The sequence below is a fragment of the Sciurus carolinensis genome, chromosome 12 (assembly GCF_902686445.1).
Source record: "Sciurus carolinensis chromosome 12, mSciCar1.2, whole genome shotgun sequence".
NCBI lineage: Eukaryota > Metazoa > Chordata > Mammalia > Rodentia > Sciuridae > Sciurus > Sciurus carolinensis.
The window spans coordinates 36,541,485-36,613,573 of NC_062224.1; the positions used below are offsets into that span (position 1 = coordinate 36,541,485).

Genomic DNA, 72,089 nt, shown 5'->3' on the forward strand with positions numbered 1-72,089 from the left:
TTAGGAATTTTTTTTTTAAAAGAGGAAAAAGCCCCAATGTCAGGATGGGTCAGAGATGATGCCAGATACCCTATAAAGGTGAGACCTGTGGCTCAGAGTTTGGAGTCTGTACTCTGGGCCTGCTGGTGTAACTAACCTGTGGGGTTCTCCTCCTCTCCAAGTGCTGTCACCACGACTTGACCTGTCAGACACCATCCACACTTGGATTGACCCATTTCCAGTTCAGACAGGGTTGTTGCATGTCTTCTTCATCATCACACAAGTAAAGCCTGTGTCTGAAGGAAAACATTTAGATTATAAAGCCCAACTCTTGGTAAAGCACCTAGAGAGCACTACTGTGTGTATGTGTGTGTGTGTGTGTGTGTGTGTGTGTGGTGCTGGGGATCAAACTCACAGCCTGGCATGGGTTGGGAAAGTGCTCTACCACTGAGCTACACATCAGTCCCAGAGAAACCCACTCTATGTTTAGGTAAGTACCTCTGAGATGCATAGATACAGAGGTGTCTAGGTGTACAATGATATTTGTAGCAGGTAAAGATAGATAAACAAGCACAGAGTAAAAAACTACATAGCAATGTTTAATAGGGATGTAGTAGGCAAATCTAAATAGGTATACAGTAGAAAGTACATTTTATTGAAAATAAAATGTATCTAGCAGGTGTATAATGTCTGTAATAGTAGTTATGCAGTGGTAATAATTCGGTATGCATGCCGATTTTAAAATACTGCACAAAGGCAGTGAATGTCTGCTTTTGGGAAGTGTAGCCTTGGGGATCCAGACTGCTTGCCCTCCTCCGGTGCCAGACCTGCATGACGACTTCCAATGGGGAAATGTCTGAAGGGACATTCGGTGACCAGGATTCTCCATCCCCAACACAGAAGGCGGTCTCCTCCATGGCTAACCTGTAGAGAGCCTCGAGCTGCTGACTCTGCAACAGGAAGTAGGACTCCAAGTGTTCTTGGTCCACTTTGTGTGCCTACAGTGAAAGGCCAGGCAGGTGACTGACAGGTAAGACTGGGCCCCTCAGGCTCACTGCCAGATGAGCCCACACACCTGCCCACTCAGGGTCCTGCTCTTGTAACCAACAAGATGGCACAAGAGCGCATGTCCTGTCAGGCGAGTACTTCATGTACTTGACCTGGCTGGCAGCTGGAGGGTAGACTCCTCCACATGGGTTTTTTTGTTGTTTTCTTCTGTTTTTTGTTTGTTTTGTTTTGGTTCTTTGGTACTAGAAATTGAACCCAGGGACACAACCACTGAGCCACATCCCCAGCCCTTTTTTGTATTTTTTTAAATTGCTTAAGACCTTGCGAAGTTGCTAAGGCTGACTTTCAAGGCTGACATTTTTGAGATCCTCCTGTTTCAGCCTCCTGAGTTACTGGGATCACAGGCATATGCCACCTTGCCTGGTTCAGTGCAGTTTTAAGGTACTACAGGACAAGAGGATGCCCCCAGCCTCATGCACAGGCAGAAGGCTGAGCATACCTGCAGGTGGCCACTGGCCACTGACCAGTCAGTGACCTCCTCCATTGGCTAATATAATCATGGTGCCTGCCCTGAGAGAGCAAGGTGGCTGCTGATGTTGCTGGAATTCTTTGTTGGCACTTCAACCATAAAAGAACTATGAATAATCTCTAGGTTTGTCTGGGCTGTACACTAGAAAGAGGAAGATCAGGGAGCCCTCAGGCTCTCTCAGCCCTCAGGGGTCTTTGCTTGGTCACAGGTAGCCTTTACCAGTCTGACAGTACAGACGCCTCTGTGGGCCCAGGCTCTGGCTGTGATGCCAGCACCAACTTTGCCAACTGGGCACTGATGTTCTCCTGAACTACAGGAGCTGTCATGTTGCTAATATCCCTGCTGCGGGTGGCTCGACCCACTCACTCCCTGACCCAGGAGGCACCTGGACCTTCAAAGCTCATCCTGCTTTTGGAGAGTTGGTGCTCCTGCCCTGATAGGACCCTGGGATCTGTTGGGAAGGGTGGTTGTCCACTGTGGTTCCAGGTTTCTTTGTCACCATAGCTCAAGAAATCCAGCAGTGTCCCAGCTGCAGGCTCTTTCTGTTGCCCACTTGGGATGGGGCATGAGCTCCCTGGGTCACCCAACACTATCTGTCTTATCGGTGTTCCCTCGGCCTTTCCCACTGCCCCTGTGCTGTCCTTGTTTGCTCCACAGGCCATTCCACTTGAAACTCTGTGCCTTCCACTGGTAGTCCTCCCTTCTTTCCAAAGCTGACATCACTTGGAGAGGCTGAGAAAGGCAGCACCTGACCCCAGGCAGAAGCAATTTATGCAGGACCTGCTGCCCCAGGTCCTGCTTGCTGCAGATGCTCCCTGGGGGATGCTGGCCTCCGAGCCAGCAGAACTGGAGACCCTGCCAAGGTCCTGCCCTCTGGGGTGGGGACTCCCAGGTGCAGCTGCAGTCCAGGTGTGGGGCAGCCTGATGACCCACACACTGCATCCAGGGCACTCACGGTCACCTCCCTCAGCACCACACAAGGGGTTTCCACCACACTGGCAAAACTTCACTCCTTTTTAATAGAACAAAAGTGAAGATTATGAAATTATAATCCCTTGGGGATTTCAGTCATTTCCACTGTGATGGGTACAAGGACTCATTTTGGGGGAACTGAACACTGAATGTCTACACCTCCCCACTGGAGGTTGAGCTTGCAGGTGCCATTCATGACATGGAGGGAAATGCCCCATCTGATGGTCTCCACTGCAATCTGAACCCAAGGCGGCTGCATTTGGGTGGGATTCCAGAGTGTCATTCCCAGTCCTCTGTGGTACCACCTTCATTATTCTTCCCTCTCCCCCTCCCTCCCATTCATTTCCCACTATATGAAAACATTTCGCTTCAGACTGGTCTGAAAGGAAGTCCCTGGACAGGCCTTTCTGCCCCATGGCACTCCTGAGCCTTCCTGCTTCCTGTCTGGCTCTCTTCCTCCCCAGTGGCTGGTTTTCAACTAAAAGGTTCCACCTGCTGCACCTGTCACCACCGCTTATTGGAGGCTGAAGAACTGCTGGGCCCTCACCTGCAGCACAGTCCTGCTTTTCTTTACCAAATATTGGGAAAATACTCTCAAAGGAAGGAGCAGAGAAAGAGAGGCAGAGGAAGCCATCCCAGCAAAGCGTGGGAATGAATAATACACAGAGGAAATTAAGTCCAGGTCCCAGTAACTTCCTGCATCCCAGTGGTCCTATGTTTTAGCATTCTGCAGAAACAGATTCACACTGAGACAGAGGGACCTATGAGCATCCTGTGACAAAATGTTAGAATCTTCATGCATTTCACTAAGGGAAGTGATGGGCCTTCAGACAAATTTGCCCCAGCTCAAGTTCCTACATGCCACACACACCTTCCAAGAGTGTGAATTCACACCAGAAGCGGCCGTGGGATGTGCCTACATCTGCTGGCCAGGGTGCGGCCTGGGGTAGATGTGCAGTGCTTCTGAACGAAGGAAGGACAGTGAATGCAGCTTGTCACTGTGTCTTCCAAGGGGAAGCTTACCCTTCTTGGTCTTGCCTCCCTCTCATTCTTTTTAAAAAGGTGATACAAAAAAAGAAGAAAGGAGGAGGAAGAGAGGGGGGGAGAGAGAGAGAGAGAGAGAGAGAGAAGCTGCCCTGCATGGAGAACTGGAGAGCCCTCTGGTGAATCCTTCCCAGGCTGGATTTGGGCCACTATATCACACAAATTACTCGGCAAATTCCAGTGGAGCTGGCATGGCCCTGAGGGTCTGCATCTGCAGAGTGACTTCAAGGAGTTCCACTTCACTATTTGTTTTCCCCCCACCAGAATTGTAGTAAAGAGAAATTGCTTCAGATTATTTTTAGTTTGCTCTGTTGGAGTGAGAATTCACCTTCTTTTGGACAACTGTCCACGTTACTACTTGAGCTGTAGAATTCAGGCCTGCAATGAAGATACTAATCACAGAAACAGATCAGAGAGGAGGACTTTGCACAGGAGTGAGGGGGCACACTTCACAGCTGAAATGGAAAACCCATTTGTCTCCCAACTAACAGTTCAGACCCTTACCTGAGCCTAACTGATGGTGCCTCAGGCACAGCTGAACTTGCTCTTGGCACCCGTTCCTCAGAGCTGAGCCTTGATCTCTGAGCTATGGATATGCAACTTCCAGCAAATCATTAGCAGGGGTGAAATCTGACTTTCATTTCTCCACTTTTGAGTCCTTCCTCATCTCGTTTGTGATCCACTTCAGTCTCTCCAGTGATAGTGCTGAATCACATGTTAACCAGATGGCTCTGGACTGCATCTCTTGGTGTTCCAGTCTACCTTCCATGTGGACATCACTTTCAAAACAATGTCCTCCTTGCACACAGCACCCTTGTCCAGGAGCTGTTGAACAAGCACACTATTTACAAAGCATGTCATCAGAGAATCCGATCCAACTTATTAACCATATGCTGGCCCGCTCCTCGCTTGGGCAGTTCACTGGCCGTGGCCTTTCAGTTGGGATCTGCCATTTACACTTCCAATAAAAAAATTTCATTTCTCCTTCACCAGATGCCAGCTGAACAGATGGTCTGTAATTGTTGGCTCCACATATTTTATGCTGCTGGTTTCACATGCAAGATCACACAACTGATATCCAACTGAATGCTGCTCATTTAAGACCTTGCTTTCACGTTAAGAACCTCACTGTTTCATAGGGCTGTAAAATCTGTAATTAAAACTAGTTGGTTAAAATTGAAACGATGATTACAACAACCCTACAGAAACTCAAAGAATAGTTAATGATTAAAATATGAGCTGTGTTCCTGAGGAGAGTGGGAATATTTGTACAGAAACATCTAAGTTCATGTGTGTGCGTAGGAACCCAGTTAGGAGGGCAGAATGTGAGGTGCATGTCACGGGTCCCTTGGCCGTTCAACTTACCTGAGTCTGCAGTCTGTCTGCAGGTTCATTGGGTTAACTTGTGTTCTACATCCATGTTCAGCACTCCTTTGATGGCATTACAATCCCATCTGCACTCTTCTTTACTCTAATTGTGAGCTGCTGACATTGTATCCAGCACTCTGCACTTAGAACACCAAGAATTATCCCCACCCTAAGACTGGGTGGGACACGGTCTGCAGAACAGAAGGACAGCAGCACTGCACACAGGCAGACCAGGTCAAGGAGTGTCCTCCCCCAGGCTGCTCATTTGCAGTGGCCTTGGCACACTGGTCGTCAGCTAACAGTGTTGGCGGAATATCTCAGAGTGACACAGTCGGAGATGTGGTGGATTCCATGCAGCCTGAGCCCCCACTGGCTCCCCATGCTCCTGGACTCCTCTATGGCCTCCCTGCCTCCTCCCACACAGCCTCCATTATCCACTACTTGCAGGTCTTCTATCTTTTCCAATCAAAATCTGTTCTCAGAAAAGTCTCAGATGAACTCACTTTCATATGAAATATCTTAAAGACTCAAAACAATTTCCCCAGGGAATTTGCAGAGTACAGAGCCTTCTTAGACAGAAAGTTGTCCTTACACAGGGCTAGGCACAGGGTCCAGTCCTGGAGTCTCTGAGGTCATCCCATCTCCTTGGTGATGCTGTTCTACTTCTGACCCTATGACCCACAATTCAAAGAGGACTACCATCAGGCTTTTGTGTGGGATGAGGAAAAACAAAACACTTGGAAAGATTGAGAGTGATGAGATCACAGAGAATTCTTAGAGGAATCAGACACCAAGTGACCTAAAGGCAGAGGGGATCTGGGGACTTGTTTGAAGAGGCTGTCAGTCTCCCATGACAACTTGCTGCATGCCAGAACATTCCACTGAGATTAAGGTAGTGCTCACCTAGGGCGAGTGTAAGAGCTCTGGTGACTCCCTTCTCATCCCTGGAAGCCTGCCACACTCCTCACCCCATCCCCAGGATGCAGCCCAAGCCATGGTGTCGGGTCCTGCTCAGTACACACGTGCATGTGAAAAAGTCATCAAAAAATTATGACCCCATTAAAGCACCTCAAAAAGAACTGTTTTCCATCGTTAGTGTTTTTGTATGTTTTAGGATGTACTTTGGGCTTTTAAAGGGTTTCAATCTCATTATTTAAATGATTATTATTGTAATTGCACAGTTCAGAAATTTGGGACATTGAACTAAATCAATACTAATCCAGTCACAGACCAATGCAGTCAACAAATTCTAAAAAAAGAAATCACATTTCCAGACTACAGAGCTGATAAAACTTGCACATATAATTGATAGTTTGCCTGCTATTTCTATGTGACAGAGATACAGAATCTAACCCCAGGCAGAATCCACTCTGGCTCCAGGTATCTGCTCTTCCAGTGGATTTGTAAGCTGCAGGTCAGGTGATAGGGGTATGGGGTATTCAAACATGTGACCAGGACCAGCTCAGCTCCTTTTCCCCACATTTGTCCTGTGTCCACCCTAGTACTGAGCTTTGGGGCCAAGAGGGAGCAAGAAAAACCTCTACTTTTAAGAATCTCAAAGCTGAGAAACTGTGAAAACTACTAAATTCAGAAGAGAGAGAGAATATCCTCTATGTTTTTAACTGTGTACTTATAAAACTAGGGACTGGGACAGGATGAAATCCTAGGGTCACTCCAACTCAGACACAGAAAAGCACATCTCTGGGAGTGAGCTAGATGGGAACAGCCACTCAAGAACAGCTCAAAGCTCTTTCTCTCTCAAAGCATAGAACCAGACTAAAAAATGCCAAATATTTGTTCATGGATTTCTGAAAATTAACCAAAAGCTTTCAATCTTCTGAGGAGCATTTGGTCAAGAAAAATGGTGGGACGTCTGTAGAGCCTATAGCCTGAGAGTTGTAATGTGACCTTTCCTCAAAATCCTCCCCAGCTCCATGTGGTCTTGAAACCCTACAGATGCTCCTCAGGATACACCTGAGGCAATCCTTGATGTCAGCACAGATGGAGGGGTCCATGACACAGGTGGAGAAGTCCATGACACAGGTGAAGGGCTCCATGACACATGGAGTGGTCCATGACACAGGTGGAGGGTGCTGCCAGTGTTCTGCACCCAACACACCATATTACAACCTAGATCATCAGTCTGCAAACTTCCTAGCCAGCCTGCTTACATTCTTGCCAGTCAATGGTCTGTTGTTATTAGCCCACAAAATTTGCCTACTTAAAAATAGCTCCACCACCATATCTCTCTCTCTCTCTCTCTCTCTCTCTCTCTCTCTCTCTCTCTCTCTCTCTCTCTCTCCTCCTCCTCACTCTTGCTTGCTCTCTTGCTCACTTTTGATCTCTCACTTTTTCTTTCTCTTCTCCTCACTCTCTCTCTCTCTTGCTCACTCTCTCTCTCTCTCACTCTATGTACAGACACTCTGTGCTTAATAAAATCTCTTGCATGGGTTCCAGCATTTGGAGTGGTTTCTGGGTACATTCAGAGGAGTCCAAGACATGGGGGGGAGGGGTCCATGACATGAATGTGTGAGTTCATGACATCAGTGGAGTCTTCCATGACACAAGTGAATGGTCCATGACAGAGGTGGAGGGGTAAATGACAGAGGCAAAGAGTCCATGACAATAGTGGAGGGGTCCATGACATATGTGAACAGGTTCATGACATCGGAGGAGGTGTCATCGACACTGGTGGAGGGTCAATGACAAAGGTAGAGGGATCCATGACACAGATGGAAGGGTACATGACATAAATGGAAGAGTCTATGACATGGGTGGAGGGGTCCATGACACAGGTGGAGAAGTCCATGAAAGAGGTGGAGGAGTCCATGACATAGGTGGAGGGGTCCATTACACAGGTCAAGGTGTCCATTACACAGGTGGAACATCCATGACAGGTGGAAGAGTCCATGACATGGGTAGAGGGGGTCCATGATACAGGTGAAGAAGCCATGACATGGGTGGAGGGTCTGTGACATAGCTCATAGTGTCCATGAAAAGGGGGTGGGGTTCATGATACAGTGGGTGAGGTCCATGAAATGGATGCAGGGTCCTTGAAACAGGTGGAAAGTCCATGACTCAGGTGGAGGGTACCATACTTGTGGAGGTGTTGATGACACAGATGGAGGGGTCCATGGCACAGGTGGAGGGATCATGACACAGGTGGCATTGTCTATGACATAGGTGGAGGGTCAATGACACAGGGTGAGGCTTCTATGAGAGGTGAAGTGGTCCATGAACTAGGTGGATGGTTCCATGGCATGAGTAGCATGTTCCATGACACAGGTGGAGGGGCCCATGACAAAAGTGGAGGGATCCATGACATGGGTGGAGAGGTCCATGACATGGCCAGAGGATCCATAACACAGATGGAGGGGTCCATGATACAGGTCAAGGGGTCCATGACACAGTGGAGGTTTCCATGACACAGGTGGAGGGGCCCATGAAACAGGTGGAGGGGTCCATGACACAGTTCAATAGGTCCATGAAACAGGTGGAGGATTCCAGTGACACAGGTCAAAGGGTCTATGACACAGGTTGAGGTGTCCATGACACAGGTGGAGGTGCCTGTCACAGGTGGAGGTGTTCATGACACAGGTGGAGGATCCATGAGACAGGTAGAGGGGTCCATGACATGGGTGGAGGAATTCATGACACAGGTGGAGTGGTCCATGACACAGGTGGATGGGTCCAGTGATACAGGTGGAGAAGTCACTGACACAGGTAGAGGTGTCCATGACACTGGTGGAAGGGTCCATAACATGGGTGCAGAGGTCCTGGACAGAGCTGGAGAATTCCCTGACAGAGGTGGAGAGTCCCTGACACAGGTGGAAGAATCCATGACACAGGTGGAGGGGTCCATGACACTGATGGAGGGGTCCAGTGACACAGGTGGAATGTCCATGACATGAATGGAGGGCTGCATGACACAGGTGGAGGGGTCCATGTCCCAAATGGAGTGAAAAATGATACAGTTGGAGGGGTCCATGACAAGGGGGGGCCAGTCCAGTGACACAGGTGGAGGGATCCATGACACAGGTGGAGGGATCCATGACACTGGTGGAGGGGTCAATGACCTGGGTAGAGGAGTCCATGACATGGGTGAAGGGGTGCATGAGATAGGTGGAGGGGTCCATGACAGGGGTGGAGGGTTTCTTGACACAAGTGGAGGGGTCCATGACAAGGGTGGAGGAATTCATAACACAGGTGGGGTGGTCCATGACATAGTTGGAGGGTCCAGTGACACAGGTGGATGGGTCCAGTGATACAGGTGGAGGTGTCACTGACACGAGTAGAGGTATCCATGACACAGGTGGTGGGTCCATGACAGGTGGAGGGGTTCGTGACAAGTTGAGGGGTCATGAAACAGGTGAAGGGATTCATAAAATGGGGAGGGATCCATGACACAGGTAGTTGTGTACATGATACAGGTGGAGGGTCCATTATTCAGGTTGAGGGGTCCATGATACATATGGAGGGGTCCATGACACAGGTCAAGTGATCCATGACACAGGTCGAGGGTTCAATGACCCAGATGAAGGGGTCCAAGACATATGTGGAGGGGTCCATGACACAAGTGGAGGGATCCATGACATGGGTCAAGGGTCCATGAAGAAGGTGGATGGGTCTGGACACAGGTAGAGGGGTCCATGACACAGTGGAGGGTCAACAACATGGGGGGAACGTGTCCATGACACAGGCCGAATGTCCACGACACAGGTCGATAGGTCCAGGACACAGGTTGAGGGGTTTATGATACCAGAGAAGGGGTTCATGACACAGGTGGAGCGATTCATTACATGGATGGAGGAGTCCATGACACAAGTGGAGGGTCCATGACATAGGTGACCGGGTCCATGACACATGTGGATGTGTCCATGACACAGGTTGAGGGTCCTTGACAAAGGTGGAGGGTTCATGACAGTGATGGAGGGGTCTGTGACACACATGGAGAGTCCATGACATAGGTCAAGAAGTCCATGAAACAGGTGGAGGGTCCATGACATGGTGGAGGGGTCCAGTTACATAGGTGGAGGGTACATGACACAGGCGTAGGGGTCCATGACATAAGTGGGTGGTGCATGACATAGGTGAAGGGGTCCTTGACACAAGTGAAGAAATCATGACTCAGGTGGAGGGTCCATGACATGAGTGGAGGGGTCCATGACAGTTGGAGGGGTTCATGACACAGATGGAGGCTTCAGTCACACAGGTGATGATTCCAAAACTTGAGTGGAGCGGTCGGTAACACAGATGGAATGTCCATTACACAGATGGAGGGATCCATTTCACAAGTCGAAGAGTCCATGACACAGGTGGAGAGTTCTGTGACAAAGGTGGAGGATTTTCATGACACTGGTGTAGGTGTCTACGAGACTGGTAGAGAATTCCACGATACAATTAGAGGGATCCATAACACATAGAGTGGTCCATGACCCAGGTTGAGGGATTCATGACATGGGCAGAGTGTCCATAACACAGGTGGATAGGCCCATGACTAAGGTGGAGGGTTCAGTGACACAGGTGGAGGGGGTCCATGACACAGGTGGAGGGTACAGTGACACTGGCAAAGAAGTCCATGACACAGGTGAAGTGGTCCATGACATGGGTGGAGGGGTCCGTGACATGGATGAAATCATCAATGACTGGGTGGATGGTTTCATGAAATGGGTGGAGGAGTTCAGTGACAAAGGCGGAGGAATCCAAGACATGGGTGGAGGGGTCCATGACACAGGTGAAGGGTTTCATGAACCTGAACCATGACACAGGTTGAGGAGTCCATGAAAGGTGGTGGGGGGGGTGCGTGACACATGTGGAGGCTTCCAAGACATGGTTTGAGAGGTCAATGACACAGGTGGAGGGGTTCAGTTATACAGGTGGTGAGGTCCATGACACTCACAGCAAGCAGGGCTCCCACCTCAATGTCAGCAAAGGTGGAGGGGTTCATGAGAGAGGTGGAGGGTCCATGACACAGATGAAGAATTCCAACAGAGGTGGATGGTCCAGTACATAGGTGGAGGGGTCCATGACTCAGATGGAGGGTCCATGATGTGGGTGAAGGGGTTCATGAATTGGGTGGAGGAATTCATGACATGGGAGGAGGGTACAAAATGACTAGATGGGTCTACAATCCAGATGGAGGTTCGAAAGACATAGGTGATGGTTCCAGTGACAGAAGTGAAGGGGTTTATGACACGGGTGGAGGGGTCGATGACACAGGTTGAGAGTTCATGACATGGGTGGAAGGGTCCATGACAGGTGGATGGGTCAAAGACACAGGTGAAGGGTCCATGACACAGATGGAGAGGTCCATGTCATGAGGAGAAAGGCCCATGACACAGGTGGAGGGTCTAGTGACAGACATGGAGGGTCCATACATGGCTGGAGTGGTCCAAGACACAGGTAGATGGGTCTATGACATGGAAGGGTCAAGTGACAAGGGTGGAGGGGTACATGACACAAGTGGAGGGTCCAGTGACATAGATGGCTAGGTCCATGACACAGGTGGAGGGGTCCATGACATGGATGGACAGGTCCCTGACAAAGGTTGAGTGGTCCATGACACAGGTGAAGGGACCATTGACACAGGCATAGGCATTCATATGCAGGTGGAGGGGTTTATGAAACAGATGAAAGAGTTCATGACACAGGTTGCAGGGTTCAGTTGCCAGATGCATGACACAGTTGGAGGCATCATGACATGGCTAGAGGGGTCAATGGCACAGATGGAGGTGTCCAGTTATATAGGTGGAGGGGTCCATGACACCCACAACAGGCAGGACTTTCACCTGGATGTCAGCACAGGTGGAGGGTTCCATGAAAAAGGTGGAGGGGTTCATCACACAGTTGGAGGGGTCCATGACACAGGTGTATGGTCCAGTCACACAGGTGGAGGGATCCATAACAAAGGTAGAGGGGTTCATTACATGGGTGAAGGCATCCATACACAGTTGGAGGTTCCATGTCTCAGATGGGGGGTCTATTACAAGTGTGGAGTGTTCCATGACTTGGGTGAAGCAGTCCATGACATGAATGGAGAGACCATGACAAGGGTGGTGGGTACAAAATGGCTGTAGGGGTACAAAAGACAGGTGGAAGTGCCCATGAAATGGGTGGAGGGCCCATGAAAAAGGTAGAGAGTCCATGACACGGATGGAGGGGTCCATTACACAGGTGGAGGGGTCCATGACACAGGGGGAGCAGTTCATGACACAGGTGGAGGGTTCAAGACATAGGTGGAAGGGTCCATAACACGTAGATGTGTCCATGATATAGGTGGAGAGTCCTTGAAAAAGGTGGAGGGTTCATGACACAGGCAAAAGTGTCCATGACATGGGTGGAGGGTCCATGACATGGTTGGAGGGGTCCATGATACAGGTGGATAGTCCATAACTCAGGCTGAGGGGTCCAATACAGGTAGAGGGGTCCATGACATGGATGGCAGTGTCCATGACACAGGTGGAGGCATGAATGACACAGGTGGAGGGTCCATAACATGAGTGGAGGTTCTATGACACAAGAGGGTGGCCCATGACACAGGTGGAGGGATACCTGACACAAGTGGTGGGTCCATGACTTAGGCGAACGGGTACATGACATGGGTGGAGGAGTCCATGATGCAGGGGGAGGGGTTCATTTCATGGGTGGAGGGGTCCATGACACAGGTTTAGGGTTCATGACACAGGTGGAAGGGTTCATGAGAAAAGGAATGGGTCAATGCCACAGGTTGAGGGGTCCATGACACAGATGGAGGGGTCTATGACATGGGTGGAAGGATCCATGACACATGTGGAGAGGCCCATGACACAGGTTGAGGGGTCAATGACACAGGTGGAGTGTCTGTGACACTGGTGGAGGGTTCATTACACAGGTAGTGGGGTCCATGACACAGGTGGAGGGGTCCATGACAGGTGAAGAGGTATATGACATAGGTGAAGAGGTCAATGACAAAGATGGAGGGTTCAGTGACACAAGTGGAGGGGGTCATGACACAGGTTTAGAGGTCCATTACATGGGTGCAGGGGTCCATGAAATGGGTAGAGGAGTCCAGTGATAAGTGGAGGGGTTCAAGACTTGGGGAGAGGGGTCCATGACATGGATGAAGGCATCCATGACTGGGTATAGGGGTCCAGACACAAGTGGACTGACTATCCATGACACAAGTGGAGTTGTCCATGACACAGTGGAGGGGTCCATGACACAGGTACATGGGTCAGTGACATAGCAAAGTGTCCATGACATGGATGAAGGTGTTCATGACTGAGTGGAGAGTCAATGACATGGGTAGAAGATCCAATGACACAGGTTGATGTGTCCATTTCATGGGTGGAGGGTTCCATGATACAGTTGGAGGGGTCCATGACACAAGTGGAGGATTCCATGAGAGTAGAGGGTTCAGTAACAAAGGTGGAGGGGTCCCTGACACAAGTGGATGGTCCATGACACAAGTTGAGGTGTCCACAACATAGATGGAAGGGTCCATGACATGGGTAGAGGGGCCCATGACATTGGTGGAGGTGTCCAAACATAGGTGGGGGATCCATGACACAGGGGGAAGGGTCCATGGCATGAGTGGGGGGGTCTAGTGTGAGCTGGACAGGTCCAAACAGTGGTGGAGGGTTCTATTACAAAGGTGGACTGTCCATGAAACATGTGGAGGGGTCATGACATGGGTGGAGGGGTCAAAGACACTGATGGAGGGGTCCATGACCCCGGTGGTGGGGTCCATAACTTGGGAAAAGTGTCAAGTGACACAGGTGTAGGAGTCCATGACACAGGTGGAGAGTTTGTGACAGACGTAAAAGAGTCCATGACACAGGTCGAGGTATCTATGATGGGTGGAGTGGTACAGTGATATGGTAGAGTGTTCCATGACACAGAGGGGTCCATGACATGGGTAGAGGGGTCCATGACACCGGTGGAGTATCCATGACATATGTGGAGGGATCCATGTCACACGAGGATGAGTCCATGACACAGGTTGAGGGTTCATGACAGATGAAAGGGTCCATGGCAAGGATGGAGGTTCCATGACATGGGTGGAGAGGTCTGTAACACAGGTGGAGAGTCCATGATACAGGTGTAGGATCCATGGCATAGGTGGAGGGTTCCATGACACATGTGAATGGGTCCATGATACAGGGGGAGGGTTCATGATACAGGTGAACCAATCCATGACAAAGTGGAGGTTCCATGACATGTGTGGAGAGATCCATGCCACAGGTGGAGAGTCCATGACAAATGTAAAATTTCCATAACATAGGTGAAGGCATCCATGACACATGAAACAGATTGAGGGTTCATGACACAGGTGGAGTGGTCCATAACACTGGTGGAAAAGTCATTTGACACAGGCAGAGGGTCCATGATACAGGAGGAATGCCCAGTGACAAGTGAATGGGTCCTTGACATGGGTGAAGGGGTCCATGACACTGGTGGAGTGTTCAAGACACAGGTGGCGGGGTCAGTGACAGTAGTGGAGGTGTCCAGACACTGATGGAGGGTCCATAACAGGGTAGAAGGTTCAGTGAAACAGATGGATGGGTACATGACATAAGTGGATATGTCTGTGAGATGGGTGGAGGGTTCCATGACACAGGTGGAGGGGTCCAAATCACAGGTGTATTGTCTATGACACAGGTGGAGGGGTCCATGACATGGGTGTTAGGATCCATGACATTGGTGTAGGTGTCCAGAAACAGGTGGAAAGTCTATGACAGTTTGAAGGCTCAGTGACACAGGTGGATGTGTCCTTAACATGGGTGGAGTGTTCCATAACACAGGATGAGGGGTCCAAGACACAGGTGGAGGGGACATGACACAGGTGATAGGGACCCTGACACTGGTGGAGGGCTCCATGATGTGGGGGAGGGGTCCATGAGGCAATTGGAAGGTCCAATGACATGGGTAAAGGAGTCCATGGCACGGATGGTGGAGACCATGACATGGGTGGAGAGTTTCATGACATAGGTGGAGGGGTACATGACATGGTTGGAGGGTTCATGACATAGTTGGAGGGGTCCATGACAAGAATGGAGGTCCATGACACAGGTGGAAGGTCTGGCGACATAGGGTGAGGTTTCCATGAAGCAGGTGGAAGGTGTCATGATACAGGTAGAGAGGTCAATGACATGGGTAGATGGTCCAGTGACACAGGATAGAGTTCCACGACACAGGTGGAGGGCTCCATGACAAAGGTGGAGGTGTCCAGACATGCGCGGAGGGTCCATAATACAGGTGAAAGTGTCCAGACATGGGTGGAGGGCCCGTGACACAAGTGGAGGTGTTTATGACATGAGTGGAATGGGCCAGGACATAGGCGGAGGGTCCATGACACAGGTGGAGGGGTGCATGACACAGGTGGGGGCATGCAAGACAGGGATGGAGAGACCATGGCAATTTGGAGGGTCCAGTGACAGAGGTAGAGGGGTCCATGACATAGGTAAAGGGTTTCATGACAAGTTTGGAGGGTTTATCACACAGGTGGAAGGGACAATGACAAGGGTTGATGGGTCCCTGACATGAGTTGAGGGTTCATGACATGGGTAGAGGGGTCCATGACACAAGTTCAGGGTCAATGACACATGTGGAGGGGTCCATGACACAGATGGAAGGGAACAGGGCACAGGTGGAATGTCTAAGACACAGGTGAAGCTTTCCATGACACAGGTGGAGGGTTCAGTGACAAGGGGTGTTTGTGTCCATGACATTGGTGGTGGGGTACATAACAAGGGTGGCGGGTCCATACATAGGTGGACAGGTTCATGACACATGTAGAGTGGTCCATAACAGAGGTGGAGGGTTCATGACAGGTTAAAGGGCCCAAGACAGAGGTGGAGTTGTCCAGTGACACAGGTGGAGGGGTCAATTACACAGGTTAGGGTTCATCACACAGAGGGGTCCATGACAAGGATGGAGGGATCCATGACAAAATTGGAGAGTCCAGTGACACAGATGAAGGGATCCATGACTCAGGTGGAGGGAACCATAACACAGGCAGAGGAATCCAGAGCACAGAAGGAAGCATCCATGATACAGGTGAATGGATCCAGTGACACAGATGGAGGGGTCCATGATACTGATGGAGGTTTTTATGATATGGGTGTATGGGTCCATGACATGAGTGGTCCATGACATGAGTGGAGCAGTACAGTGACACAAGTAGAGGGGTCCATGACAGGAACAGAGGTCCATGACAGGGTGGAGGGGTCCATGACACAGGTGCAGGGTTCATGACAGAGGTGGAGGTATCCACCACACATGTGGATAGGTCCATGACACGGGGGGAAGGTTCATGACACAGGTGAAGGGGTCAGGACACAAGTGAAGAACCCATAACAAAGGTGGAGGGGTCCATGACACAGGTGGAGTTATCCAGCGACACAGGTTTATGGGTGCATGACACTGGTGGAGGGGTCAATTGACACAGGTGGAGGGCCCATGACACAGTGTGAGGAGTCCATGACACAGATGGAGGGGTCCATGACACAGGTGGAGGGGTCCATGACATAATTGGAGGGTCCAGTAACATAAAGTGGTCCATGACAAAGATGGAGGGGTTCATGACACACGTGGAAGGGTCAATGACATAGCTGAAGGGGTCCATGACAACCATGGTAGGTAGGGCCCCCACCTCGATGTCAGCACAGGTAAAATGGTCCATGAAACAGGTTGAGAGTTCTGTGACACAGGTGGAGGAGTTAATGACACAGGGGGATGGTCCAGTGACACAGGCAGAGGGATTCATGACATGGTGGGAAGGGTCCATGGCACAGTTGGAGTGTTTAGTGTCAGAGGTGGAGGGGTCCATGAAAAAGAAGGAGGGGTCCTTGACATAGGTAAAGGGTTTCATGACAAGGCTGGAGGGTCAATAACACAGGTGGAGGGGTCAGTGACAAGGGTTGATGGGTCCAGGACATGGTTGGAGGGTCCGTCACACCAGTGGAGGGGTCGATGACACAGGTGAAGTGATTCATGACACAGGTGGAGGGTTCAGTGACATAGGCAGAGGGGACCATGTCACAATGGAGGGGTAAATGACACAATTGGAGAGGTCCATGACATGCATGTAGGGTCCATGACATGGGTAGAGGGTTTGATGAATGGCAGGAGGTGTCCAAGACATGGGTGAAGGGGTTCATGGCATATTTAGAGGGGTCCATGACATGGGTGAAGGGGTCCATGACATGGGTAGAGGCATCCATGACACAGGTGGAGGGGTCCATGATACAGGTAGAGAGTTTCATGACACAAGTGAAGGGGTCCATGACACAGGTAGAGGGTTTCATGACATGGCTAGAGGGGTCCATGACACAAATTCAGTGTCCATGACAGGTGTGGAGGGGTCTATGACATGGATGGAGATATCCATGACACAGGTGGAGAGTCCAGGACACAGGTGAGGTTTTTCCATGACACAGGTGGAGGTTTCAGTGACATGGGTGTTGTCCATGACACAGGTGGTGGGGTACATGACAAGAGTGGAGGGTCCATACATAGGTGGATGGGTCCATGACACATGTATAGTGGTCCATGACAGATGTGGAGGGTTCATGATATATGTGGAGAGTCCATGAGAGGTGAAGGGGCCCAAGACAGAGGTGGAGTTGTCCAGTGACACAGGTGGAGGGGTCCATTGCACAGGTTAGGGTACATGACACAGCTGGAGGGGATCATGACACAGTGGGAGGGGTCCATGACAGGGGTGGAGGGTTCTATGACATGGGTGAAGGGTTCATTGACACAGCTGGAGTGTCCATGATATAGGTGGAGTGGTCCACAATAGGGGTGGAGGGGTTCATGACATGGGTGGAGGTTTCCAGACAAGGTTAGAGGGTCCATGACAGAGGTGGAGGGGTCTATGACACAGGTGGAAGAATCCATGACACAAGTGGAGATGTCTATGACATGGGTGGAATGGTCCATGACAAGGGTGGAGGCATCCATAACAAGGGTTGAGAGTCCAGGACACAGATGGAGGGGTACAGAACATGGGTGGAGGTGTCCAGACATGGGTGGAGGGTCACTGACACAGGTAGAGTGTCCATGAAACAGGTGCAGGGGTCCATGTCACAGGTGGAGGTGTCCATGACAGTGATGGAGGGGTCCATGACACTGGTGGAAGTTTTTAGAACACGGGTGTAGAGGTCCATGACACAGGTGGAGTGGTACAGTGACACAAGTAGAGGGGTCCATGACATGGGTAGAGAGGTCCATGACATGGTGGAGGGGTCCATGACACAGGTGGAGGGGTCCATGTCACAAGTGGGCCATGATACAGGTGGAGGGTCCATGACAGGTGGAGGCATGTAAGACAGGGATGGAGGGTCCGTGGCACAGTTGGAAGATCCAGTGACACAGGTGGAGGGGTCCATGACACATGTAGAGTTTCTGTAACACAGGTGGAGGGCTCCATGACAAAGGTGATGTCATCCAGACATTGGTGTCCATGACATAGCGAAGCTGTCCAGACATGGGTGGAAGGTCCTGTGACAGAAGTGGATAAGTCAATGGCACAGGTGGAGGTGTCTGTAAACAGGTGGAATGTTCCATGACACAGGTGTAGGTGTCCATGACACAAGTGGAGGGGTCCATGACAAATGTGGAGGGGTCCATGACAGGGGTGGAAATGTCCAGACACAAGTAGAGGGTTCATGTTTGGGGTGGAGGGGTTCATAACATGGGTAGAGGGTACAGTGACACAGGTGGAGGGGTACCTGACAGAGATGGAGGGTCCATGACCCAGATGGAGATGTCCATGACACATGTGGAGGATCCATGTCAGGTGGAGGTGTCCATTACAGTGATGGAGGTGTTCATGACACTAGTGGAGGTTTTTATGACATGGGTGTAGGGGTCCATTACACATGTGGGGTGTCAATGATGCAGGTGGAGAGCTCCATGACAAAGGTGGAGGTGTCCAGACATGGTAGAGGGTCCATGACAAGAGTGGAGGTGTCCAGACACAGGTGAAGGGTCTATGACATGGCTACAAGTGACATAAGTAAACAGGTTGATGACAAAGGTTAGGGTCCCTGACACAAGTGGAGGGCTCTGTGACAAAGGTGGAGGGGACCATGAAATGGATAGAGGGATCCAGGGTACAGATGGGGGCATCCATGATACAGGGATGGGCCCAGTGACAAGAGGGTACATGACATGGATGGTGGGGTCCATGACACGGTGTAGGCATGCATGACAGGGGAGGAGGGTCCATGACACGGGTAGAGGCATTCATGACATGGGTGGAGGCATCCATGACACAGGTGGAGGGGTCCATGCCTTGGGTGGAGGCATCCAGACACAAGTGGAGGGTCCATGACACAGATGGAGGGGTGAATGGCATAAGTGGAAGGATGTATGACACAGGTTAAGGGGTCGATGACATGGGTAGAGGGGTCCCTGACAGAAGTGGAGGGTCCATGACACACGTGGACAGGTCCATTACACAGGTGGAAGGGTCCATGAATGGGTGGAGGTGTCTGGACACAGGTGGAGGGTTCATGACACAGGTGTAATTGGTCTATGACATGGGTGAAGTAGTCTGTGACTGGGGGGGAATGGTCCCTGAAATGGGTGGAGGTGTCCTTGACACAAGTAGTGGGTTCCATTACACACCTTAAGGGGTCCATGACACAGGTAGAGTGTCCATGACAAGGGTGGAGGGTCCATGACATGAGAAGAAGGCCAGTGACACAGGTGAATGGGTCCATGACTTGGGTAGAGGTGACCATGAGACAGGTGGAGGGGTTGATGACACATGTGGTATGGCCCATGACATGTGGGGACAGGTCAGTGACATGGGTGGAGGGTCCAGTGACTCAGGTGGATTGCTCTATGACAAAGAAGAAGTGTCCATGACACAGGTGGAGGGGTTCATGACAAGGGTGGAAGGGTCCATGACACAGATGAAGTGTCCATGACACAGGTGAAGGATTCATGTCACAGGTGGTAGTGTCCATTACACTGATGGAGGGGTCCATGACACTGGTGGAGGTTTTCATGACATGGGTATAGGGGTCCATGACATGGGTGGAGGGGTACAGTGATACAAGTAGAGGGGTCTGTCCCTGACACAGGTATAGAGGTCCATGACATGGTGGAGGGGCTCATGACAAAGGTGCAGGGTCATTGACATAGGTGCAGGGTTCATGACACAGGTGAAGGGGTCCATGGCATAGGTGGAGAGTACATAACAAAGGTAGAGGGGTCCATGACACAGGTGGAGGTATTCAGTGACACAGGTGGAGGGTCCAGGACACAGATGGAGTATCATGACACAGGGTGAGGGGTCCATGATACAGGTGGAGGGTTCCTTGACACAGGCAGAGGGGTGCATGACATAGGTGAATGGTCCAGTGACACAGGTGGAAGGCTCCATGACAAAGGTGGAGGGGTCCAGACATGGGTGGAAGGTTCATAACATGAGTGGAGGTGCCCACACGGGTAGAAAGTTCATGACATGAGTGGAGATGTCCAGATACAGGTGAAGGGTCTGTGACATGGGTAGAAGGTTCAGTGACAGAGGTGGATGGGTTGAAGACACAGGTGGAGGTGTCCAGACATGAGTGGAGGGTTCATGAATCAGGTGGAAGGTTCCATGACAAAGGTGGAGACACAAGTAGAGGGTTCATAACTCAGGTGGAGAGATCCATGACACAGGTGGAGGTGTCAGTGTCACAAGTGGAGTGGGCCATGATATGGTGGAGGGTCCATGACACAGATGGAAGGACCCTGACCCAGGTAGAGGAAACATAGCACAGGTTGAGGTGTCCATGACACAGGTGGAGGGGTCCATGTCCTGGGTGGAGGGGTCTATGACATAGCTGGAGTGTCCATGACACAAATGTAGGGAATCATGACATGTGTGGAGGGGTCCATGACATGGCTAGACATACTGACACAGATAGAGGGGTACTTGACACAGGTGGAGGGGTCCATGTCACTGTGGAGTGGTCCATGACACAGGTGGAGTTGTCAATTGCTCAGGTATAGGGGTGGAGAGGTCCATAACACAGTAGTGGTCCATGTCACATGGAGTGGTCAATGATATTGGTGGAGGGTCCATGACACAGGTGGAGGGATACATGACAAGGGTGGAGGGATTTATGACACAGGTGAAGGGGTCCATGACACAGGTGGAGGGAGCAATCACATAGATGAATGAGTCCATGACACAGGTGGAGGCATCCATGACATGGGTGGAGGGGTCCATGACACAGGTGGAGTGGTCCATGACACAGGAGGAGGGTCCAGTGACACAGGTGAAGTGGTCCATGACACAGGTGTAGGAGTTTATGACTCAGTTGGAGGGATTCATGTCACAAGTGGAGTAGTCCATGTCATAGGTGGATGGGTCCATGACTTGGCCGGAAGTCCCATGACATGGGCGATGGTTCCATGACAAAGGTGGAGTGTTTATGACAAAGGTGGAGGGGTCCATGACACTGCTGGACATGTCCAGACAAGGGTGAAAGGTTCATAACATGGACAGAAGGTTCAGTGGCACAGGTGGACAGGTCCATGACATGGGTGGAAGTGTTCATGAAACAGGTGGAGGGTTCCATGACAAGGGTGGAGGAATCCATGACACAGGTAGAGGGAACCATGACACATGTGGAGGAGTTCATGACAAAGGTGGAAGGGTTCATGACACATGTGCAGGGGTCTATGAGATGACTGGAGTGTTCCATGACAGGGGTGGAGGGGTTCATGACACAGGTAGAGGGGTCCGTGATACGGTGTAGTGGTTCATGACAGGGGTGGAAGTTTCCATTACACAGGTAAAGGGGTCTATGATGGGGCGAATGGGTCCATTACCCAGGTGGAGGGGTCTATGACACTAGTGGAGTGGTCCATTGACAGGTGGAGGGATCCCATGACATGGGAAGAGGGGCCCGTGACACAGGTGGTGTTGTCCATGACATGGGTGAAGGTATCCAGACATGAGTGGAGGGTCCACTGACACAGATGGACTGGTCTATGACACGAGTAGAGGGGTACAAGGCATGGGTGGAGTGATCCATGACATGGGTAAAAGGAACCATGACATTAGTGGAGTTTCCAGACACAAGTGGAGGGTCCATGACACAGGTGGAGGGGTCCATGAGATGGGTGGAGGGGACCATGTTATGGAAGTGTCCACAGATGACTAAAGGGGTTCATGACACAGGTGGAGGGGTCCCTGACATGGGTGGATGGGTCCACGACCAAGGTGGAGGGGTCCATAACACAGGTGGATGGGTGCATGACACAGGTGCAGAGGTCCTGGACACAGCTGGAGAATTCCCTGACAGAGGTGGAGAGTCCCTGACACAGGTGGAAGAATCCATGACACTGGTGGAGGGGGGTCCATGACACTGATGGAGGGATCTAGTGACACAGGTGGAAGGATCCATGTCCCAAATGGAGTGGACAATGACATAGGTGGAGGGGTCCATGACAAGGGGGCCAGCCCAGTGACACAGGTGGAGGGATCCATGACACAGGTGGAGGGGTCAATGACTCGGGTAGAGGAGTACATGACATGGGTGAAGGGGTGCATGAGATAGGTGGAGGGGTCCATGACAGGGGTGGAGGGTTTCTTGACAGGTGGAGGAATTCATGACACAGGTGGAGTGGTCCATGACACAGTTGGAGGGTTCAGTGACATAGGTGGATGGGTCCAGTGACACAGATGGAGGTGTCACTGACACGGGTTGAGGAGTCCATGACAGGTGGAGGGGTCCATGACACAAGTTGAGGGGTCATGAAACAGGTGAAGGAGTCCATAAAATGGGGAGGTAGCTGTGTACATGATACAGGTGGAGGGTCCATGACTCAGGTTGAGGGGTCCATGATACACATGGAGGGGTCTGTGATGCAGGTGGAGCAGTCCATGACACAGATCAAGTGGTCCATGACACAGGTCGAGGGTTCCATGACACAGCTGAAGGGGTCCAAGACATATGTGGAGGGATCTGTGACACAAGTAGAGGAATCCATAACATGGGCCAAGGGTCCATGATGCAGGTGAATGCATCTGGACAGAGGTAGAGTCCATGAAACAGGTACAGGGGTCCATGACACAGGTGGAGGATCAACGACATGGGGGGAATGTGTCCATGACACAGGTGGAGGGTCAGCAACGTGGGGGGAACATGTCCACGACACGGGTTGAGTGCCCATGACACAGGTTGATAGGTTCAGGACACAGGTTGAGGGGTTTATGATACCGGAGAAGGGGTCCATGACACAGTTGGTTGGTCCATGACACAGATGGGGGGTCCATGACATGAGTGGAGGGGTCCATGACACAGGTGGAGGGTCCATGACATGGTGGAGGGATCCAGTTACATAGGTGGAGGGTCCATGACACAGGAGAAGGGGTCCAAGACACTGATGAAGGAATCCAGTGACAGAAATGGAGGGTCCATGACATGGGTGGAGGGGACTGTGACATGGGTGGAAGTGTCCACACATGACTAAAGGGGTCCATGACCAAGGTGGAGGGGTCCATGACACGGGTGAATGGGTCCATGACATGGGTGCAGAGGTCCTGGACATGGCTGGAGAATTCCCTGACAGAGGTGGAGAGTCCTTGACACAGGTGGAAGAATCCATGACACAGGTGGAGGGGTCCATGACACTGATGGAGGCATCTAGTGACACAGGTGGAGGGTCCATGACATGAGTGGAGGGCTGCATGACACAGGTGGAGGGGTCCATGTCCCAAATGGAGTGAACCATGAAACAGATGGAGGGTTCATGACACAAGTGGAGGGCTGCATAACAAGGGGGGCCGATCCAGTGACACAAGTGGAGGGTTTCTTGACATAGGTGGATGGGTCCATCACATGGGTGGAGGTATCCAGACCCAGGTGGAGTGTCCACAATACAGGTGGAGCATCCATGACACAGATAAGGGGTCCATGACACATGGACATGTGCATATCATGGTTGGAGTGTCCATGACTCAAGTGGTGGGGGGCAGTGACAGAGGTGGATGGGTCCATGAGGCTGGTAGAGGGTCCATGACACAGGTGGAGCATCCATGACACAGGTGGAGGGATGCATGACACGAGCGGAGGGCTCCATGGCATGGGTAGAGGGTCCAGAAACAATTGGAGGGGTCTCTGACACAGGTGAAGGGTCCGTGACACACAGTTGGAGGGTCCAGTGACACAGGTGAAGCTGTCCATGTCCCAGGTGGAGTGGACCGTGATACAGGTGGAGGTCCATGACACATGGAGTGGTTCATGACAAGGGTGGAGGGATTCATGACAAAGGTGGAGGGGTCGATGACACAGGTGGAGGGATCAATGACAATTGGAGGGGTCTATGACATGGGTGGAGGGTACATGACACAGGTGGAGGGGTTCATGACACAAGTGGAGAAGTCCATGACACAGATGGATGATCCATGTTATCGGGGGATGGGGTCCATGACAGTAGGAGGTTCCAGTGACACAGGTAGAAGGGTTCTTGACATGGGTGGAAGGGTCCATAACACTGATGATGGGGTCCATGACCCTAGTGATGGGGTCCTTGACTGGGTTAAAGGGTCCAGTGACACAGGTGAAGGGGTCCATATTCCAGGGAGAGGGTCCATGACACAGGAGGATGGTCCATGACATGGATGGAGGAACCATGACTTGGGGGGAAGTGTCCATGGTATGGGTGGAGGGGTCCATGGCACAGGTGGAGGGCTCCATGACACAAGTGGAGGGGGCCACGATACAGGTGGAGGGTCCATGACATGTGGAGGAGTCCATGACACAGGTGGAGGGATTCATGACAAAGGTAGTGGAGTCTGTGACATAGTTGGAGGGTTCATTGACACAGGTAAAGGGGTCCATGACATGTGGAGTGCTCCATGCCTCAGGTAGAGGGGTTCATGACATGGGAGGAGAGGTACATTTCACAGATGGAGTGATCCATGATTCAGTTGGAGTTGTCCATGACACAGGTAGAGGGGTACATGACAGGGGTAGAGGGTTTCATGACATGGGTGGAGTGGTCCGTGACATGGATGGACTTGTCGAGACCCAGGTGGTAGAGGTGGAGGGTTCATGACACACTTGGAGTATACAGAGACACAGGTGGGGGGTCCACAATACACATGGAGGGGTGCATACCATAGTTTGGAGGGTCCACGACTCAGGTGGAGGGGTCTATGACATAGGTTGGGGGGGGGTCCACGACATGAGTGGAGGTGTCCAGACACATGTGACGGGTCCATGGTATGAGAAGATACAGTGACACAGGTGGAGAGTCCATGACACAATTTGAGGGGTCCATGACACAGGTGGAGGGGTCCATGACAAAGGTGGAAGGGTCCATGACACATGTGCAGGGGTCTATGACATGGCTGGAAGGTTCCATGACGGGGGTGAAGAGGTCCATGACATGAGTGGAGGTGTCCAGACAAGTATGAGGATCCTGTGACACAGGTGGAGGGGTCCAAGATACAGGTGGAAGTGTCTATGACACAGGTGCAGAGGTTTAGGACATGACTCGAGAGTTCCCTGACAGAGGTTGAGGGATCCATGACACAGGTGGAGGGGTCCATGATTCTGGTGGAGGGATTTAGTGACACAGGTTGAGTGTCCATGACACAGTTGGTTGGTCCATGATACAGGTGGGGGGTCCATGACATGAGTGGAGGGGTCCATGACACAGGTGGAGTGGTCTATATCACAAGTGGAGTGGTCCATGATACAGGTGGAAGTCCAAGACACAGGTGGAGGGGTCCATGACAAGGATGGAGGGAAATATAACAAAGGTGGAGGGGGCAATGACATGGGTGGATGGGTCCATGACATGAGTAGAGGGTCCATGACACAGGTAGACGGGTCTATGACAAGGATGGAGAGGTTCATGACACAGGTGGATGGGTTCATGACACTGGTGGATGTGTCCAGACATGGGTGGAGGATCCATGGCATGGGTAGAAGGTCTAGTGACACAGTTGGAGAGTCCAGTGACACCAGTGGTGACACAGTGGAGGGGCTCATGGAGGGGGGAATGACACGGGTGGATGGGTCCATGATATGGGTAGACAGTTCCATGACATGGGTAGAGGATCCATGATACTGATGGAGGGGTCCATGACATGGGAGCAGAGGTCCACGTCACAAATGGAGTGGTCCATTATACTGGTGGAGGGCTCCATGACACAGGATAAAAGTATTTGTTGCATTTAAATTTTTTTTTTTTTTTTTTTTTTTTTTTTTTTTTGTAATGGAGATTGAACCCAGGGGTGCTCAATCACTGAGCCACAACCACAGCCCTTTTTACATTTTGAGACAGGGTCTGGCTAAGTTGCTTAGGGCCTGGTCAAATAGCTGAGGCTGTCCTTGAATTTGCTATCCTGCTTCAGTCACATTTAAAGTCTGAGAAATGTATTATATTTTTTAATAGTTTTAAATTATTTAATTAGGTACAGCATTAAGCTAAATTGATCTGTTTGGTTGCAAATATAGCTGTTGACAAAAACAAAGAAATGTTTTCTTCAGAATGAATAAATGAATTCTAATTTTAAATCAGCACAAACTTCAGAGATTCACTTGTTTTTCAGAAGTGGGGGGTTCTCCTATCATGTCCAGCATGGATGAGATAAAGGGTTTCTGTAGGAGGATGGTGCCAGCTGTTGATTAATCACTAAGAAACTTATCTAATTAAAGAAACACAAAAGCCAATATTCTTTTCAAATGGGAGGGGGTGTGATGAATTGGACCATGCCAAGATCTGCTCACAAAACAAGATGGAGAAGACCACCTTCCCTTTGTTTATAGTCGCACAGGTAAAAGGGGACCAGGAGGGACTTCTTCTGTGAGGAACAGGATGGAGTGGAGTGAGGGAAGTCATTTGCCTAGAGAATTAGCATTTCCTCAGGGGTGAACCAACTTTGTACAGGGTCACCTACCCCAGGTCGTCTGAAACCATCTCTCATGACTGCCAGTTTCTGGGAGTCAGACCTCTGTATTCCATGGTTCAGTCAAGTCTGATTCTGCTAAACATGGATGGCATCCTACACAGAAGGTCAAAGGGAAAGTCTTCTAGACAGCAGGAATGGCCTGGAAATAATTATAATTAATAAACAACTTCGGTCTTTTGAACAGAATTGCTTGACCCAGAAGCATTTAGGAAACTTCGTTAGGGCAGGGGTTTCTGTTCTTACTCATTTCCAACAAGGGAGTCTTCTAGTTCTTTCAGGGGGCTCAACAAAAAGTCAAAATGGTGGAAATCAGTGCTTACTATATTCAAGAACTATTTTGTTTCCATTGAGAGACCCCCCAATCCAAAACAGTATTTATATTTTAAAAGTGAATTTCTCACTAATGTAATATACCAGTCCAAGCACTAACCCTTTTTGGATGTGTGGCCCAGACCCAACTGTGGCCAAGACTAAGTGTTCCTATTCTTCTCTCCAAGTTGACCCCTCTCCAGGCAGACCCTCACAGGAGGCAGGAGGGCTTATCCAGTGCAGCCTCCTGTCTGCTCCTCAAGTGGAAACATGTGCTGAGTGCATTTGCTGGGAGAGGAGGAGGTGTTGTTTCAAATGAGAAGTGGGACTAGGTGCATCTAGTCCCAGAGCTCGAGAAGTAAGGAATGAGAATCTTCCCCAGAGGAAAATCGGGTGAACTGTTTTTCCAAAGACAATGGATTTGGGGTAGCAAGATTCAAAGATGCTATTACAGCCCTCTAGAAGATTATTTAGACCATGAAGAGAAGCTTAAAACACAAAAGTTATCACACAGTGGTAAGGATGAAGCCAGATACCTGAAAAATAACTGCAACCAAAGACTAAGAATGCTAAGTGGCTGGGTGGCTCTGGAGGCAAACACATCTCAAGCAGAAAACACTGCTGCCTGAGGTGACGTGAGCTGGACCTCAGCCCTTCATTTAATGGTTCTCATCAGAGTAGTGTGACTTAAAACATTCCTGTTCAGGCTGAGTTGTTTGGAATTCTGGAGTTAAACCACATCTTTGAGGGATTAGCCTTCAGGCCTCAGACCAAAGATCTGAGGCTTTGAAATAATTTTCTTGGGATTGTAAGTCATTTGATTAGTGTTTGAAATGTTTTTCCATTGGGTTTTCATGTAGATCTTTTCTTTTTCTTCTTTTCTTCTTGAGTATATATAATGGAAAACATTGTTGTAATTATTCCCAAGCACTGCAACTTTAATCTCCCCTGTGTAATTGAAACTTCTTCTGCAGTAAGTGGTGTTTCTAGATCCACAACAGATGAACAGTTGTCATCCCCTGGGGTGGGGACGGATACATGTGTACATATGTAAAATTGTCTCCTCAGTTTTGCTGTCGCTTCTTGTGAACCTTTTAAGTACTAGTGTTTGTTTCTCCCCCACTTGAATATTTAAGCCTCTGTGCATTGAACAAATGTTTACTGAATGTCAGCAACGACATGTCCATTTATGCCAAGAAGCACTGTGTTACAGCTGGATCTACAGTGGTGGGCAAGACGGTCCTTACCATCAGAGACTTACAGACTAGTGAAGAAGACAAAGAATGAGCAAGGAAGGACTGTAAACAAGCATTAAAACTACTGATATGCATAATTACATGTTACATATGCCATAGGAGGCTATAGGAGTTGACCAGGTGCAATGAAGAAGACAGCAGGTAGGGAAGTTGGGATGAGAAACTGAATTTGACATGACTGTCAAAGGCCTCTCCAAAGAGTTGACAAGGAGGAGCATGGAAAATCCTGAGGTGTCAAAGCAACAGCAGGGATGTGGCTTGCCTGCAGCAGGGCAGGGGGAGCAGAGGTCCCAGCACACAGGCCTGTGGACCTGTGGAGAGGAATCCGGATTTTACTCTGAAAGTCCTAATGAGTATTAAGCAGAGAAAGAATGTGGCCTGATTTGTTTTTAAGAGATCCCGTAGCCATGCAGTGAGTGGATTGGATGAGCCAAGACTAGTGAAGGGCCAGCAAGGAAGGAGAAGGCAGCTCGACTCTGACTGCAGGAAGTGGCATCAACAGGGTGACAGGATATGGAGTGGGCAGGGGAGGGTGCTGCCAGCCCTCTGCCTGAGCAGCCCACTGGTGCTGGTGCTGAACTGGGAAGGGGCGCAGTCAGGACCTTGACAAGATGGTGCACTGCAGCAGGCTCACAAGGAGCTCTGTGGAGGGTGGGCAGAGTCAGGGAGACCAACTTGGAATGGTGCAGGGCCTCAGGACCAGCGTCCAGGGCACCAAGGGAGAGGGTCTGGTCAGTCCCTGAGCTGAGGGCTTTTGCAGTGACCACAGTCATAAAGGACTGTCCCACAAGAGCCTTGACTGTCTCAGTAGGACTGTCAAATGATCTATCCAAGATTGGCCACAGGAGGGGTCCAGGGACTCAGGCCCACTGCCCTTTCCTGCCCTCCACCCTCCTTCCAAGTGCCTCCACTGACGAACCCCAGGTAGAAGCCAGAATCCACAGTTGGTTACTGGTGCTACCCACAGGGGCCACCCCAAGCACAACAAAGGTAGCCACAGTGCAGATGGTTGAGGTGCAAAGGGAGAGCCCTTGTCTCAGGAAGCCTAGAGCATGCTGCTGTGTGGGTGGGAATCAAGCCACAGTGTGTGCCACCACCTTCAGACACTTGTGGCAGCCAACTGACACTTCAGGTAGAGGAGTCTGCACCTTGAGAGAGGGTGGTATTGAGGAGTGAATCTGCCAGTTGCTTTCAAAGCAGTGAGGTAAGCTGAGGGAGGCTGTGGGAAGAGTCACAGAGCAGAAGTGAGAGCTGGAGGGCAGTGTTAGGATGCAGAGTAGAGACAGGGAGCCTGGAAGACAGTTCTGGAGAAAACCAGAAGAGAGTGAAGCTGGGGATGTCCAAGGAGAAGAAGTGTAGAGCCATAGAGGGCCATGGAGAGGTTGAACGAGGAGTGTGAACTGTCCACTGCCTCCAGGGCCACACAATCCCAGCACCTTAGCTTTTCAAACTCATATTTAAAAAGCTTTAAACACTATATGTTTTACAACAGTTATACAGGACTCTAAACCTTTAAAACTAGCAAACAACAATCTTCTTGGCAGTTTTAATCACATAAAATCAGATCCACAATCAATCTGGGCAACTAGTTCTACCACAAAGACCCACAGGGTGGCGAGGCTGGGGAGGTGACCATCTTGAGGGCTCTGCTCTCAGGAATGAGAGGTGTCCTATGGAAGGGTTTGTGAGGGAGTCACCTACCTTGCCCTGTTCCTTCTGCCATGAGGACACATTTCTCCTCTTTGGAGTGTGCTGGGGCACAACTTAAGCACAGACCCATCACCACTGAGAAGGTCAAATTTAAGAGTCTTTTTTAGCCAGTTAGCTTTCACACAACACCCCAAAAATGGCTATTGGGAGAAAAGCCCCAACCATAGGGTTGCAGGGGTTTTTATACCATAAGTCAGTACATCAAACATAAGTGTCTGTTGCTATGATTCAAAATTACAAGCTAACATCGTGAGATCTGAAATCATCAGCAGAGAGGAAAATTTAGGTACAAACTAAAGAATGGTTACTAACATACACACAATCACTGTTAACATCACCGTTGACATGGTGCATTGCTTAGGAAACATAGGAACCAAAAAAGAAAGATTTTTTATCATGTAAGAACTGTCATTTTGTCATTTTGTATTGCTAAGTAACTTATGATGGGTACAAAGGTGGGGTGTTCCCATGGGAGAAGCTAAGCAACTGTTGATGGATACAGAGTGGGGCGTTCCCATGGGAGAAGCATTTCCTACATAACATGAAGTCTCAGAGCAAAATGGATTCTGTGTAGTCATTGCCCATGTAGCCTGGCCTGTAACATTTCCATGGAATCAAATCTGTGAACCTGTCATATTCCCCACTGGTTTTATGTACATACTCAAATCACTGATTGATTTTTAGTGTAGAGGTGATATGTAGTGGGCATGTAACACCATTAGTTTAACAGATTGGATTCTACCTCTAACATATTTAAACAGTTTATCATGCATGGCCCGATTAAAAGTCCCATCATAATTAGGATGAGAGGTTCTGCCATCGTGGTTAATAAAGTAGTTAACCAGGGATACCAAGAGAACAGATTTTGGTACTAATTTCTAATTTGGCTTTTCCTCCCTTTTCTTGAGTCTTTTCCTAATCAAAGTTAAACTATCACAAATGACACCTGAGTGGTTAGTATAAAAACAACAGGTCTCCCCTAAGGCCATACATAATACTCTTTATTTTAAAAACAGCGTATTTAACCCTCTTCTGTTTTGTAAAACTACCTTAGGAAGTGAATCAAGGTAATTTTTTTAAGTGGCTTACAGAGCTTTTAAAATTTACTTAAGTTGATATCTATTTGTCTACTTACAGTGTTGACATTTTGGTATCCTGAAGTGAATGCAGTGGTGCCTACAGCAGTGGAGCCAGCTCTACCTAATCCCATTAGGAGGGGATCTAAGACAGGGGCTGCTCATTTAGATGATTGTATTAGCCCCAGATAATCCCTCCCCATAATAGTACACCTGGGGAATGACATGAACAGTAACCCAGAATTCATCCCATTTGGTAATCTCCAAAAACTGAAGTGCCAGGCAAGGAGTTACTCCGGACATACAAGCAAACCATGCTCCCTCAGGGCCCACAGATGGTTGTCGTAGGCTTGAGGAAGACCCAAGTAAGGGGTTGTAGTGGCCATGTATATACATTAATTTGATGGACAAAGTATGTTGTTTTAGTAGCCTGGGTCTTATAACACAGCCTAAGCAAGAAGAAAAACAAGATTAACATTTTTCAGTCTTATCTTTAGAGGGTGGTTGGGGTCTCTAAGGGCTGTCCATTTTTCTGTTGTCTTGACTCAGATGTGATGAATCCATGTTGTGAGTAAGGTCCCCTCCATTTCAGGTGGGTATTAGTCCTTCTTTGTGGAACCATTTGACATAGACATAGTCTTCTGGCTGGAATGGATGTTGGAAATCAGTGGTCTCTTGGGGCTGGTTCTCATAAGTTGAACCTGTTAGAGAGACTAAATGACAGATTGGAGCATGAGCAGGTTATCTTGCTAAGGGTGGAGAAAGGGCTCTAGAAACATTAACACTTTCATCTCTCAGAGGTTTTTGTGCTTCCAAATTTTGGAACCCAAACTGGCCTTTATTTTTGTGATTCAACCCAATTACCCATCTATACTGACTGTCTTAAATTTTTTTATTACTTCTTTCATCTTAGGGACTTCTTACTGCTGTAAGGAAAAAGGGCAATGATGATCTTGTTGCTTAGAGTTGAGAGGGGGGCCAAATGAGGTAGGGCAAGCAGTTTGAAGTCCCTTTTCAGAATTTGGGTCTATCTAGGGGTAAAATTCTGATTCTATGAAAGAAACAAGAAAACATGAGCACAAAACAAATAGCATCTGGAACATGTCAATGAATAGCATGAAGATGACAGAAATCAATAATTTCTTACCAGGAGGTGGAATTGCTGAGATGTTGTACCCATAACAAGGCCTAACAAAGTCTAACAAGGCTGGAGAGGATAAGACCTTAATTGTAAATCTTAAACATTGTCGGAGTTATCAGGAATGTAAACACAACATTTAGTTAAGTTACCTAATGTCACCTGATTTTTGTAAAATATCTTTTTATTGGCATGACCTCTGTGCTTAGAAATCGCTTTATCTTTGTCACTTAGAGCTAGAGAATCATACTAGCAAACATTAAGTCTACCTGTTTCAGAGGTTAGGAAGATCCGTAGGCCTTAAACTGACCAAAAACATAATCTCTGGCAGTTTCTCTTGAGAGTTATCAGGAATTTTTGTCTGAGAACCTTTTTTGTCACCTCCAGTTTTACTTATATTGAGGGGCTAACACAAGTGTACATCTCAAGTCACATTAAAATAACTATTTTGTTGTTTTTAAAATGTCCATGAAAGACATTTTTAAATGTCATAACAATTTTAGTTTTAACTGTTTTTGCTAGGTGTTTAAGATCAAGTTGGTAAAATTGACCTTGTTTCTATCTGTTGTTAAGAGTCAGCTGAGTTCCCATAGGTGTCACTTATGGGGAACTTGAGAGCAGCTCCTTAGCTCCTTTAGTGCCATTTGCTAGGTAGGGTCTCCTTGATGAAGTGGCTTTCTTTGGAAGCATCAGGGATGTCTCCCTTTTCCAATGACCCTCCTCTGCAGCAGGTGCACTGATTGGTTTTTTATCCTCTAGTGGTCTCATCAATCTCTGTGATCAGGCAGTCATGTGACCCAGAGTTATAAAGCTACTTAGAGATGTTCTTTTGTTCCCTGGATTCATACTGACTGAATATTGTTTGTTTGTTTGTTTTGGGGGGGGCTTTTAATTTTTAAGTCTTGGTGTTAAACATCCAGCAAATCAGTTTTATCAGTCTTAAAGTAAGAGGCTTTAACTTTAATGTTTATAATTTCATAGTTATTTTTACCCCTTTTATTTATTACCTGTCTATAAATGATGGCCTAATATACTTTTGTTAAGGCACTAACAGGTAGCAGTTAAAGTACATATTATATCCCCTGTTTCAGATCACAGTAATTTTACAACAAAAAACCCAATCTTTTGAATATAACTTTAAATGAGCTGAAGTCTGGCTTATTTTGGAGTCTATCTAACATGCAGTAAGGTGGGAGGCAGAACCTTATCTTAGGTAAGGCGGGGCTCTTCACAATTCTTAGGTAAAGTGGTCTAGTTCAGAAATTGATCTTTGTCTTCTTTTTTAAATGTCATTTTTACAAAGTTTATATATTGTTTCCTAAGTCTACATGAATGTTAGTTAACACAATATATTACATCTAAAACATGAATTAAAGAAAGCTGAGAGAGCTTTTAATTTTTCTTTTGTGTAGTAAAGTGGCAAAATGTTTTTATGTTTCACAGCATTAACCTGTAAACAAATCAGTCTCTCATTAACTTTTAGAAATATATTTACATTTCTATCCCAATGTATAAGGTAACATAAGGTTCAGGTTCAGTTACAGAATATTAAATGATAAATCCCCAATAAAATTTGCTATTCTTATAGGTTTAAAATTACCATTACAACTTTAGGTTGGAGAATACCAGCTTGATAAAAATATTCTTTTAAACCTTTCATTTTAAAGACTTGTATACTTGGAAGATATAACACATTTGATATATAAAGAAGAGTAATAGAATCATAATTACATTTATGTTTTTATATTAACCAAGTTTAGCTTTTAAAAAAATTTAGACTTTGTAATATAGTACAATACTCTAAAATAACAGTTGCTGTTTAACAAGTTGTATAAACCCCTGATTTTTAAGACTAGTTGTTCTACAGAATAAAACTTAACAGATATAATTTTAAGAGTAAATTAATATTTCAAGAATTATTTGTCATTTTAGCATATAGACTGAACTTTGGTTTATATCAGTGCATTAATATTTGACTTTAGGGAAAAACCTTGAAAAGTTTTAACTGTTGTGTTACTTATATATACACATAAAGCTTTCAAAATTTACCCTTAATTTATATTTTTTAAATCACTTAATTAGACCCTCTTGTTGATTACTTAGATGTAGTATAGCTTTATTTTATCACATACTTTTTTTACCTAGAAATATTTTATTACTAAATATATTTTATGTCTACAATCTTTTAATTTAATCTGTTGATCCCCTCTTTTTAAAAACATTTATACTCTGAAACAACCCTTGTAAATTTCTAAATTTAGATAAATTACTCCATTTTAACAAGGTGAAATACTTTGTTATTTATAGAAATTTATTTAAAATGTAGTTGAAACTTTTGGATCCTTTATATAGAATTTTACCTGTTGAGATTTTTAGTAACCTTGTTTTTAGTGATGACATAAAGTCATTTTAAACCTTTTTTATTTATTAATTTATAAAAACACCAATCATTTTTAAGTATGTTACCCTATGGAATTTAAGGAGTTAAGAGTACTTGATGTTATATTTAAGTTAGCATTTAACTCTGTAAATCAATCAGATGTCTCTAACAAACATATCCATGATCAATCCCATATAAGTCAAATCTAATTTAGCTTTTTTTTTTTTTAAACCAGATACCAGATACCAGAGAAATGTATTGGGCAGCATCAGTCATTTCTTCCATGTTGAAGAAAAATCTAGACACAATGGATATTAGACATTTTATAAAATTAACATTTTTATCATTTTTGATCACCTAGAAACAAAACTGTATTAGTAACTTGAAAGCCATACTTTTGTACACCCAATTTAAAAATATTTTAAATTATGTGAACAAAAAGCATTTGGATCCATTCTTTAAATTTTAATTTATGAGCTCATATGTCAATTTTGGTACTAAACATATATAGATGTGACAATACACTGGTGTACATATACATAAAACAAACAGATGGAGAAAGGCCTTGTGGCTTATTTTTTTAAATCCATTAGATTGTCAACCCTGTACACAGGCCTCTGAATGAAACAGAGCATTAGAAAGACTTTATACTTGGATAGAATAGGTCTGATCAAAAAATTAACCTAGGTGTACCAGATCAAAATGATGAACTTAAAAAACAGAATTTTAAAAGTATTTTTGGCTACCATCCTGATGTTGTTCAGCTCATCAGAGATGAAAAGAATTCAAAGAATACAGACAAAGGTTATGCCCCATTTCTCCCTGAAGGAGTTTCCTAAAAATATAGCAAGGGAGCTGTTTTCATTTTTCTCCTTGTGAGAGCCCCCTCAGATTGGGGTCTTGTTCTAAACTGGTTTTTCTGGTCTTTTGTATAGCAGCCATCAAAATGTTAGCCTGGCATTTTGGTGGACCAACTTCAATAGTTGGGAGTTACTGTTGGCAGAAGTTTACATTTCAATGTAAGTTTTAGTGAACCTGGTTAAAAACCTTTTTAATCTTTTTTTTTTTTAAATTGAATATAAGACATTTGATCAGGATGTCCAGGCAGCCCAAAGACAATTTGGTGGTCCCCTAAGGGGGCCATTGACAGTGAAAGTTGGCCATTCTCTTGCATAGCATTTAGAGAGAGAATAGATGTCATACCAGGTCCTGTTGTCAGTGGCCCTTCTCTGGAATTCCTGGAAATTGGTCAATATGCATTGAAGGTGGTTCATGATGAACATGAGGGAGACCAACCCATGTCCACACTCAAGGGCAGCAAAAAAAAAAAAAAACAGAAAAAGACAAAGAACAGGTAAGATGCCAAAGACAATGACAAGTGGCCATTCCTGAGAACCTGGGCAATGTCTTGCCACAATTCTAGACTCAGGAAGCAATGCTGTGTCCAGACTTCCTCACAGTCTCCAGATACAGATCTGCCAGAAACAGACTTACTGGTCCCCCAGGAGCACAGAAACAGGTGACTCTCAGAGAATTTAGTTCAGTCCTGGGTCAGGGCTCCACAAACTATACAGCCTGGGACTGAGGAATGTCTCTCAGAGGCCATCCCTTAGCAGCAACATTGTGGTTTCTCCCCTCCACAGGAGTTTTCAGGTCAGTGGTGAAACGGTGGTTACCCAACAGGCAGTGAGGATCTCGCTGGGCCCTCCAAATGTTGTGGGGCTCAACTTACAGACTGATCACCACTGAGAACTCCAAATTTGAGAGACTTTATTAGCCAGCCAGCTGATTGTCTCACACAATGCCCCAAAAATGGCTTTTGGGAGAACAGCCCTGACCATAGGGTTACAGGGGTTTTTATACCAAAAATCAGTACATCAATTAAAAGTGTCTGTTGCTATAATTCAAAATTACAAGTTAATACCATGAAATCATCAGCATAGGGGGAAGTGGGTCAAAATTACCTTTACCTAGGTACAAACAAAAGAATGGTTACTAACACCACATAATCACTATTGATATAACTGTGAACATGTTGCATTGTTTATGAAAACTAGGAATCAAAAAAGAACAGTTTTTTATCATATAGGAATTGTCATTTTGTATTGCTAAGAAATACAATTGATGGTACAATTGATGGTACAAAATACCCATCAATTTTGTATTGATGGGTACAGAGGGGGGGCATTCCTATGGGAGAAGCATTTCCTAAATAACATGGGAGTCTCAGAGCAAAATGGAGTCTGTTTAGTCATTGTCATAGCCTGGCCTATAACTTTTCCATGGAGTCAAATCTGTCAGCTTGTCAGAGGACAAGGACACTAAGATGCTAACTTGGAAGTGGATTAGGTCCTTAACAGATGCTGAGCCTACTGGCACATCCAGCAGCTTCCAGATCAGTGAGAAACAAATTTCTCTTCCTTATATGTTTCCCAATTTGTGGCATTTTGTTAAAGTAGCACAAATTAACTGAGAAAATATATTTTATGGGAAGTACTGTGGTAGGCTCCTTGTGGTGACTGGGGGAAGAAAACAAGTAAGACATGCTCCACATACATACTTCCAGAGGCAGCCAGGGCAGGTAAGGCTGACTGACTCATGTTAGGTTAGTGCTGCCAGCTCTTCTCCCATGGGAATGAACATAAAGAGACACAGAAAACTCTTCAGAAAAAAATTCCTGTACTCTTCCTACAAACTACAAAAGTCACTTTTGGTTGTGTAAATACAATAATCATATTCATCAACCTTAAGAATCTGAAATCATGGCACAGTGGCACATGCCTGTAAGCCCAGAGCCTTGGGAGCCTGAGGCAGGAGGATCACAAGTTTAAGGCCAGCTTCAGCAACTTAGACCCTAAGCAATTTAGTTAGAACCTGTCTCAAAAAAAAAAATTATAAAAGGTTGGAGATGTGACTCAATGGTTAAGTGTCCTTGGGTTCAATTCCTGGTACCAAAAAAAAAAATTTTTTTTTTGAAATCCTTTCTGTGATTGGATAGAGAGAGACCAAGAAAAGAAAAGAAAGGTAAATTATACAGGCCTAGGAAGACTTCAGACGGGAGCAAGATCAAACCCACAGACCCTTCCCATTAGGTGTTCAGAACTATGAGACATGCTGATGAGGCTGATGTCTTCAGATACTCAGAGTTCTCTGGTGGGTATGGACCTTAAAGAGCCCAAGGAACACTTGGAAAACAGAACCTGCAGTTGGGCCTTCATTCCACATGTCTCCGGGACCCCCCTCATGAAGGCAAGCTCCCAAGTAAAACCCAAAATCACACCTGCCCAGGTGCCTTGTGCAGGAATCATGACTGGTGTGACAGGTCTTCAAAAGCAGCACTGTCACAGCAGTGGAAGCCACAGAATTTGAAATCCAAGGCAACTGATGGGCAGGTCACATGACCTGGCACCAGTAAGCACTAAGTAGGCAGCCACGTGGCAATGGAGTTCAGAGCTGGTGCCTGGTTCCCTGCCAACATGGAAGTGTAAACAAGAGCATCTTTTGGCATGAAAAGGGGTGTCATTATATGTGTCCCAACAGTGAAGTGCACCAGACTGTTATATAGGCACATGCCCAGAACACCAGCCAAAAAAAAAACCATGTGAGGATGCAGCCCAACTACAGAAGTCTGAAGTCTGAAACTAGTGTAGAGAAACATTCCAGAAATGGTCTTCACAAACTTCACAGAAACAACCTTAATTGACAGAATAAACAGAAATAAAGAATGGTTGTTTTTCAATAATTCTGTATTCTGCACTGAAAACACTGTAGGTAGAATTACATTAGTTCTGGCAATGAGGTGCTATGAGTCCCTCCATCTACATTTTAGAAGCCAAATTTATCAGTAGTATGAAATGCAGGTACTTTAGTTCAGACTGTAAAATTAAATTTTAAAAGATAATGTCCAGATTCTAGACAGGAAGCAAGTCACCCCCAAGGCAGTATGCCCAAGTATGACACGCACCAGCTCTGCCCAGAAGGGGTGCTGAATTCTATGTGTGCTGGAGGACACAACATAAGACCTGTGGGCAATGCCATGTGCCCTAACCAGCTTAGACAACCATGGCTGGCTAACAGCCTGCAGGACCAGGGCCTTTCTGAATGTGCCACACAGAAAATCCTCTCCTTCAATCCAGAGCCTCTCTCTTGATTTGCTGTGCTGTATCACCAGTTTTATATTTTCTATTGTGCACAACAACTCAGCTGTAACTCTTCTACATTCTCAAGGTAGCCCTGTGTGGACAGGGGTTCACACACTGCTTACCTGGCCCTCTCCTCAGGTCACACTAGCTTCAAAGTGTCAGTCAGGGAATCTGGAGAAGAAAGGAGGGCCAGCATGTTCTGAAAGGGATGAGGGACGTGCTGATCCCACCTGCAACACACCTCACTCAATCCTGGTAATCCAGAGGTACTACTGTTTCTCCACTTTCCAGGTGTGAAAGAGTGACCAAGGTGGGTAGGAGGTGAGTGGAGGGAGCCCACACTCAACAGGTTGGCCTGACCTAGTCCCAACAGGATGCCCTTCCGGGAACAGAGGATGCATTCTCACATCTGTAAATAAGTTAACTTTCTGTTAATGTTCTCCACATAAGTGGTGCAGAATATCTGCCACATACACAATTTGGGTTTGCTACATTCCCATTCAACACATGAAATGGTATTTTCTAATGGAAAGAACCCGGAAGTAAGGGAGGAAGACTAAGAAACTCCTTTTCCTTGGACTGTGTACTCTATTTATAAAATGAAGGAGTTGAACTAAATGATGTGTATTTTCTAGCTCCAAATTCCTATAAACTCATGGTTTTGTTTCTAACCACCATCTAACAATTTCTGCTCATTTTTAATACTACACCTAGATTTATGATAGTATATATTCTCTGCATGAGATGGATTCTCCCCCTGCCCTCCAGCAATTAGGGTTGAACCCGGGGGACTCTACCAATGAGCCACAATCCCAACTCTTATTATTTATTATTTTTTAAAAATTTGAGACAGAGTCTAAGTTGTCCAGGTTGGTCCTGAATTTACAATCCCTCCACCTCAGTATCTGGAGTCTCTGGGACTATAGATATACACCACTGTACCTGGCTTGGATGCTTCCTTTTGATGTAGGAAACCATAACAACTGGTTCAATAAAAATGATTGATTGGTTTAGTTAGAAGATAAAAATAGAAGACAAAAATAAAAGGGAGGGCCACCCTAAGTATTTATCCAAAAGAATTGAAATAAGAATTTTATGTAGATATCAACACTTCTGTTTCCACAGAAGCATTAATCACAATAACAAGACAAGTAAGCAGTCTAAATGTCCACTGGCAGATGAATGGATGAAGACAACATGACACCCATATACTGGAATATTATTTACCTTTAAAAAGTATGGGCATTCTGCAATATACAACCTGGGTGAACACCAGGTCACAGAAGATACTGCAGATTTGGCAATGTGAGGAATCTAAAATGGTGAGATGGGTATAATCAGAGTGGGATGGGCTCTCAGCATTGGCATGAGGTGAAATGGAAATTGCTGACCAACAGGCATAAAGTTCAGTCAAAAATAGGAACAGGTTCTGGAGACCCTTGTGCAACACTGAGCAAATAGTCAACAAGATGTTTTCTACACAGAAATCAGCCAAGAGGGCAGATTTCATGATGACAGTGCTTACTTCAGGAAATTAGCATAAAATTGGGATTTTTTTTTTTTGGTGTGTTGGGGGGGTAATGGGGATTAAACTCAGGGCACACATTCCCAGTCCTCTTTTGTATTTTATTTAGAGACAGGGTCTCACTGAGTTGCTTGGTGTCTCCCTGTTGCTGACACAGGCTTTGAACTCACAATCCTCCTGGCTCAGCCTCTCAAGTCACTGGGATTATAGGCATGTGACACCACACCCAGTTTAAAATTGTGATTTTATCAGTTTATACACTACTGCTGTCCACCCTGATTGTGGAAGTTATGTAAGTATTGAAGGAACATGAATTTTCTGGGTCAGCTCTCTGTGGATGTGAGATAGGTGATGAGTAAGGAAATAGCCTCCTTTCCTCATCTAAGTTCGCTGGACTCTTGTAAATACAAAATGAGGTCATGAAAGGCCTCGTGAGCTGGGAAGTGCTCACCCAGGTAAGGGGGCAATAGTGCTGAAGTAATGACAACAAAGATGACATCAAGTGACTTTTTTAGTGCCCCTCATTTTCATTAAGGAGCAAGGCCATAATTTGAGTAAGAAGCTCTCACGCTCATTCCTGAGGTGACTAGGGAGGCAGGAGAGCAGCCCCAAGAAATCAACATGCAGAAAAGCAGCTGGAATGGAAGGTTTCACCTGGAAACTTGAGGCTGCCCTCCTGAGTGCTTGGATGCAGGCAAGGCCACCACTGGGAACAGGGTGCATCGCCAACAAGCAGCATATGTCAACACTCAGGACATTCTCAGATTAGAAAGATCTTTCACCTCAGGCTAATAAATGCTGTCCCAAAGTACCTGCAAACATTTTCACAGATTCTGAATATGCAAGCAACCATTTCCAGAACAATGCAACCGCAGGCTCCTCTACATCTACAGCAACCCATTGTTTCAACATCCTGGGTCCAGAAATCAGTCCCAATTCATTCCAGTTGATACTGAAATCACAAATTCTGAGAGGCAGTTGATGGGTGTGAGACTACAATTGAACAACTTCCCTCAATAAAAGAAAATGCAAAGCCCTCTGAGGGTTTAGCAGACAGCTAAAGGAGAAATCTCTGGGTAGAAAGGAAGGGCTTCTAAGAGTCCCTGCATTTTTTTTCTCAGCATATGGGCATGCAGACCCTGGGGGCTTGTGGCTCCTCCTCTGGGATTTCAAATCAATTATAAGCCATGAACAAATCCATTCCCCATTGCTTTTATAGAACTAGATCCTTCAAAAAGAGCTGAAGTAAAACCAAGGTGAAGACAAAATGAAATGAAACACACACACACACATTCTTTCAAGCAGTCATGACTAACTCCTGATTCAGGGGCCACTCCATTCCATGCTGTCTCTCCAACATCAATCTTTGGCTGTTGTCTTACTATTACTCAGGACCTCGGAGCTTGTCTAATCTAATCCAATTGTCTAATCTTGTCTAATCTACCCTGTTCTTGGACAAACACAGTCTCTCCTCTAAAACCCAAAGTCCTGCTACCAAGCGTTCTTCTACTCAATATCTGATTCCAAGCCAAGTTCCATTGTCTCCACCTCATTCTGTAAGCTTTGGACTGCTCTATTATGATGGACTGGGACAGCTCCTTCCCCATGGGCCCCACCGGCATCCCAGAGACACTTAAAGGAAGTGTTCTTGAGTGCCTGTCATGGACAGACATGATACACAGAAATGATGAAGCCTACGGACAGGGTCCTTACCTAGGTTTGCAGGGAAACATTCGATGTTCCCTGTGCTGGTACAGTCTCCTCATACTTTAGAAAACTCTGTCTTCACTCATGCCCTGGCTCAGAGCTCCCTTTCCTCCTGAGTGGAAGGCAGTTATTGTGTCTCCACAGTGCTGAAACCCTGCACAAAGCCATACCCAACTTATCTTAGCACTTGGAGAAGCCTCCTGCTGCTGCTGGCTTGGTGACTGTGCTCCCTGACCCACGGAGTCTTCTTCAGGCAGTGCCCTCCTGGCTATGCTGAAGGGTAGATTTCTAGCTCCATTTTTCATCAACTTAGTCCCATCTGCTTTGATCTTCCAGAAGTTCCTCCAACTGTCTTGTCCACCACTGGTATTTTCTGTAAACTTTAGGTTGTTATTTTTACACCTCTCTTTTCAGCAGGATTTTGGGAGGAAAGGACTATAACATTTCCTTAGTATATATTATAAAGCAAAAGCTTTTATCTGAATTTTCTAACCTTTTCTAAATGGCTATATATTATTAGTGTAATAAACCTAGGAACTGTTTGGAAAATAAGAAAATGCATGAAGGGTCAGCACTCCAACCTCAAGATACCCATCCTGAAGTCAGTTTCTGTTTGGCATGACTGAATCCTGAAGAAAGTCAAGAAGAATACCTTGGTCTTGACCAAGTGAGCTTGTTTTTTTTTTTTTTTTTTTTTTTTTTTTTTTTTGTATTTAGGTTGAAAATGAGAAAAGAAAAATCCTGCAAATCTTGGTTCATGTACTGTCATTCTATACAACTCTCCATGTATTTTATCCAAGTTAGAACAAATAAGGATCTGAAATTCAACTATTGGACTGGATGACTAGGGATAAAGCATTTAGAAATCTCAACAAGCCACCAATAAGTCTGGCTAATGATTATCCATGGCTATAACTACAGATGAAGGAAGACTCAAAATAATTAAAAGCCCAATTCCTACCTTTGGGAATTTACTCTGGTGCTGGGAACCTTAGTGAGCAAAGTAAAAGGGATTACTCAACTATCACTGTGTAGCAGAACCTATTATTCAAATCAAGGTAAAATTCTCCATCTCCCATGAATCTCATGCTTGCATCCATCGATCCTTTATGCATGCTGGTCCCCAACACAGAACACTATCTTCTCTACTTAACATCTCTCTAAATCTTACCTACTGTTATGATCATTCAGGAGATAATACCATATAATAAATTACTTATAAATAAAGGAAAATTAGTACCTTCACATATTCAAAGTTAAAAAAATTAGAGCTCAGAAGAAAATATATGCAAACATCTGAACACAGAATAAAGTCAAAGTATAAAATCAATGGAAGAAGTCATAAATTATCACTAGACTTGAAAACAAGTTTTCACACATTAAAAATAACCACTGAACCTCAACTGACAAGCAATAAACTGAACTCCTATTCAAGAAACCACACAGGAAGACAACTTTTTTTAAAACTCCCCTCTCCAGATGCTTCAGAGAACACCTAAAGATTGTTCACAAGCAGCAGCAAAAAAAAAATATTACTCAAACATGTTTTGATAAGGGTTTTCAGAGGTTTCTTTTCAGGGTTTCTGCTTGTTATTACTACTTAATTCTATAACTTTTCATAAGATATTTTAAATGCTAGCAATTTTGTTCAACAAATGTTTTCACTGCATCCCAATGACATGCCAAGGACTGTGCTGGTTGCTATAAATAGACAGGGTCCTTCTCATCACCACACTTCAGACTAGTGGAAGACAAACATTAATCAAGCAATCATGCAGATTGTGGTTAAATAAAGATATAGATAACTATTAAAAGGGACTCCATCTATTATGGATCCCAGGATGTGTACCTCTCTGATATTGTGTGTGTGTGTATAAATACACATACATTATACACACAAGCACACATGCTGAAAGGTCTTTTAAGAGCAGGAACTGTATCTTAATTTTTTTTTATCTTTCTACATCTCACAAAATGTTTTATATATTTGTTAAATAACTTATTCCCATTAAAATTTGCAGCTATCCTTATTAAACAACCTTTTTTTCAATGAACTCAGCTTTAGAACGTTCCATATTTTAAAAGTTTAGATACACTTTTATTTTTAAATAACTTATAAAGAAATCTTACTAAGTTATGATGTGATCTCATGATCAATATTATCAGATTTAAGGTAGAATACTAGTTAAGCATAAAGGAATGACATTTACTTTTCTTATAAAAACTATTCACATAACTTATGCACTAAAATAATGTAATTAAAATTTTTTGCTCCACTAGACCTACGGTTATGTGAAATTTCTGCCCTTGGACTGCTGTCATGAGTTTGCAAACTCTTGCTGGTCTCCTCAGTGGTGTAGAAGTCTTCTGAAGAGCAAGGGCTGGTGAAATCATCTGAATACTTCATTTCTGAGATGCTTTCATGGCAACTACTTTCACTCATTTCAGCAGGAACATCATAATCTGTGGTTCTGAGCTGCCAATCATCTATTTCTTTATTTACAATTCTGTCACCAACAGCATCCTGTTGGAAAACACATGGACTTTGGACTCTGGTTTCCAGTTTTCCTTCCAAAATATTTGTAGGAGTCAATCTTCTTGGAATAATGGAATCTGCAGAACTCATAATTCTTCCCAATGAACCACTGCTGGTTCTGTTTTCACCACAATCAGTTGTCTTTTTTCTTTAGTTGTGCTGGGCTCATCAAAGACTTCACTAATTTGCCTTCAGGTATCACTATTTTCAGCAGAAGATGCATCTGAATCTAAATACTTATCTCTAGGCAGCTGATGTGGCTTCTGACTTTGTTCTGTAAAGCTTAATACTTTAGAGGATGGAATTCTGAATTTTGTACTTGTACCCAACATTTGGGCTTGCATTTTTCTGTACTATTAATATGTCAGGATTTGACTGCCTTAAACAGAGTCTGAGTGTATTTGTTAGGTCATAAAGTAGATGCCCTCTAATCACCCTTTTTGGACAATTACCACTGTTTTCAAAATATTTACCTTACTTAGGTTTTCAACTTGGTTCTTTTTACACTGAAGGCTCACTAACTTTTCATGGTCCCATTTGTCCTTCTTAGATTCAGACTGACACATGGATTTGGCACAAGGTTCTGGCACCTTCTTATCCTCGGTTCTATACAACCAGGCTAAGTGGGGATGCACATGAGTTGGACTCGCTATGGGTTGGTTGTATAACAAGGACAGCTCAATTAACAAAGCATTCAGCAAAGGAAGCTGCCTTATTGTACTGACTGTATTTTGCTCAGTTTGAGGGCGACAGGTAGATTCATTAACAGCTCCTACATCCTGACTCCCTGGTGGACTCAAAAGCACCACAAGAATCTCCTGTGTTGCAGAATCTGTACCTTTTGGAGAGCTCAGATGTGTTGGAGGGTTTACAAGTACTTTTTCCGGCAAGGCATCACCCAGTACCTCAGGTCCGTCCCTTTGGGGCTCAATGGTGATTTTGACGCCTGCAGGAAGTGTCCTTTCTTGGGTCAAGTGAGTGTAATACAGAGGAGGAAAGCAAAAGGTGTTGGTTTCCGGGAGAAGCTGGGCGTATTCCTCGCTGCAGGTGCTGATGGTGCTGACACTGCTGTCCGCAGCCTCCCCAGGGCCAGGTTTGCTGTTCTCCGCGGAGCCCGCGCGGGCAGGACTGGGGGCTTCTTCCCGCGCCTCGGCGGGTTCGAGGGCAGCGGGAGCCGCGTCTTGGGGGCCGAGGTCCGGGGCCGGGCCGGCGGGGTCCCGGGAGCGCTGTCCGGGTCCTGGTCAGCGAGGTCCCGGGCGCGGCCGCCCAGTTCCGTCAGGCGGCAGAACAGCGCCAGGTCCCCAATGCGCCGACCCGCGGGGTCCAGCTGGGCGAAGGGAAGTCGCAGGCGGCCCGGCGCGGCGCGCAGCCGCTGGGGGCGCAGGGCGGAGGGGCGCAAGCGGAACACGCAGGCCTCGTTGCGCCGAAGCCCAGGGCGCCGCCGGGCAACGCGGTGGGCCTGGCGGGCGCGCGCACCAGAAGTGCCGGGAAGTCCAGCAGCCTGAAGGCCACGGCGGGGCCGGACGGCGGCGCGGCTTCCAGGCGCACCTAGTCCACCAGCAGCTCCAGCGAGAAGAGCCGCTCAACCGCCTTCGTAGTTGCCAGGCAGCGCCGCAGCTGGAAGTGGCGGGCGCGCGCTATCGCGAGAGGCGAGGAGGCAAGTGGAAGTCTCGCTGACTGGTTCTGCCGCTGCCAGGCCCCGGGGCCGAAGGCCAAGGGCTGGGGTCAGGGTCGCTGGGTGGACGCCGAGCCCTGGGGCAGAGCAGGCTTATCACGGCAGGTCTCATGTAACCCGGGGTCGGGCGGACACTGAAGTGAGCAGAGCCCTCCGTGACCCCGCAGGACCAACGGCGCGCGGACAGCCGCCATCGGGGTGCCCCTTCCTGCCCAGGCCCCACCGACCGCGCTGCCTGCGCTGCTGCAGCTGGCATCCCGGGTCGGTGAGGGACAGCCACCCGAGTCAGACCTCATGCCCACTCTGAAGTCCTACCAGCGGCCTGCGAGGTCTGGTCATCCAGAACCCAAACTCCAGGATCCTGCGAGGTCTGTTCGGCCAGCATCCCTCACCCTCCAGGGGTGCAAACCCACCTCAATTAGGCAGTCGGGACTGGAAGGGCTTGCTGCCAGGAGCTGAGGAAAGAAGAACCTGTGTGGAGCTACTTAGGAGAAAATGGAGTTCAGTCTCCTTATTTAGGAATACAGACAGTTCCCAACTTGGAATTTGTCTTGTTTAGTTTTGATCTTACAATAGTGAGAAAGTTTGCCCATACAACTATCAATTACATAAGACATTCGGTGCTCGATTGTAAACTGGGCCTCGCCTTAGAGGATTTTGCCCTACTGAGGTCCTCTGTTCTGAGCACGTCTGGGCCAGGCTTGGTAAGCTACAGTACTGCAGGTTAGGGGTGATGTTTTCAGCATACAGTGAGTACCTCAGAAGGTAACTTCATGGTGAGTTGAGGACTGCCTGTTCTCTTGACACTAGTGCTTCCATTCCCCATGTAAAAGTATATAACAAGAAGATGAGGATGTAATAAATAGCTAAATTAAGACAATTCCAAGAGGAAATTTTTTAAAAGATGGAAACAATCTGCAGTTTTAATATCAAAAACATGAAACAGCAATGTCAAAGCCCTCAACCATAGTTTAAATCCCCTGTCAGATGTTGGCTTGCTATGACAAGCTGGGAACCCTCACCTTTGAAAATTCCTGGAGAAACAGGCTACAGCAGCTCCCTTGTGCTCTATGGATTCCCAGAGGCTTGCATTTCAAGGCTCCAGACCACATCATATTCCTGGAGTGAAGATTTCTGTCAGGAGAAGCAGATACCTCTGGTCTTCATTCAGAACCCCAGATAAAAGCCTGCCCAGAAAGACATCCCTTATCCCAAGACTTGATTGGAGGCTTCTGGAATCTAAGCCACATGTCCCCTTTTCTACCTGGGTTGCACCCTCACACATCTAAACACGGTGAAAACCAGAACCATAATAATGAAGCCAGAATTAAGGACAGGTAGTTAGTGTAGAAATAGGAAATCTATTCAATTGGAGGAAATGAAGCCATGAAGCCATCTGCCTCTGGAAGCTGGAGACTGCCCCTGGAAGAATGGAATATCAAGGATCTCCAGAACCCATTGATTACTAAATTTACCTGCCTTTATCAAGGAGTGCAAGCATGGAGCTGCTAATTAATGCCCCCTGGGCCCTTGCCTGCCTGAATCAACTTGGCCCTGCCCCTGTCCATGGCTTCTCACTTAATGCAAAACCAGGCCTAATCACGTAGGCAGGAAGGAGAGATAAGGGGGAAAGAACTGGAGAACAAAAGAGACCCTAACCTATAAAAGATGGAGGGTGTGCTCACTTCTTGGGACTTTAGAACATCAGCCATGGCCCCCTTCTTCCTGCCAGGAGAAGTCTGTATTATAACCTTTAAATAAAACCTGCTTAATATGCTTGCCTTGCCGTGCTTCTCTAGTGTTCAATCTTCAACATTAGAAGGAGCAGAACTCGTCACCGGTAAACGGCGGTATCAATAACATCGCCTTATATTCTGTTGTTGGTAAAGATGAGATGACTTTGTCCTCAGTTAACATGTCTGGTGTTTAAACACAGATCTTTTCATTCCCAGTCTTTTCCTCCTGTTTCTCAGTTTCTGGCAAGGAGGAAGTAATAGTTTTTCCATGTGCTGTCATTACACTAATTTAACATCCCATAACTCTGCCGGAGTTACCATCAGAACATGATTGCTACTTTCAATATCATAAGAAATAGCTTTTGAATTCTAAAGGAACCAAGGCTCAGCATTATAGTTTAAATGAGCCTGTAGAAATTGTTACTGGAAATTCATTCACTAAAAAAAGGGCAAGAAAAGAAAAGGCTGCGAAGTGGGCAGGAAGGCAGGAGCTGAGGTGGGGGTGGAGAGTAAACAAGGGATCCACTACTGACTGGAGGGAAAGAGTGGCCTACACCCTACTGATAAATCTGCCAGAAAGGAAGGCGAGAGTGAAATTGTGCAACACCTCAAGGGATTGGAAAGCATGGGTTCATTGATAAGCCAAATTGTATGCAAGACTGAAAGGAGGAGTCATGAAAACAAAGACTTATTGGCAAGAAGTGTAGCATGGTGGAATCAGCACAGGCTTCAAGTTGAACAGTCCTGGGTTAAAATACCAGCTTACTCACTGTTCATAACTGTAATTCCAGCCCAGGTTCACAAACTCTGGGAGCATCCTCTCAGATTGTCTCATACTTCCTCAGGGCATGCTGAAAGTGCAGATTATTGGGTCCCCTTCCAGAGCTGTCTGTTGACTCAGTCTAAGATCACTGTTACCAAGGGAGCCCTGTTCTGTTGTTTGAGCATGACCACCCATTTCCTGGCATATTGTCAATGACTAGATTACTGTTTAACAGCTCTCCAGTAAGCAGAATGATATTGTAATCCTGCCAGCAAATATCAGAAAGGTGTATACAGTCGTGTAGTCATAGCTCCTTTCACAGCTTCAAGGGAAAGTGGAAGAAATGAAGTGGTGGTTATTAGCTACAAAGCACCACTATCAACATGCACCATGCCCAGAGATGCAGTGGAGCAGCAGCAGCAATGACAACCTGCCCCAGGGACTCCAAAGGTTGCAGAAATCCCCTGGGAGGTTTACTAGAGGTTGCCCTATGGGCTGCCTGCCAAGTTGCCTCAGTCTTTGCTCTGCTCCAGGGAAGACTGGCTGGTGCCTTAGACTGTCAAGACTGAAAGTAATAGTTCTTCCTCTTAACAGAATTAGGTCTGTTGGATTTATTTTAAATTACTACTAGTGTTATTTATCCTCCAAAAGATAGCTTTTTTTTTTTTCATAACTTCCAATGCGGGAAATAAGCTTATCAAGCAAACTGGACCTTCAGGAGAGTCTGACCACAACTTTTCATGGCACCCCACGGGGGTCTCTGGCACAATCATAATGAAGCAAACAAACCGACTTGAAGAGGTTAAATACAAATTCACATGGCAATGAATAGTAACACTGCAATAGAATTCAGTTCTGTTTCTTGAAAACACAGGTTGTGTCCATCCCACTAGAGGAATATCCTTTGGTTTGTTTGCCCATGCCCAAGGAAAATGTTAACATATAGGAAACTGACAATATCCATTTCAAAAATGTATTTTGTGGCACAAAGGAACAATAACACAAGGAAGCAAAGAAGCTGACAGGGGAGGTGGTATGTTCTGTAAGAAGAGTGACCCTGCTTAAACAGCTGGTCAAGACTGTGGCAATGGCTCAAAGAGGGCTGCTCCTAATTTAGCCTTAACAAGAGACACAACCTCCAAATGTGATGTGTGTACCCTCTTCAAGCTCTTAAGCTACCTGTGTTGGGGGCTATGCCATGCGGACTATGCCAAGATGGCGCCTGGCAGCCAGCCAGAAGTTGTTTTGATCACATTGGCGGTGAGGAAGTTGGTTAACATAAACACACTCAGGTGCTTTATCATTGGCCATATTCAAGTGAGTCCACGCACACAACGCGTGCACATGTGTTCCCGAGTGCTCCTGCTCGTGCCTGCTCATTTTGACCTTTGCCATGATTGGGCAGCTGGGTCCTCGCCAGATCTTTGCTTAACTGGTGTGACCCTACCCTCCACCTTCTGGAGGGAATATAAGCCGGCAGTAGGTAGAAGGCAAAAAGCAGTAGGCAGAAGGCAGAAGGCAGATGGCAGATTGCAGAGTGGAGGACTAAGAACACACCTCTAGGTAACAGATCACAGATCGCAATATGCAGGACGCACCACTAAGAATCACCTCTGATAGACAGCACCTTTAGCATGCACCTTTAGTTTGCAGGATGCAGGATGCACCTCTAAGTGGAAGCAGCAGAACTCTAAGAAGAAATAGATCTCTGAAAGTGTAGCAAGCCTCTTTCTCTAAAACTCCCTCTCAAAGCCTCTCTTCCTCTAAAATCAAGCAAGCCTCTCTTCCTCTATAAGCTAGAGAATAAGCAAGCAAGCAAGGAAGCAGCTCAGGAATAGAAGTAGTTTATTTCCAGTCCACCTCCGATAAATACCCGCGAGATTGTTGCTGCAGGCAGTAACAAATATCCACGGGATTGTTGCTGTGGGTGGCAACACACCTGAACATGTGACCTGCTTATGACAGTGGCGCAGTTTGACTAGAGACTGGTATTAGATGATACAAAGGTATTGTTAAAGGTTGAGCATGTGAGCGTCCTGAAAGTCTTTAGGAAAACATGTTTGCACCTAAGAGATGCAAACTGAAGTAGGTAGAAAGAAGTGGCTGAGCCAGGAGCTGGCTTTACAATGTCTCAGGATAGAAGGGAAAATGGAAGGCAGACCTGGCCAGGGCTTGATGATTCCTGAATCTGTGTGAGGGGGCCAGAGTTGTTCTCTTTTTATACGTGTGTGTGTGTGTGTGTGTGTGTGTGTCAATATTTTCATAAAAGGTCATTGCATTTTCTTTCAGTGGTGTCAGATCAGTCATAAAAGACTGAACGTCAAGCATGTTTGAGTGCAGACTGTGCACCAACCTGTATCTCTGAGCAGCTGATTGGTGCATAATGATGCCACCAGGGGAAACGCTGTTTCCCTGCTGCAGCTGTGAGCTGCTGGTCTACCCAGAGTCCAGTTGTGACAGCTGTCCCAGGTCACCACTTACAATAGTGGGCATCTGTAAGTGGGCCATCTGTAAATGACATCCCTCCTATTAACAGGTTTTACAAGCCAAGCACATCTGGTGGTCCTTCTGCCCTGGCCTCGGTCCTCTGTGCCAGGCACTGTAAGAAGAGGGCATGAACCTCGACTTGGCTGTGCCTGGACATGGCCCTAAGGAGGTGCTCATTGTACCACAGGAGAACCCACAAGCCTCCCCCACTGTGCTCCACCAGTTTGCCTCTTTTTCTTTATCTCTTTAACTGCTTTCATAACTCATTTGTTCTACCAACTGCTTACAATTCTTTTTAGTTAACTCATAACTAATTTGGGGGTGTTTGTGTAAATGATGATTATTCCTCTGAAACAGCAATTAAAATACACCTTAACAAAGTATTTAAAATGCTTCTTCCACAAGGAGAAACAAGTATTGTATCTCTTTTTGTAGAAGGATTGGAAGAAATGTCCCCAGCCTCACCCTGAAATTTCATTGTTCCTGAGTGTTTTTCTTTGTTCTTTTGATTTCCTGGTTTTCCCTGCAGAAAACTGGATGGCCTATTTTTTGATATTTTGTTTCCAGTAGCATATTTGTCCTTAGGAAAAAATTGACTGTGTCTTTGATTCTAATTTAGACATCTAATGATATTTGATTCCAGATGATATCTGTCTGACTCCTAAAACCTCATTACCTACAAATCACTAAATTAATGAATTTGTAATAAACTGGAAGAGTTAGAGGTAATTTAGAATTTTTGTCTTTCTTAGTTTTATGAATTCAACTAATGAATACAATGCTGGGTGCTTGAATGAATAAAAGAAAAGATGTGTGACCTGCTCTATATGGCTGCTTCTCTGAAACCCATAAGTTCCTTATAGAAATTTGAAGGCAGGCAGCATGGTTCTGACTGGTGACCAGCCTGCCTCCCCTGGAGGCACCAGTGGCCACCTATGTAGTCAATGGCCTGGATTTTTGACAAGCTTCTTTCCAACTGTCCGAGCTCGATGGCACGTTCAAGTTGGTCAGTTTTCAGACTTGATGTATGTCCACTGGGACAGGGTCCTGGTCACAGCTTGCAGGACCTAAAATGAGGAAGCTTATCTGGTATGATTTGGAGTCCTGGGTCTGCACAAAACCTGTACTCAAGTCATCCCTTTACCCCCTCAGGTCACAGGAGGAAGGCGGCTTCCAGTCAGTGTCTGACTGTGTCCTTGGTCTCCCTTCCAGGCAGTGGCACTCTGGAGTCAATGCTGTGGAGGCTGGTATACCTGTGCCAGGGAGGAGGGTCTGCTTCAGTGCAGTGCTACCTCTCTCCTCTGCTGCGTGCTCATCTGGAACCCGTCCACACGCTGTGCATGGGAACAGCAAGGGAGTCTGCTTTGACCTGGTTCAAGCTCACTGCAGAGACAGGCACAACCCTGACAGATGCCAGCGCCAACCTGCCAGAGCCACAGCAGCTACCCAGCATCACAGAGGCTTCTGAACGGGGATGGATGGTGAGCTTGCCATGCACCCTGTGCCCACAGGCTCTGTCCAGACATCCCCGAGGAGTCGCACTGCCAGCTCTCTCTGCTCTGTTCCAGGAGACCCTCTTTGGCAGAAGCAGTGGCTAAGCAGGGTACCTCGGGGGGACCTGGCAGGACTTCTCCCAGTTCCTGCTCACCTGTGCTGTCCTGGCAGCTCTGGGAGCCACGGGGAGTGTGGTGGGAATGCAGGAGAGAGCTCATCCTGGCCCCAGAGCCTGCTGCCTTCACACTAGCATGACCACAGCATCATCAGGGAGGTCCCGCCAGCAGAGAGGGTGCCAGCTGGGGTCAACCGGTTTGGGATTGTTTCAGGGGCAGCCAGGCCTTCTGGCCCTGTCTCCAGGCCCTCCAGGCTCTGGGCAAGGGCCCCTGACCCCTCTTGGCCATGTTGTCCTCATAAGCTACTAATAGGTGACCCCTGAGGGTGGAGACCATCTCTCTATTCAGGAACAAAGACCAGCAGGAGAGAGACCCATGAGGTTGAGTGAATTAATAGGACCCCAGGTCATGGTAGCCTGGGATAGAGGCTTCTTCAGACAGAGGATCACTGTAAGAGAAGGGTCTGGTGCCAGGGGAAGGCAGAACTGGTGGCAGGACTGACCAACTGACCTCCTGCCCACTTCAGGCCTCCAGGGATATGGGTGTCCTCCTAGCCTTTGCAGAGCTGCATCTGACCTCCCATTTGCCTAGCACTTCGCCTAGCAGAATGCTCCTCCTACCCTCTCCCTAGTCTGCAGCAGCTCCTCTGCCAGAGCTTGGGCTAGTTTCAGGTTGTGGACCTCCCAGTCTCTTTGTCAGATGAAGTCCCCTTTGAACCCTTGGCTTCTTTGTCCCAGGCACTGGTCCTGGGCTTACTTGGGCTCTGTCCGTGGGGAGCTTAGCACCATCTGTTTTCCCAGGCAGCTTGGCACAACTGGCACAGTGCCTCCATGTGTCCCTGGTCTGCCTCCTCCAGAGCCTGCCAGTTGACCAAGGGCAGACAGACATCACTCACTTGGTCACCAGCCAGCAGAGCAGGCCCAATTTCCTCTGCAATTTTCCTGGTGGTACTTTATGGTGATCCTGTTTGCCAGGACTGGAGAAGTACAGGCAGCATGGAGGCAGGCAGTGCTTGCAGGTTTGCACAGCAGGTGGAACATGCAGAGCTCTGCACCTGGAGCCCATGGGTCTTTGTCACCCCACCTACGTGGCCCCTCACAGCCTCAGAGAACCAGGGTACAGATTGAGGTGCCGGCAGACAGGGCTTGAGGTCAGGGAACAGGCAGAAACCCCTGCTGGATGGCAGCAATCCTCCCCTCATTGGTTCCGCATCTCATGGGCAACTTAAGTTCCACTTGCTAAGTCAGGGTTTTCAGACTGGCACTAAGGATCCCACCCTGTTCTCGAGGCTCTCTTGGTGCAGAGATAGACCCAGAGAGACCCCATCCAAACTCCCATTGGGGTTATTAAGCTCATTAAGTTTCCCCAGCCACACTCCTGCAACAAAGGAATGCAGCATTTCCAGGACGTGCTCCAGGCAGTTGTGGTGGCACCGCCTGAAGCCCCAGTGTTTTAGCGAACTTTGTCACCACTTTGACCCAAAGACCTACAGGAACAATTTTAAGGAGGAAAAGTTTGTTTGGATCTTATGATGTCAGAGGTCCTAGTCCATGACCATGGATTCCATTATCTGTGCCAGAAGTGAGGCAGAAGGTCATGGTGGAAGGATGTGGCAGAGGAGAGCAGCTGAGGGCCTGGCCATCAGCCATCAGGAAGCAGAGACTGAGCTCAGCTCAGAAAGTAAGACCCCTAAGCCACGCCCTGTGACCCAATTCCTCCAGCCACCCTCACCTGCCCACAGTCACACCGTTAGCAAGGGACCCATGCACTGATTAGGTCACTTCACCTCTAAGTCTTCTTACATTGTCTCCCACACAAGCTTTGGGGGAAACTTCACCTCTAGAAGCTGAGGCAGGAGGATCAGGCAAGCCTAGGAGCTCAAGGCCAGTATGGGCAACACAGCAAGACTCTGGTTGAGAAAGTGCTCTAGCCAAGTGGAGAAAGGACATCATGACCTGCCCTGCATGGTGGAGCCTCCCTGCGCTCAGCATACTGTAAGTTCAGAGAACCAACACAGGACCAAGGACTCCTGCTCCCCTGGGTTTGCCAGCATCCTCCTAGGTTAACTGGTCATAAAAGACCTCCATGCACTTCCCCACCCAGACCCATTGCACATTTAACCCTCTGAGTCTCCCATTACCCATTTCCCCTTCTTGCTGGGCAAAGGAACCTGGATTTTTGCCTCAGGGAGACTAGAGAATGCACTCTTCAACCTCCCTTGCAGGCAGTGGTGGCAAGCAACATAATTCTGCCCAGCAAGATGTTCAGATGTGTCCTATGGGCTCTTGAAAGATTTGATTTCCTGAAATTAGTGTCAATAACCCCCTTATTTCTTCTATCATGCTGTTGGGCATGTGGGTGTGAACCCTGGAGCAAGAGCAGCCATTTGTCAATGAAGTAGGAGTGACCTGTAAAGCCAAAGACCTTAGCTTTGGGTCACTGTACCAGCATGAGCAAGTTGGATTTCTCCTTAAGTGATGGTAAATAAACCCCTGTGTTGTTCAAAAATATTGTTTTACGAGACTCCATTATTGACAACTGGAAGTAATTCCTAACTAGTACCTACAGAACACAACTCTGAGACCGTCTAATGGGAGCCTCTCCATCTGAGCCTGACCTGAGACATGAGCATGGCTCTCCTTTTCCTAAATGAAAAAGTCATGATCAGAAGGGCTGTCACTGTTTTCTAGGGTCTTACTGCTCATAAACAGCAAAGTCAAGACTAAGGCGATCTCATCTGGCTGCACACGCTGTGATTGAGACCTGAATGAAGGAGTTTGGAAATGCAGAAATAAAACAGATTAGTTCTAATAGGTGGAAGAAGAGTGGCCCAGAGAGGTTTGCACTCTGGTCTGCATTTGGCTGGTTGGCGGTGGGCTGTCCATCCTGGAGTCTGGGAGGGAGCAGTGTGGCTCCTAAAGACACAATCATTGATTCCCTGGTAGGCCCCTCTGGCAGGTGCTCTCATGGCCTGGGACCTCCTGGAGTAAATATTGATGAGAGGCACAAGGCAGTCAACTGGGGGGCAACCACAGCAAAGAGGAAAAGAGCCCAGGACTGTTGGGCAGCATGCAGATCGAGGGTCCAGCTTTCCAGGACCCTGACCTGGAGAATCAGCTGCAGTGACTTAACACTTGGCATCCACGTAGCTGCTTCATCTCCACCAGGGCTGGTGGACATGGCCTCTGGGAGTGGCCTGTCCCTGCCCAGGGATAAGCATGGGATGATTCTGCCTGCACATGGTGCCAGGTGCCTGACCTGATGCCACACCACTTCTGGGTTCCTGGCTGTGTGGCAGAGGGAGGGATTGGTGGCCATAGCAACATGAGGATGCTGACTTGGCCCCTGCTCCATGTCCACCCCATGGCCTATGCCACTGAGTTCCACAGGTGATGCCCATGATCACTGGCCAGTTCTGGGAGTGCTTCCTACAGAGACAAGGGTAGGTGGAACCAATGTTAGGCCCCAGGGCTTTGAACCCCTCCTGCAGTGGTTACCCAGCACAGATGGAAAGGAGAGAAGGTGAGGGAGAGACACTGAGGGAGGAGAAGCTGGAGGCTGGGGGAGCAAGGGGGAGGGTCAGTGGGGTGGATGCAGGGGAAGAGGTGGCACAGTTGGAGGCTAGATGAGTGATGGTCACTGGGGAGGGGGGAGAGGAGAGGGGCATGAAGAGGGAAGAGGGGTGGGCTGAAGATTGGGAGAACCACAGGCCCAGAAGCCACATGGCCTCTTGACTTGCTGGGGTCACAGGCCAAATGGATAATGAAGAAGCTGTGGACACTGTTGGGAAGACCTAGCCTGCTCAAAGGTGGGCACATGGATTAGGGTGCCAGCAGCCCTAGCCACTGGGGCTGTGGATGGCATCAGGAAGGCTGGAGCTCTGTGGACTGGCTCTCTCAGGCACCCCCACCAAAAAGCAACTGCCCCACAACATCCCCTGGGTCCACAGGGCAGTGTGCTTTCCACAGAGATGAGGGGACCCTTGCTACAGCTAGCCCTGTGTCTTCCCAACACCCTTCCACTCCAGGTCTGAATCAGTGCTGAGACTTGGTCCAACAGTCCTCGCTTTCTGTGCAGACAGCAGCAAGGCATACCTGTGCCACAGCTTATCTGTGCTGGGCTTACCTGTGTCACAGCTTACCTGTGCTGTGCTTACCTTGTCACAGCTTACCTGTACTAGGCTTACCTGTGGTGGGCTTACTTGTGCTGGGCACATTCTTGGTCTGACAGTCTTCTGATGTGGCCTGTGCTACTTTCTAAGTAACCTGGGCTTGACCCCACCCCACCCCTGCCATATTTCCCACATGAGTTTCAACAAGCTTGGTCAGGAGGAGTTGAGATTCCTTCATCTCCCAAAATGGGAAAGTGAAGCCTCTGATCTCAGCAAAACTGACTGGGACATGGCCTGTGGAGGTTCCAGGGCTGCAAAGCCCTGTTTAGACAGCATGTGTGGATGCAGCCCTGCAGTGACCCAAGTGCTGTAAGTCATGGCCACTCTTGGGGTCAAGAGTCTGTCATGGTCACAAACTGCATCTTGGAGGTCCTCAAATCACTTCCTTCCAGATCTGTCTCAGTATGGACCCCTCAACACTGGCCTGTACACACTGTCCTCTGGGTCTGCAGAGCTGACACCTCCCAGTCCCTAGCAGGTGCTGGGGACCCTGAAATACCACCCAGTACTCAGAAGCCCCTAGTGCTAATCACTGGGCCTGCAGTTCACTTCCAGGCTGGAGATTCCAGCCTGTCAAGGAGCCCCAGGCCCTCCGCCAGCCCCAGAGTGGGCTGAGTGGGATGGGTCATTCCCTCTCAGGGCTGCTCAGATGAAAATTTGTCTGTGACTTTCTCTTGAAGGCAGTGCAGATTGCATGTAGGTCACGGATCTCCAGGTAATTCTAAGGTAAAATACTGGCTTTACCTTATTTGGTGACTTCTCTTTTGGGCTTATTCCACTAAGGCGCTGCCACTGAGCTGGCAGGTGTAAGCTGCCCTGACAGGTGCCTGTGGGGTGCTAAACCTGCAGAACCTGCCTCAGCCATACCCTGCCCACACCCCCAGTCAGCCCACAGTGCCCTCCCTCCGATCTCCTCCTCCTCGACCCCAGGTAGCCTCCTTTGCTCCCCTGGTGGCCCCTGGGTCTGGAGCAGATTTTTGCCTGCAGCACCCCTTTAGATACAGATCCCCAATATCTTTGGAATTGGGGAGTGGGTAGATTAGATGAGGTCCTCTTCTTGTCATTAGAAAACTGGGGCCCAGCCAGTCAACAGTGTTACTCACAGGGGTTACAGACCCAGGACCCAGGTCAAATGTGCCCCACAAAATCCACCTCAGTCTAAGGCAGTCTCAAACAATCAGAGCTACTAGAGGGGATTAAGGTAAGAATAATAACAGTTGCCCTGCCCAACGGGGAGCTGGTAAATCAAGATGCCCAAGGACAGGGCTGGGCATCTGCTCCAGAAAGTCTCCCTGGAGACCTCTCTACAACCATATCAGCCTAACACCCTTGGACCAGCAGGGGTTCCTGCCCATCACTGTGGGCATCCTGCCATGGGGCAAGGGGCCCTAAACCCAGTCATACCTCAGAGGTACTTTAAAATCATGAGCAATACTTAGTGGAGGACAAATAGTCCCTGGCAGCCTGGGAGAGGCAAGTGCCCCACACCCAGCCCAGCCAGGACTTCCAGGAGCAGCAGACAGGATGGCAGCCCTGTGTGGAGAGGTGCAGTGGTGGCCCCTGAATCTGTTAGGCCAGGCCATGTCCTTTTTCCTGGCCTCTGCCCTGTGGGCAGGTTACCACCAGGAGGTGGAGCACAGGGAAGTGGGACTGGGCCATGTGTTCTCTGCAGGAAGTGGGCAAGGAGCTCTCAGGAGGGAACCCAGTCCTGGGGTACCACCCTCCCTGGGCAGATGCCCAAGGAGTCCCAGGTCTGACCCTCATTGCAGCATCTTTGTCCTGGGAGGATTAGGGTTAGGGTTAGTGCAAATTCCCACCCCTGTGATGACCTCAGATGCGGCACATGAAGGCAGAATACCCTTTTCCTGCCAGACTGAAGGTGGCACTGGGCAGGGGCACAGCCCGGAGAGATGCCAGCCACTGTCAGCAATTGTTTCACTAATCTGGACCCTGTTACTGCCCTTTCCAAATCTCAGCTCAGCCCTAAATCAGAGTCCTGCCTGTAGAAGTGTCTGGAAGTTCAGCAGCTTGTCCTAAGTTTGAATACAGATACCTTGGGCTTGGATATGGGAAGGACAGCATGTGTTTGGGGGGCTTCTGTGGGACCCAAAGTTATTTGCCATCTCCCTCTGTCCCTTCCAGGTGGCCCTCAGAGCCTCCTCCTGGGTGTCTCTTAACACTCAGAAGGCTCATGCTCTGGGGTCCTTCCAGGACTGCTGCAGAGGGCATTTCCAGCACTCCCAGGGTGCTCTGCTGCTACTGGCTGCACCCTCCCTCACATGGAAAGCTTGCAAGCACTTCCTCTGATATTCCGGGGACAACCAAGCTGGGGCATCCCTTCTCTGTCAGAGAGGCAAGCTAACCTTGAGAAGACGGCTGCAGTTAGCAGATGAGTGAGTTCTGGACTCTGATGTACCAGAGGGGGACTGTAGTTAATCCTGCAGTCTGTACCCGAAAGACACCAAGAGAGTAGGTCCTTAGGAGCTATCAGAAAGGGAAAGAAGACAGAATGTGGGGAGGATATGCTGATTAGCTTGATGGTGGAAATCACCTCATGATGTATGCACGTATCAAAACACCCATTACACATCTTAAGTATATATAATTTTTGTAAATCATAACTCCATAAAGCTGGGGGAGGAGGATAAAATCAGATAAAACAGCAAAGTGCTGATCACGTGCCTGGCACATCCATGGCAACAATTAAGAAGTTGCCATTAGCAAGGTCACTGACTTCACCACATCATCTTCCTGACCACAGTTCTGGGATCCTGGGTATATGAACTTCCAAAGCAAGACCTTCATGCACAAGCCTGAGCACCTGTCATCCTCAGGTGGGATGGCACAGCACTGCTTCTCCTGGAAGGGGACTCACCCTCCTGCAGGTCCTTGGCAGGTGGCAGGCCTCCGGGGGTCCACAAGGGGTTCTGGGGAAGCCCCTCCCATCTGCAGGGCTGTGTAGAGGCTGTGGGGCCTCTTTCGTGCATTGAAGTCTCCATCCCGAGGGAACTCACCTTGCCTTTGCTTAGAACTATGTTTATTTTTATCTGTTATTTATTCTCCTGACTCATGAAATTGCACCCTTCAGGATGCCAGAAAAAAAAATGTGATTAAAAAAAATAGCAAAAATACAGAAAGTGGATGAAAGATGGTAGGCTTCTTTTATCTCCTGAAATATGAATTTAAATGCATTCACTTTATGATCCAGAGAGAAAGAATTCAATAAAAAGCAAACACACACACACACACAAAATCAAACTCTCACTCCTTCAAACTTAAATTGAAAAAATGAACACAAGAATCACTAACCCCTAGGGGGTGTGATAGTGGCATTCTCTCCCAGGGCAAGGGGAAGGGCCTCTGGCTGGCCCCTGAGCATCTGCTTGTATATGCTTGATCCTCAGGGCCACTCCTGCCTCAGGTGAGCATGGTCATGCCAACAGTCCCCCAGTCATGACTATTTCTAGGATCCGATGGGCCCTGGACCTGTGGCAGCAGGAAGTGGGGAGTGTCCCTCCTGCAAGCATGGGCACTGCGCTGTTCACCGAGGGCACATTGGCTGAAGGCTGCCCTGGCTGAAGCCCATGCACCTGTATCTGCAGGGAGTGGGGAGCCAGCACACCTGGGAACACAGGGAAGCCAGAGTCAGGGTGAAGATACTGCATGGCAGTTCACACAGGAAGAGGCTCCTCATCACCCAAATCCCCCACACACACAACGCAGGCCCTGCAGTCCAAAAGCCAATGATGAGGTGCAGCACCTGGGTTCTTCTCCAGCCCCATGGTCTGGATTCCTAGAGAGACCAGGTCACTGCACTGGGTTCTGTTCCTAGGGTCACAGGAGTCAAAGGGGTGAAAAAGGACATCTGCCAATAGCCAAGAGGGGAGAGCTGGGGCCCCTTTCTGGGCAAAGGTGACAGTGAAGAGGTTCAAAGGGCAGGATGGGTCCAGGTTTCTTCTTCTTCCCAGGAACCAAGCTCCAGTGGTCAGAGGAGAGGGCGCCAGCCAGAATGAGTCACAGCTGAGGTGGGAGGGTTGACCCATCATGGAGAGCACAGAGCCTGTCAGCACATTTGGCAACAGACCACAGCTGCGACCATTTACTGAGGAGGAGACTGAGGTGGTACCTCCTTTAGGTTGCAGTTAGGGGTGGTGCAGGGTGCTTCCCTCCTGCATGGAGAGAAGGAAGCTCTCCCTCTCCACCCACCTGCTGATTGAGATGAGGGACTGGAAGGGGGCACCAGGACCTAGCTCCTTCCTCACTGCCCATGGTTTCTCCTGGCTGGAAATAGATGAGTCTAGGAGGCCATCACACACCTTTGCTAGGAGGTGACAGTGCATGTGTGGCATCTATGGGTTGCACCAACCCAGGTGGAAGCTGTAAGATGGCAGGCCAGACCAGGGCTCCCTGAACACCTGGGAGGCACCCATCTCCAGGTGTCCTTCACCTCATCTGCACCACACAGTGACAGGAAGGGACCCTGGAATCTGACAGTTCAAGTGATTATCTTGTCATGCAGCCAGGGCATGACAGTCAGAATGCAGACTCGGACTGCCTGAACCCCAGCCTAGACACTGAGAAGTCTCTTTGGGAAGATGCCACATGGATTTCCAAGGTTAACCACATTAATTAGAAGTCCTGTATTATTCAGAGTGGATATCCCTGCTTGACTCTGAGTTCCAAAGACACTAAGTCACATAAATTCCTCTGCATTCTTCTTCTCTCACAGGACAATAGAAGCTCCTGGTCTCAGACTGAAGGTCTTATCCTCCCAGGGAGCATGTCATGCAGGAGTCACCTCCCCACCAAGGTCACAGCAGTACAGGGGCAGACAACTAACATAAAGTGCCCCACCCCACCCCTGGAAATGCTGGGAGGGAGGGAGAGCATGTTAGTTGGCGCCAGAGAGGAGTCTCAAGCAGCATCCACAGGCTCCACCCCGGGCTGCTGGACGGTCCTGGTGGCATTGCTCCAGGTGACACTCATCTGGATTGAAGTCACTCAGTAGCTGTTGCAGGCTTGAAAGGTCAGCCCTCCCTTCCTCCTTCAACTTCTAAATTTTAAATGCATTGATGCCCCTCATAGGGAAGCCACAGGCCTGGGAAGGAGGGTGCTGCCCTTCAGTCCACACAGGCAGGGCTGCAGGTGGAGGATCAGAATGGGCTGGGAGAGGTTGACTTCCACTGCAGAAACAGAGACATGAGCTTCAGCAATGACAAATCCCCTAATGGCACCTGGTGCATGGCCTGGGTGGTTGTGGACAACCCTGGCCCAGCAGCTGCCCCAGCTGTGGTCTCCTTGTATGTGAACTTGGGTTGGCGTGCTGTTGGGAGCTGCCATGAGGGAGAGGGGACCCTCCACAGAGGGCACGTGCAGGCTGCTGGTTGGGCCACTGCCCATGTCATGATGCCCTTTCCTCAAAGGAACTCCCCTACCACACACTAAGTTTCTTCTCGAGGATGCCTGTGTCCCTGAGGTTGATGGTGGGGCACAGCTGGCCTGCACTGGGCACCCGGAGCCTTGGCCACTGCAGCATAGGATCAGGCACCCTGATGACAGGGTGCAGAAGGTGCCTCCCCCAGAGAAGGACACAAAGGCTCCGGCTGGGGTCACACAGACTCTCACCAACTACCAGCCTGGGTCATTCTCACCTGGACGTGAAAGTCATCCAGGTCCAAGCAGGAACATGAAGGGACTGTGTGACCCCTTTCCACTCACAGCGCAAGGTGTCACTGCTCACTAAGTACTTCTGACCTAGAAGTGAATGGTGGACCCTCAACTAGCACCAGCTGGGGTGCAGATTAATAGACAACGGGAGGAAAGAGGGGCTGTCAGGGATTGAGCAGCTGAGGTTTCTTCCCAGAGGAAAGGCAGGAACCTGTGCTCACAACCAGGAAGGCAGTCAGGGGAGCTGGGCCAGTAAGAATGGGCCACAGAGCCCAGACTGGAGAATCATGGGAGGATGGCATCCACCCCCTGGTGACGTTGTTGCCCAGGGTGCCATGGGCTGCCGTCTGTGTCCCTCCTCATGCCTGTGCAGGACCCCTGGCTCCCCAAATTGAGCTCCTAAAGGTGTGGCTTCTGGGAGAGGTTAAGATTAGATGAGGTCACGAGAGTGGAGCCCATATGACAAGATCAGGGCCTTCCTAGGAAGATACACAGGCAGCTCGCTCACTCCTCTCCCTACGAGAATGCAGTAGAAAGATGCCCTCATAAGCCAGGCTGGGGGCCTCACCAGGGCCACCCTGCTGGTCTCCTGACCACTGACTTCAGCCTCCAGAGCATGAGACATTATACCACAGGGCTGTGGTATGCTAAACTGATCTGATATGCATATGGACAGCTTCTGGAAAGGGGTCTTCAAGATGATCTGTAGAGGTGAAGAGAAAGGGTCCCTGAGGTAGAGCCTGTGGACAACAGCCCCTCGGAGCAGCAGTGTGGGCATCCTGGAGGCCACACATGCTGAGGGGTTCCTGGGAAGAGGCAAAGACCACTTTCCCTAGGGCTCTCGGGGACACTAGAGTTGCCCACGAGAAGAGGTGGGAGGGTTTAGGGGACGAATGGTAGGGTCTTCAAATTGTGGACATGTGGAAAGGAGCATTTCAGAAGGCAGCAGGGAGAGGCCACAGAGCCAGTCAGGTGGGCTGGGACAGCAGCTTGCATCTAGAGAGGACCCACCACTCCTGGGACTCCCTGAGAGTACCAGAGTGACTAGGCACAGCACTAAGCACAGGGAGGCTCTCCAGAGCCCTGGCCTGGAGTGTGCACCTCTATACCTGGTGTCTGCCCCAGGAGCAGTTGCCTCTGCCACTCCATCATGGGCCCCTTGGGGTTTCTACCCCAGGGCAAGAGGGTGGGAAGCCAAAGGGCTAGCGGCCCCCCTCGTGCAAAGCTGCCCTTTGACAGACTCCAGAGGAGGCTCCAGAGTCTTCACTCCACAAGGAATCTTCTATGGAACACCTGGATGCAGGATGCATGCCATGACAGTTTTTGGTCCCAGCCCCTGTGTGTACGAGGAACAATTTGAACCCCACCCTATTTCTATCCCAGATGGGGCTTATTTGCAAAGGCATGGGCTGTGATAGGGAATATGCATATGGGTTCTGGTGGGTTGGCTAACCTGGCCACCTCCCTCCCCAGCTTGCTTCCCTTGGGGAGCAGGGAACAATGACTGGAGACATGTGGTCTTAATCACTAATTGAGTAAATCACTAATTGATTCACCTGAGGAGAGGGGGCTGGCAGATGATGCTTTAATCAAGAACAGGGGCATCCATCCTAATGGGGCACAGCAGTCACCTGCAGAACCCAGGGCTGAGGTGCTTTGTTAACAAGAGTGGAACAACCCAACTTTGAACTTGAAATCACTACAGAACCTGGGCTTCAAATACCAAAGACTCTGATTTTTTCCCCCTTATCCTACTAGTAAGGAACATACTTCCAAAGTTGTTTGTATTTTTAAAAAAAAATTCTTCTGTAATGTGGGTTCCTCTCTTCTGCAAGTTATAAAAAAATGTTAATTATTCAATTATGTGTGATCCCCTGAGAAGACAACATGGGGACATGCACTTAGTGATCTTCCTAAGAACTGGTGTGCCACATCAGCAAAGAGAACCTTTTTTGAAGCCAGAAAAGTGTTTGGTCAACTGAGCCCAAAATAAAAAAAACCCATCTGGAGCCATTGAAAGCTCAAGGGTCATGGCTCTGAATGCAGTCCTGGAGGAAAGCTGCACCCTTGGTCAGAGGAAGAACAGAACACTCGACCTGATCCCAGAGGAATGTTCTAGGCTCAGGCTGTGCAGGCCAGCTCTGCCTCCCAGGAAAAAACCCAGCCTGCAATACTTCTGGGGCTCTGACATCCACTCGGTGTCCAGAGACTCTTACAAGTTTTGCTGTGAGTTGCAATGAAGGGAAGAGCCAGGTGGGACAGTGTGAGGGTAAGTCAAGGAATGATAGGCAGAGAGCCCTAAGCAGGCAGCTGCACCCATGGTTCAAGCCAGAGCAGACTGGATGGATGGCTCTGAAAACCTGGAATCTCCTGTGTGAGTCAGAGGCTTATGCTTGAAAGGTGGGTTTTTATCTTATTCTAAAATAATTAATTCAGATAAATATTGATTTTGAGTGACAAAGCATCCAAGAAGCACAAAGATCACCGCTGGGTAAGGTGGAGGGCTCTGGTGGTGGTCAGACCCCCCCCCCCCAGTGGCTCCATCTTGGCAAGATGGCCCTCTGGGTCCCACCAGCTACCTCCCACAGTTCCTTCTCCATGGCCCTCCTGGTGGCAACCAGTCTTTATTAGTCTGTGAGCCTTTTCTGAGAAGGAGATCCCTTTCTCTTGGTGTTTTGCACTGAGAAGTAGAAACAAAGTCAATGAAGCACAGTTCTCACCAAGAGGCCCTCATCAGATGCAGGGGACAGAAGGGTCACTGGAATGTGCCCTGCAGGGCCAGTATGCTCAGGTGCAACTCAGAAAACTGAGTGCCTGTAGTGTCTGTTCGTGTCCCCACATGCCTGCTGGGACACCCATGGCCAGGGGCAGCACACTAGGTGGGCTTTGAAGCTTGTGTTGTCATAGCTCTGGAGGCCCCATATCTGAGAGAAGGTGCTGCAGGGTTCCCAGAGCCCACCTGATGACCTCTTTGGAAGCCCATCTCCAAATATTTGGGGACACTGATATTCAATCCACAGCAACCCAGTAGGCTGCAGGCAAAGGCAGGCAGGGAGGTTTCCCAGGGGCCACAGTGTGAAGGAGGATGCCAACCAACCATGTGTGCACATGCGTATGTCCAGTGTGTAAGTGTGGCAAGCATGTGCTCATGCCTCTGTAGGGAGTTGAGCTCACCTGGGCCAACTCCACAAGCCAAAGTTGGGAATGGAAAGAGGAGGCTGAAATAGAAGAGCAACAAATGTCAGACAGAGGAGCTGGGGTTGATTGCAAGGTGGCACCCCAACTGCAGGGATGCTCTGGGGCAATTCAGAGATGCATGCCTGAGAGAGGTGGCCAGGTGGGAAGCCAGGAGGAGTGGTCTCTGCGAGTATTGGAGAGCATCTGGGGCCATGAGAGGGGTGGGGTCATGCAGAGAGAGGCTGCATGTGGTCTGTGGACAGTCTTCCAGTTGTGGACAGTCCTCCAACTGTGGATGGTCCTTCAGTGGAGGAGCTGGTATGTCTTGTCTTCCTCAACCCTGTGCCTGACCCATACCCATCCCTACCACCAGCTTTTGAACTGAAGTAGCTGCCTGAGGTCATTCTTTGTTCTTAAAATCTATTTGGGTGATCAATTAACATCACTGTAGATCTTTTAGCTCTGGAAACTAAACATTTCTATTTTGTGTTATCAACTTTTGGCTGAGGGTCATTGGCAAGCCTAGCATTGTGTCTGTTCAATGTCCTATGCTGTGGCTCCCCTCCCTGGACAGGTACCTGTGTGTATGGGGAGCACAGCTTTCTCAGGAGGCAGACCCTCCAGATGTGATTCTCTGGGTGCACCTCTGATCTGAAGGTTGTGTCATGGTTGGAGTCACCACACAGTTTCTGAAGACAGAATTCACTTCTGGTTTCCATTCTCAACCGCATTCACAGGCTGCTGCCATGAACATTTCTCTTGTAAGTAATCTGGATACTTTTACAATCTTCTACTCTTTCTTTGAATTTTAGGGCTCTTCCCTGATAAATAAAAACCATGGTACTTATTTTTATTTATCTTTGTTGGGATTTGTGGGGCTCTTAGTGTTCCATGGCTCAGGGTGTTCCTGAGCTCTGAGCCTTTGTCCTTGGTCATTACATCCATGCTCTGTGTCCACTCTCCCTCTGCCCACCTCCTCCCCTCCTCCATGCTCTCCCAGAAGTCACCATAGTGACTTTCCACTTCACCCCATTCCTCGGACTCTTCTCTTTGTGTTTCCCATGCCCGAGTCCCCACCACTGTACTGTGGACCATTAACTGGGACTCTCCTCCTCTCATCTTGTCCAAGTACTTACCACTTTGGATTAAGGCACCCATTGATGTCTAGGGTTGGTTGATGAGAAGCTCCAATTCTGGAGTTCTGTGTGTGATGTTTGCCTGTCTTCTGGCTTGAGCCACATTCCTTTTCTACCTTTACACAGATATCAGCTTCCTTCTCCAGCCAGGTCCCTGGGAGGGTGCTTCCTCTGTCCTTTGGGTATTTTCCTTGTGACCTATCACCTTTGATATATTCTATTCGATGTCACTACTTTCTCTATTCCTAGAGAGCTGGTTTTCTGAGAAACCCTGTGGAAGTCATAGGAGGTGGCTGGTAAGGGTGTGTCTGCCCCCCAGGGTGCCCAGCAGTGACACAGCCTTGGAATAGAGCTTCCCATTTTCAATGACTCCTCATCTTATATTCCCAGGCCCCTGGGAGCATGAGCCCCTGATTCCCACAGAGCCAGTCAGGTGGGCTGGGACAGCAGCTTGCATCTAGAGAGGACCCACCACTCCTGGGACTCCCTGAGAGTACCAGAGTGACTAGGCACAGCACTAAGCACAGGGAGGCTCTCCAGAGCCCTGGCCTGGAGTGTGCACCTCTATACCTGGTGTCTGCCCCAGGAGCAGTTGCCTCTGCCACTCCATCATGGGCCCCTTGGGGTTTCTACCCCAGGGCAAGAGGGTGGGAAGCCAAAGGGCTAGCGGCCCCCCTCGTGCAAAGCTGCCCTTTGACAGACTCCAGAGGAGGCTCCAGAGTCTTCACTCCACAAGGAATCTTCTATGGAACACCTGGATGCAGGATGCATGCCATGACAGTTTTTGGTCCCAGCCCCTGTGTGTACGAGGAACAATTTGAACCCCACCCTATTTCTATCCCAGATGGGGCTTATTTGCAAAGGCATGGGCTGTGATAGGGAATATGCATATGGGTTCTGGTGGGTTGGCTAACCTGGCCACCTCCCTCCCCAGCTTGCTTCCCTTGGGGAGCAGGGAACAATGACTGGAGACATGTGGTCTTAATCACTAATTGAGTAAATCACTAATTGGGGTGGGTGTTTTCTTTCCTACCCCTGGTTTCCATGAGGGGTACCATTTTCACAAGGTTCCAGTGACAGGTCACCAGCAACCCTTGCAGTCCAGCCCCTGACTCCCTGGGCCAGAGTGCACCTTGGAGACCATGAGCTCCTCTTTTCAAAACTTCATGGGAATATGGGAACACTGATGTGAAGTCTGGCTCAGACTGGGCATGCAGGAGGTTACCAGGGTGAGTTATCCACCAGTGCTCAGACCACAAGTCCCTCTTGGTGATGCTCACTCCTTTTCCAGGATCCCTCCTACATACCACTCAAGTGCAGAGACCACAGCTTTTCCAGCTCAGAACCTGCTGCACCCAGCTGGGCCCCCTCAGGAGCCTGACATCTGACTATGAGCATGTCCTCTTCCTCGTCCCTGAGTGCTGCTGGGCAGAAGTACCTGAAGAGATTCTCTTTCATCATGCTGAGAACCTGAGACTCAGCAAGTGGCTTGCTGAGATCACACAGCTCACAGCCAGCTGCTGGCGCCTGGACTTCTTTCTGAGACCTGGCTTTGGAACACTTGGCTTCAGTGCACAGAACTTCTCATGGGTGCATGTTTATGTCCCCACCTGAGCTGGTGCATAATAAATCCCAAAGGATTTAAAATTAGCATACTATAGTAACACAGCCACATCAATGTTTATAGTAGCTCAATTCACAATAGCTAGATTGTGGAACCAACCTAGATGCCCTTCAATAGATGAATGGATAAAGAAACTGTGGTATATATACACAATGGAATATTATTCAGCCACAAAAAAAATATTATGGCATTTTCAGGTAAATGGATGGAATTAGAGAATATCATGCTAAGTGAAATAAGCCAATCCCAAAAAACCTAAGGCTGAATCTTTTCCCTGATAAGTGGATTGTGATATATAATGGGGTTGGTCAGCTGGGGGGTAAGAGGAGAATGGATGAACTTTAGATTATATAGAAGGAAATGAGAGGGAGGGGTATGAAAAAGTTTGTTTCATTTTTAACAGAACAAGCTCAGCTTCAATACCTCTTTCATTTACTAGTTGTTAGAAATACACCATAATTACACAAGAATTAGTTTAAAATTGTTATCAATAGACCATTTGAACACAACTGTGAAGTTTCAAGAGCTCTGGAGCCCCAAAACAAGTATTTAAGTCCCACTTTACTTCAAAATAGATGGTTCTGAAATTCTTTGATGAGTAAGTATCAAAAGAACAAACCATGTATTTTTCAACTCTACTCAGAGATCTTTGGGACATAAAGAGAATGTGTGAAAAGGAAAATAAGAGAAGCTGAAGATCAAAAGACAAGTGAGGAGAGGTATGGATATATATATAAAAGGAAGAAAACATAAACATTAACCAAACCAACAAATCCAGCTTCATGACATACATCCCATGTTTGTATAAATATATCAAGATAGATTCTTCCATGTATAACTAAAAAAAAATAAATAAAAGAGTACAAACAGAAAACTGGAAGAGTTATGAAAGGAAGTTATGAAAGTTATGAAACAATGAAAAGGAGCATCATTCCCTCTAAACTCCTGTGCACAGCAAAAAGAGCAAGGCTGGTGGTGCAGAGGCTCACACCTAGTGTGATGCTGCACAGGCAGCTCATGCTCAGATGATGCAGCTGGTTTTCCACTTTCACAAGTTCTAGAAATATGTACTATGATAGTGTAAGCTTGGAAGACCCAGCACATTCACTTTTAAATTTTTTACTGAAAATTTTTGCTTGCAAAGTACATTAGTGGCTTTCTGAATTCTAATCTGCATATCTGTTTGCAGAAGTGCTGTGTAAATGAATGAACACAGTTGACGTACTTACTACCACTATCAAAAGGGAGGCTGTGCTAGTCACTAGATATAGACTGCTTGATACTAATGCTATTAAATGGGGTCTCAGCAAGTATCAAAATACAAATTACTGCCCAACATAACAATGTCTTGTTTTTCTTAGTGTTTCCATTAATTAACAACTTCTAATAGAATAATCAAAACAGCATACATAATTTGAAATTCATTTTGACAACTAAAAAACTAAAATTGCACACCCATTCTTCCAAATTCTCTCTGACTGATGAATTTCTCCTAGATGTAAAGAGTTGTGCCCTTACTTCTGCAGGATATCCACTACAAATCCCACAGGTCCATTTGTTCAACATTTCCTCTTATTCAACAATTATTTATATTGCATATGTACTGTGTACCAGATATATTCCTGGGGCTAAGTAGTGCAACTAGTAATGGCTGTAAATAAAAAAATTTTCTCATCCAAATATTCTTCATCTTCTATGAGACTATATTGTTTTTATAATTTAAAAACAAATTAATAAGAACTCACTTTTGATATTTCTCCATAGTATGTAAAAAGTTAATTCACTGCACATCCTAGAAATCTGAAAAACACTGCTTATTGTCTGACATTGCCACAAATTGATGTTTATCTTTAATCTTCAAATTCTTATTGGATGTGGTGGCACATGCCTCTAATCCATGCAACTTGGGAGGCTGAGGCAGGAGGATTGAAAGATTGAGGCAAGCCTTGATGACTTAGTGAGACCATATCTTATAATAAAAAATAACAAAAAGGGCTGGGGGTATAACTTAGTGGCAAAATTCCCATGGGTTCAATCCCCAGCACCAAAACAAAACAAATTCCTAAGTTTTTACACTAAAAATTCTTGCTAAGGATAGTGATATAGTTCTAGCTTTAAATTAAAAAAAATGGTGACATAAGTGTGTGACACTGGAAACTCCCATTTGAGTGCAACTATAGTAATAGCTGCAGTGAGTACAAAGTTTCTGAAACAAATTGGCTCAAAGTGAGATGGAACAGAGAAGCCATGATACTCATGTCTTCACATAGGACACCCAGTAACTGCAGGCTGACACATGATGCCCTTCCCTCTACTGAGCACCCAGCAGATACTGGGTGAATAAGAGTGTATGCAAGTCATTTCTTAATTACGATCTAGGGGAAAAACAAACACACATATGTATACATGTATATGTACAAATAAATATGAAGTAAATATTAGTCTAAAATATTATCACAATGACTAATTTTATAAACTACTTAATGCCTTTGACTATAGGTAATTAGAGAAAGAATTGTGAATAAATAAAGAGAAAGAAGGAAGAAAGACCTAGTGAAACTTAACTGCTGGTCTCTTCTGGATAGAGACGGCACACCTGATTAATATTTAATGTGAGCATGTATTGAAAGATTACTCACTCTGGTTAGTCTCCATTACAAGAGGTTTACTTAAATCATTTCACTGAGTCCTCACACCACATTATTGACACTGCAGATGGTGGAGGCCTCAGTGTGAACCCTGCTGGGGAAATAGCAATCAACATGGAGTTGTGTGGGTACTGACAGGTGTGCTGGTGCTACAGAAGGAAGGGACAGATGGAGAGGGCTTGATAAAGGCCCTCTTAACAAAATCTGTCAATTTTAATTACCTGAGTTTCTGGATTTAGTTGGAATACACACACAGAAAAGACACACACACACACACACACACACACACACACACACACAAAGTGAACCAGGACTCACCTCTGAGAATATTTTTCAGCTAAATGTAGAGAAGCTACTGTTCTTTCATGAAGTAGGCAGGCTCATTACCATCATAAAACATTAAAATGTTTTGGATTAGCACCTGCTGGAAGGAGTAAATCATCAAGTAACTAGTAACATAATATTTGTTAATGTACAAAATATTTTTGACAGGTGATACTTCCATACACATCAAAACTATTATAACAAGGGCTAGGGTTGTGGCTCAGTGGTAAAGTGCTTGCCTAGCATGTGTGAGGCAGAGTTTGATTCTCAGCACCACATATAAATAAATGAATAAAATAAAGTTCTGTCAACATCTAAAAAAAATTAAAAAAAGAAAAAACTATTACAATATGCAGCTGTGTTTTACCTGCAGTCACTCCGTAACAAAACCCATGTAAGGTACATCACAACCTAAAGCAAAAGTTCTTTTTTCAAAAAGACTCCTTTGGATTCTTATTCCAATAGAGACAAGTCAA

At 47.6% G+C, this 72,089-nt stretch overlaps 1 pseudogene; it reads right to left on the reverse strand.

Annotated features, from left to right (window-relative positions):
* Window positions 1-10,411: 10,411 nt before the first annotated feature.
* Window positions 10,412-46,655, reverse strand: LOC124961235 (microtubule-associated protein 10-like; annotated as a pseudogene).
* Window positions 46,656-72,089: the final 25,434 nt, after the last annotated feature.